At 45.2% G+C, this 72,089-nt stretch overlaps 1 long non-coding RNA gene across 2 annotated transcripts; it reads right to left on the bottom strand.

Annotated features, from left to right (window-relative positions):
• Nucleotides 1-33,438: 33,438 nt before the first annotated feature.
• Nucleotides 33,439-52,432, bottom strand: LOC140903658 (uncharacterized). 2 transcript variants are annotated; one of them, XR_012156322.1, is made up of 3 exons: nt 52,352-52,432; nt 52,190-52,245; nt 33,439-33,814 (listed from the first exon to the last, which is right to left on the bottom strand). It is a non-coding gene; the product is annotated as an uncharacterized LOC140903658 (long non-coding RNA). The 2 variants fall into 2 exon arrangements; XR_013635072.1 differs by lacking the exon at nt 33,439-33,814 and adding an exon at nt 49,892-50,059.
• Nucleotides 52,433-72,089: the final 19,657 nt, after the last annotated feature.

Here is a 72,089-nt window from a genome sequence, read left to right as displayed (position 1 = left end):
TTAAGGTCAAACTTGACAAAGCCCTGGCTGGGATGATTTAATTGGGGATTGGATCCTGCTTTTGAGCTCCTGAGGTCCCTTCCAACCCTGATATTCTATGATTCTATGATTCTAACCACAGACAGATGGTATGCAGAACAGTCAATGTTGTTGTTAGTCAAGAAATTACCCCAGTCTTTTTCATTTTTACACTGATACAATCCTGGAAATCAATTCAGAGCTCCAGTAGTATTTGGAGACACTGCAGTCTCGAGGGATCAGTGGCTCACCTCCCCATTACAAAGGGATTCTTCTTTGTTGTGATCATTAGCACAAAATAATTGCATTCTTCTTTTTTTTCCCCAAAGAGAAGATTTGGCTTTGCTGACCAAAAAGCAACAACAAGAAAACGTCTGATCTTTTCCAAAGGGTTACTTTCAACAAGCAAGCAAAATTAGGCTGTGCGAAATAAAATAAATAAAAAATTGATTGCTTTACATACCCAAAGAATAATTTTAAGTAATTTGTGAAGCAGGAGCTGGTTAGGATCAGAGAAGTGGTTGTAATCAAAGTAACTGGGGTGGGGGGGAACAGGCTTCTTTCAGAAAATTAAGTACCTCATTAGAAACCAATCTTTGTTCTCCATATTCAAATAATGTACCCAGTAAAATAGTTTGTCAGATCCATCTTGATTCTGTTCATTTGGGAGGAAAAACCATATTGGGCCAGAATGACACAGGTGTTTAGGCATCTAATCCACTGAGGCGTTTTTGTAAAATCTGCTAGGCACCTCTGTGTGTTTTTAGATGCCTAAACAACATTGTAAATCTGACGCTTGTAACAAATCCATGGGTACCAAGGGCTTCAAAATTGTTCCTATGCTGCACACTAAAGCCACTTAGTGCTGCACACCAAGGCCACTTTATCGGGATAGAACTCGGATCACCCCTACCACACACCGAAAGGTGAGTCTCTGCTAACTGCTGGCAATATAGGGTTTGTGACCCACACTTGATTAGCTCTTATTCTGTCCAGTGGAGAGCAGTGTGACATAAACAATAATCACTGTACTGCACAATGTGTTTGAGTTATTTCGCAACTTTTAAAATATCACAAAAAGATACTATAGTATATAGTGTGGATTTTTTTTTCATCTGTACTGTACTTTGGTGTCTCATTAAATAATTAGTTTTTAAGGAAGCATAAGGCGTTCATGTCAACACACTATGTCTTAGGTAGAGATGGACTTGGAACACTGGCGCTAAACATACTTTGAACTATGTGATGTTCAAGATAGATAGAGTTCCTTCTTGTCTGGGAATTTTATTCCCTTCTCCTAGAGTTCAAGCTGACGGGACAAGTCCACCTGTATATCTCCTCTTCATAGGTGTGGGGTGACCACTCAGCAAAGTCTTTATCCTTTGACGTTTCACAATGGCTCATTTGGTTTCAATGGGCCGCCTTGTGTGCTGGACCTAAAACCTTCTGTAGGAAGCCTGCCTTTACATTAAATGAGGCTTTTTTCCTCTGTGGTGAGTTACACAGTTACAGAGAATGACAGTGCCAACACTTAATATCACCCGACAATATGTTGCACAGATATGTATAAGTGAGATTAATACATGTGGCATCCTACAAGCAATTCATAAAGACTAAACACAATTGTAAAAACTTAAGAACTATTTTAACAATACTAACACACAGATGAGCCAGATGGGTTTCCAACTATGTGTTTGTCAGTGTTCAATTGTGGCCTAGGGGCCTTGGCATGAGCTGGCACCTGGTCTGCTAGCATCACCTGGGGGAGTGGTAAATAACAAAGAGGACGGGTCACTTGGTAAACTGAGTGCAAACAATATGCATTTTAATATAACCAAATGTAAATAAACACATCGAAGAACAACGAATGTCGACCATACTTGCAGGATGGGGGCCTCTGTCCTGGAAAACAGTGATTCTCAAAAAAGATTTGGGGGTTGTCCAGGATAATCAGCTGAGCCTGAGCTCAGACACTGTATTCGGCACTGGAATATTTTATCCAGTTCTGGTGCCCACAATTCAAGAAGGAAGTTGATAAATTGAAGAGGGTTCAGAGAAGAGCCATGAAAATGATTAAAGGATTAGAAAACCTGCTTTACAGTGATAGACCCAAGGAGCTCAATCTATTTAGGTTAACAAAGAGAAGGTTAAGGGGTGACTTGACTACAGTCTATAAGTACCTATGTGAGGAACAAATATTTAATAATGGACTCTTCAGTCTAGCAGAGACAATCCAATGTCTGGAAGTCGAAACTAGACAAATTCAGACTGGAAATAAGGCATAATTTTTTGATGGCGTGCATAATTAATCATTGGAACAATTAACCAAGGGTTGTGGTGGCTTCTCCATCACTGACAAGTTTTAAATCAAGATTGAATGTATTTCTAAAAAGATCTGCTCTAGGAATTATTTGGGGGGAGTTCTCTATTTTGTACTTTGTGGGAGATTAGACTAGATAATCACAACATTCCCTTCTGGCCTTAGAATCTATTAATCTATGAAAGTGCCATGAAGTAGGTTATCTGCATGCCTTAGCTTCATTGAAAAACATTCGTTGTTGTCCGTCCACTTCCTCTAAGCAGTAACATGTTTATGCTTGGGAGCTGAGAACTAATTTGGCATGCACCACGCTTTGCACAGTGTGGATGGGTTTTCTGGGAAGGGGACCAATGCCATGGCTGCTGATGCCGCTACATCATTAAGAGGCAGATGTTGCCACTTGTCTGGGATCCACTCCTGTTTCAACATTTGCCACCTCCTAGTTTGAAGCCTGAGCTTGGCATTGCTGCAGCAACCCGCAATGGGAGACGCTGCTCCTGAGCTGTTTGCTGACTGCAGAAGCGGTGACATTTTGACACTGAGAAAAATGGAAGTGACCAGAACTTCCTGCATCCCTGTTTTAGAAAGTATGCCAAGCTCTGATTTTTACAAGGCACAGGTGCTAATTACTGGGGAATAGTAATAAAGAGATACCAGTCCCCTAAGGGGAAGTATTTGGTGCAGGCATTATTTTCCGTCTAATCTATTAAATTTAGAAGTTAGGATGACTGGCCACCTGTGACTGACACCACTGTGACTAAAAACGTATGCACGCACACCTGCCTCCCGTTACTTTGTCTTCTCTCCCACCGCTTGTTTGTGTCCTTATCTACTGGACTGTATCCTAGATCGTTACCTGAGTAGCACCTAGAGGCCCCAGCCAAGACGCTGTTGTGCTCGGCACTGACTAAAAAGTGCCAGACAGTCCCTGCCCCAAAGGCACTATACTGTCTAAATAGACAGGACAAATGATGAAAGGGGAAACAGGCCTACAGAGATTAAGTGACTTTCCCAAGATCTCACAGCAAGTCAGGGGCAGAGCCTGGCACAGAACCCAGATCTCCCAAGTTCTAGATCAGTGCAAAATCCACTGGACCATGCCAGCTGTCAGTAGCGTGTTGTTTATTGGCCAGGGACTCTCTCTTACGATGTGTGTACACAGCAGTTAACAAAATGAACACTGATCCCGGATGGAGCCTCCAGGTGCAAGAACCACAATCAGAGAGGTTTCCACACAGCTCGAGTTCCAGCATTGGTCCATTTGTTTACCTGGAACACTATATGTTATATCGCAACCTCTAGGTTTCAGAGTAGCAGCCGTGTTAGTCTGTATTCGCAAAAAGAAAAGGAGTACTTGTGACACCTCAGAGACTAACCAATTTATTTGAGCATAAGCTTTCGTGAGCTACAGCTCACTAAGCATATCACTATCCCATTGATTTCAATGGGCTTTGGATTTGACCCTAAATCTTTATGATGTATTCTTCTCGCTATCTTCTTGCTTATGTGTGTTTAACGCAGGCCCTTCCATGTTACTTTTACAGAGTTTTATGTGTTTTAATTTTCTTTTATTACTTTGTAGCCAATTTCCAACAGCTTCACAAGATGAAACAATGAGGCAGAGCTCCTAATAAACCCACATTCATCAATGCCTTGTTTTCTCCCTTTCATTTCTAATGACTATCCAATCACTTGGACAACTGATGTTTCTGAGCTTGCAATTAGATCCATGCTTTCTGCTGATGTTGAAGAGAAATTAATTAAATCAATGCTTTTAGAGGTGGAACAAACTCAGGAATATTTCTGGCAATATTTTCCCCTTCCTATAAACCTGCCAACCATTAACTCAATACACCAGGCATGGGCTTAAAGTTTTTGTCCTGATGGTAAACGGTGAATTGAGATTTATATCCCTCTTCATTTTTATTATTGTTGTTAATGGAAAGCTTTTTATTTTCAGATGCAAATCAAGAAACCGGCAATGGGAGATCAGAGACAAAAATCTATAACCCATCATCCAAAGAATAAGAAGGGTTGGTAGGATTGAACCTTTGATTTCTGAAGACTAGCCCTTTAGACAGAGGTCTACACCTGAGAGTGACAAGACAGCACAGAGCTATCAGAGGTACAGACATTTTTTTTTATTTTTATTTGGTGGGGTTTGAGTTAAAAAAAAATACAATAGTAGTTGAATACCACATTAATGAGTAGTTTTATACCACAGTTAAATTTGTCTGTTTTTAATACAATGGGAGAAAGAAGCGTCTGTTCTAAACTCAGTGTTCCCGTTATTTATTAGTGCAATTCCGAAATTTTGAATGGGCTAAAGCCCCCGTAAGCACTTGTCTACGGCCACGGAGACAAGTGGAAGCATTTATTATTTGTATTACTCCAGCACCGAGTGACCCCGTTGGCGAGGAGGGGGCCTGTTGTGCTAAGTGCTGTACATCACGTGGTGAGATAGTCCCTGCCCCAAAGAGCTCACAGTCTGAACAGACAAGGCAAATGAAGGGCAGGAGAAAGAATGTGCTGTTATCCCCATTGTACAGGTGGGGAACCAAGTTTTCCAGCGATGAAGGGGTAGAGTAGCAGCTCCCACATTTCTTGGTTTATGTACCCCACCTTCTTAAAATGTTGTGATGTGAATGGCTGGAACATCAAGCTCCCGCACCACACTTTGGAAAGAACAGGGAGTTGCCACAAACCCGGTATAAGGGGCAACCTGCAGTCACCCTGATCTTGTAAAAAAACAAAAAATGGTGATGCAAATTGAATGCACAGTGGAATCAGGGTGACACACACTTCATTTGGGGCATTACTATTCAGATACAGGTTCACCTTTTTTGCCGTCTCTCTCATTTCCACAACTTGAAGGTCTCTTGTTATTACATCTTGGAGAGGCTAAAGCTCTTTAGTACATTGTGCTTCTCAACTTCTGAAAGATATTTTTTCTGAACAAAAAAAAGAGAGAACTATTGATTCTTTTACAATCTGTTTGCTTAAAGAAACTTCAGAAAGAGATAAGAAAAGACCAATTTATTTTCTTACATCTGCTTTACTCAACTGTTGCTGAGTGCAGACCTCCAGGCAGTGCAATTGGATTGTTATATGTATTCTCGGGTTACTAGTTATTATATGTAATATCCTACACATTTAAAATTTTCCGCTCAGTTTTATTGTTTGCAAGGCAGAGTTGCTGATAGAATAGAAGAGTATGGATTTCCTTTTCCTTGGCTAGTACTGTGGGTTCAATAAGTGCTTACATCATGCCAAAGAAAGACGAGTGATCTAGAGAGGAAGAAACATATTGCGGGAAAGCACAGGACTGGGAATCAGGAGAGCTGGGTTCAATTTTCAGCTTTGCCACAACCTCCCTGTGCAACCATGGGTGAGTCACTGAAGATACATCTACGCTGGGTGTGTGCCCACATCCTGGCCAAACCCAGCACTGCAGCTACATAAGTTCTTAACTTTGGATTTCTGGGTGCATATCTGAGGGTCTTTAGCACCTTGCCTCCCGAAGCTGCTCCAGGAATTGTGGTGTCTTGAGAGAGAACTGGTCTGTTCTTCCCAGATGACTGTGTGGAAGTGGTTTCAGGCTGCCATGTTTGGGCGGAGACACTTCCAGCTCTGCCCACTCTTCCCTCTGTTCCAACTGGGGGACAAAGCATGCATGACTGTGTCTCAGTGGCGTACCTGTATAATGAGGATAATATCTCAGTTCTCCCATTCTTTGTCTTGTCTATTTGGGTTGTAAGCTCTTTGGGGATGGGACTTGTCTCACTGTGTGAAAACAACAAGGAGGCCGGTGGCACCTTAAAGACTAACAGATTTATTTGGGCATAAGCTTTCGTGGGTAAAAACCCCACTTCTTCAGATGCATGGAGTGAAAATTACAGATGCTGGCGTTTTTGTACTGACACATGAAGAGAAGGGAGTTACCTCACAAGTGGAGAGCCATTGTTGACAGGGCCAATTCAATCAGGGTGGATGTAGTCCACTCCCAATAATTGTTGAGGAGGTGTCAATTCCAGGAGAGGCAAAGCTGCTTTTGTAGTGAGCCAGCCACTCCCAGTCCCTATTCAAGCTCAAATTAATGGTGGTAAATTTGCAAATGAATTTTAGTTTAGCAGTTTCTCTTTGAAGTCTCAGAGTAACAGCCGTGTTAGTCTGTATTCGCAAAAAGAAAAGGAGGACTTGTGGCACCTTAGAGACTAACCAATTTATTAGAGCATAAGCTTTCGTGAGCTACAGCTCACTTCCTCAGATGCATATCGTGGAAACTGCAGCAGGCTTTATATATATATTTATATATATAGAAGTCTGTTTCTGAAGTTTTTTTGTTGAAGAATGGCTACTTTTAAATCTGTTACAGAATGTCCAGGAAGATTGAAGTGTTCGCCTACTGGCTTTTGTTTGTTACCGTTCCTGATGTCCGATTTGTGTCCATTTATTCTTTTGCATAGAGACTGTCCGGTTTGACCAATGTACATGGCAGAGGGGCATTGCTGGCACATGATGGCATATATAACTTTAGTAGATGTGCAGGTGAATGAGTCCCTGATGGTGTGGCTGATGTGGTTGGGTCCTCTGATGATGTTGCTAGAGTAGATATGGTGACAGAGTGGGCAACAAAGTTTCTTGCAGGGGTGGGTTCCTGGGTTAGTGTTTCTGTGGTGTGGTGTGTAGTTGCTGGTGAGTATTTGCTTCAGGTTGGGGGGCGAGGACTGGCCTGCCTCCCAAGGTCTGTGAGAGTGAGATGTGCATGCATAGGTGCAGTGCCTATCACAAGGGGACCCCAAGCTTCGGTGAAGACGATAGGCTCAACTGTAATGTAAATATGAATATCTAATATAGGCATAATTACATTTGTCCCTTTCACAGGGGTGTTCTGAGGCATCTATATATGTGGTTTTGAATGCTTTACAATCCTCAGACGAAAGGTTTTATAAATGCAAACAAGTGTTATTAAGAGGTCCCAAGTTACCTTGGCATTATGTTTTCCCTTAAGATTTTTAAGTGTTTTTCCATTATTTTTAAATGTCTTTTCCATATTCTGCAGAACGATTCACATGGTTTTCCCTATGAAAAGGTGGTTTTTACAGATGCAAATAGAAAAATGTCATCCTGTCTCAAATATGCCAGTTGTTGCCAAATCTCATGGTTTTTACCACAGGTCTCATGATATTTTGTATTTTTGCAAAGCCCCAGCTCCTGGAGTCATGTGATTATGTGGAAATCTCAGTTTAAAAATGAACTCTAAACAATAATATTGAGCTTGTAAGTAAGACTGTTCATCATAAGATCTCAGAATGATTTACAAAGGAGGGCGGTATCATTATCCTCATTTTACAGATGGGAAAACTGAGGCACAGAAAGGCAGAATGATTTGATCCAGGCCACCCAACAGGCTGGTTACAGAGCTGGGCATAGAATGCAGTTTTCTTGAGTCCTAATCCACTGCTCCATCCACTTAGCCACACTGCCTCCTCTAAGGGCTCAACAATCAGAAGACTAATAAAAAGGACCTACCATTTTTATTTTTAAAATCTCGTGATTTTGATGGGGGCCCGACACAAGGGTTTTGAAAGCTAGGGGCTGGCAATGCTGATACCGATGTATGTGACTGTAAACAATCAGTTTTCACTTGTCATGAGATGGAAGCTTCAACCCTACAGGCCATGTCTTTTGGGGTTCACATTCTGCATTCCTTCTCATGCAAAAGAAAACTGTGGAATCTCAAGTGGCATTGTTCCTGGCGGAGAGAAAGGGAAGTGTTTGGAATAGGAACTGAGATCCGTCTGCTTTAGTATCACAGCACCGCAAACAGCAGCCAAATGTGCTATTGATTGCCATTTAAGGATCCAGTTGAACATACGGGCAGTATAATCAAAACAAACTCAGTCAGTATCTATAAAAGTTAGATAATATTTGCATGCTGAGTCTGAGACAAGGCCCTTTAATTGTAATAGGAACTGACAAGCTACATTGGCCATCTTCAGAAAAATTGTCAAGGGGGCATAGTTTGCCTGAAAGCCAGTGTTTACTCAGAATGGGCCTTTGTTGCACTAGAGAGATCACGGCAACTGAATAATTGTTTAATTAAGACACACTCCCGCTGTCTTTGTTCAGGCTAAACTCCAACACACAAATGAGGAGAGTTCTGCCTGTTGGAGACCGTTGCAACCAGTTTTGCTGGCCGAGGTGGAGATTTCAAAACTGATTCGTCAGCTTTGAAAGTCCCACAAAACTGGTTGCATATAGGGTTCATTTCAAGTCTGCTTTGAAAAATGTCAACTCTAAATCTTCTTGAAAGTGATCTGGAAAGTTCTTTCAAACCCAACCCCCCCCCCCCCCCCCCAGTTTTAATCAGCACACAAAACATCGAGGGTGGAATCCTCAAAGTTATGTCGGCCCCTAACGCCAGTGGGAGTTAGGCACCTAAATACTTGTGTGAATCCCACTAGGAGTTTCACACCTGGGGAACTATAAGCACCATCTTGCATTCCTTGTGGCATTAAAATTTCCCATTCAATCTTGTGTGCAAGGAATGCGGGGTTCCTTTGATAATTAGCAGTGATATTTTAATTCCCATAAGCATGAGTCATCAGAGGGGACTGAACCCTAAAACTTCAGCACCAAGCTTTACTCAGGCCTGGTCTATAGTAGGGGATGGGATTGATCTAAGATACGCAACTTCAGCTATGAGAATAGCGTAGCTGAAGTTGACGTAGCTTAGATCCACTTAGAATCACTTACTTCACGTCCTCGCGGCACGGGATTGATGGCCGCCACTCCCCCATTGACTCCGCTTCCGCCTCTCACCGTGGTGGAGTTCCGGAGTTGACGGCAGAGCAATCGGGGATCGATCACTACCTGCCGATCTGGCGGGTAGTGTAGACATGGCCTTAATGTATCAAAGAGCAACTTGGTCAGCAAGTAGCAGTCGTAGGTCCCTATCCTCTATGTGGACTAACCAGCAGAGAGAAATACAGTGCACATGATGAGTATTTGATTTGATTACAAAGTTGTAAAAATCACTTTTTAGGGCATTGTAACTAGAGCTGTGTGCAATATTCACAACCACACCTGATACTACACTGAAACTTAACCATTCTGCCATAAATTGAAAACTTGAATTGAGTTTGTCAAAAGATTCACGAGCCTTGCACACAATTTTGGACTCAAACTTGGGCTATCTGGAATGATTTCTGCTTTTGTGGTGAAATCTAGCTCCTGTCTGAATGACATATGAGTACAAAGTGTTTATGAAAATATTTCAGAGGAAGTTTTCATGTTGGGTGCCCATGTGCATCTTTTCTGCAACGTTTGAAGAAATGGCTATATTTTTTAAAAATCAAAATCATGCAAAACTTCACATTTCAATTTTGGAACGTCAGATTTCAAACTCTGACTTTCAGAAAATCACACTTTTCTCAGGAGATGCCCGTTCCATCCTCGGGAATAAGCTCTGGAATTGTCCCTGGAAGTGGGGCCCGGGGTCAAAGGAAAAGTAATAATAAGAATAAATTATGGTAATATTATGCCCACTTTAAGTTTGTGCTGAAATGTAGTAAAACTCGTCATTTAAATTGTTTCACATTTCACTGCAAATATTTCATATACCTCTGTCAAAGAAGTAAAGTGTTTACTGTCTTCTAGACACGTAATGGTGGCTTTTGTGAAATGAGTTTGTGCACTGAGAGTAAAGAAGGGTGTTTCAGACAAGGCATCGGACTGGGACTCGATATATTTGACGCAGAATTTCTTTTACCAACTTCTCCAAGACCATAACAGGATTCAGAAAAGAACTAGATAAATTAATGGAGGATAGGTCCATCGATGGCTATTAGCCAGGATGGGCAGGGATGGTGTCCGTAGCCTCTGTTTGCCAGAAGCTGGGAATGGGCGACAGGGGATGGATCACTTGATGATTACCTGTTCTGTTCATTCCCTCTGGGGCACCTGGCACTGGCCACTGTCGGAAGACAGGATACTGGGCTAGATGGACATTTGGTCTGACCCAGTCTGGCCATTCTTATGTTCTTAGGTCCATCTGTCTTGTCTATTTAGTTTGTAAGCTTTTCAAGACTACAGCTGTCTCTTGCCCTGTGTATAGTGCCTAGCACAATGGAACCTTGTTCTCAGTCGATTCTACTGTAATACAAGTACAATAACAATAGTCTTAGTTCACTTCCAAGTGAAGAGATGTTCACAGTACAAAAATGCCCTCCTTTTAGTTAGCATTAACTGGCCTTCTTGGAGAACCCAGTATCAGTGCCAATGTTTTACAGGGCAAGGAAACTGGACTCTTTTAGTCCTACAAGCAATGCTTTCACTAGTCCATCAGTGCTGTTTAAGTGAAGTTTGCCCTTTTGCTGCTCATGTTTTCTTGTCCATAGAGGAATTCGCTCTCCAGAACTGCCAATCCAGCTCTAAATTCATATTTTTTTAAAAAAAAGCAACACAAAACACTTCTTCACAGTACCTCGACCCGTGGAGTATTAGCCCTATAATTGTATAGGTTAGACTCAAGCTAGAGTTTAATAGCACTTTAAATCCGTCTTGCTGCGATGCTGAAATATTAACACTTTGATCGAGCCCATTCGGTCTTTCACTTCTTTATCAAGTCTAGTGCAAAGAGGATTCTGTCTTAATGAACCGAGGTGCCAACGTTTTCAACAACGTCAAAATGTATACAGGTTAAAAAAGAAAACCCCGCCCATTAACCCTCTGGTTTTGAGTTGAAACCTCCCCTTTTCATATTTCGTCACTCATTTTTTATGAATAAAAAAAGCAAGTAGCAAAATTGTGTTTATGGGGATAATAATTACTGCATTTATTACAAAACAAATTACCGCTTTTCTTTTACCTTACAAAGAGAAAACACAGCCCGCATCCTCGTCGACAAAAATCGTTTCCTAGGAGATTTCGTTCTGTTGCAAAAATATTTACTTGTAATCAGAAGACATTTTCTTTCTACTATTTTCTCTAGAGCCTAATAGGCAGAGACACATGTTTTTAATTAGCATATGGAATGATGGGGGGGCTTTTACCCTCACCGAAAGAGGCAAATCATGCTAATTGGTAGAGCTCTGTGCGGGACCTTTTAAAATCCTGCTCCCACCCGTTCTTGCTATTATGTCAGTGGGTCTCGTGGGACCTGTGGGATCCCAGTCCCGCTGCAGAACTGTATCATTTGGCACTCAACCTGTGTGCAAACCGCAACCCCTTCTGTCTTTTGTTAAGGTCAACTTCACTCCAGGGTGAACTGAGGCTTCAGGCCTGCAGACAGGCAGGTGCTGAACTTTAAGCTTGCAAGTTGTCTCACGGCCTTCATTGGGACTATTGCTTGGCTTGAAGTTGTGCGAGTGTTCCCAAAATCAGGGCCCGAAGTGAGATGAGGCATCTGCACCCGGACTGAATTTCCAGTGGTTGCAATCCTTTGAAACCACTTCATCTTCAATTGATGCCTTCCTCCCCTTCTCTGGAACCCAGTCATGTTCAAGTTATGTGCTGAGCTACCCCTGTGGAAGCTGGTCATTTTCAGATTTCACCTTCATTTCCATTTGCAGAACCCCCTGTGTGACTTGAGGCATAATCTGAGGACAGTATTTCCCCCGCCCACCAAAGATGGCTGTGCAATTGGGTCTCTGTCAACAGTCCTTGCCCTGGTGAGTGAGCTAGAAAAAGAATCCCGTCGTTTCTTCCCAGCTGCAGTGGCTCTGCAAGAATCAGATGGCAGCAGTGTAATTTTCCCAGCTCCCTTCACTGCTGCTCATCTCTTCTCTGACTACTCAGGCACTTGCTGTTTGCTGTACAAATCTACGTTTTCTTTTAAATGACTGTATTTCAAATTCCAAATGTACATGAAACATATTGTTTAACAAAAAAACCCCAAACCCTTACATTTTCACGCAAGTCAGCGGATAGGACCGTGAATACAAAACAGGGAGCAGATGAGCTGAATAAGTAGGGACTGTTTTTTACGTAGAACAGAACCACTCTTTAAAGTTGCAGAGAGGGAGTCTTGCTATTGAATTCAGTGGGCTTTGGATCAGGCCCTGTGCCGTGACACTTTAAGATTATTATTTATTTGCACTGCAGTACATGCAACTTAAGGAAATAAATCAGAGGGACATAGGTATTGCCACGCTCAGCTGTACGGGTGGTCCTAATGCTGTACCTTGCATCTGATAGTAGCCAATAACCCAAAGTGGGCAATTATTTAAAACAAACAGCTCTGTCCACAGAGAAAGTTTCTGCCTAAATTCTTCAGTTAAAGGGTAGCATAGCTCGTGGGAGGGCCTAAGTCACAACGTGCAGATATGGGTCTGAAACTTCCTAGACACCAGGAGTATTAAGATCTGGGGAGTTTGGTTCAGCTCATCATGGGTGAAATCCTGGTCCAATTTGCCAGGGGGGCAAGGATGTTTCCTTAAAGATGAAGTATTCTGATTTATTTGTATAGTGGTAGCATCTAAGAGCCCCAGACATGGACCAAGAATTGTGCTCGGCGCGGTACAAACACACACCAAAAGGACAGCCCCAACACCAATCTTGCTAAGGCCCAGGAGCAGGCTCTCTGAATACTGCATGATTCTGCAGCCCTTTTTATTTTGGACACACCCTAGTGCACGGCAACTATCCTTAACCGGCTGCCGATACATCAGTGTGAGCAGAAGCCGGGATTAGCTGGTGGGAGCTTGCTAGATCTTTACTTCTCCATTCATTTTTTTATTATTATTTTTTATTCAGAGCAGCACAATCCTAATAGCGGTGAGATTTTTATGCTTACAGCTAGCCCAGCCAGGTCATGGAGTGTTATAAATTGCTGATGAGGAGTGAAGCACTTCTCCTTGCAGGGTACAGTACATGGTCTGTCCCATTAAGAATAATAGTGCGAATAACCATAAGCCATTAATTTTGACGAGAACAGGCCCGTATCACCTTAAAAGAGAGCGTGCCGGTGCCATGGGAGACGTGCAGCTGTTTCCACCGCTCACTCCTGTAATGAACAAAAATCGGAAAGCATCTGCCCTTCACCTGCCAGACAAGCACGCCAGAGCCCACGAGAAAGTTCACCCGGTTAGCATCCGTGAGGAGAAAGTGCTGAGGAATTATTGCATTAGCGCAGTAAGGCTCTAAAGAGGCACAAAATGCATATGTGACCCTGCAGTCTGGGAAAGGCCTGTTTGAGAGTGAGCAATTTTATTTCCTGAAAATGAAGTAAGATGGAACAAATTGCCTGGCTCTCTGGCTTGCAGTCACTCAGAGGCAAATCCATCAAGATTCCCTCGGCACCTTGTGGATATCCTTTTAGGAAAGTTAGCAAAAACAGCGAGGAGTCTTTTTGGAAAGCTGAAACTAGCATCCTTAGAAGCACGTCTTAGAAAAGCATCAGTGTTTTCCCTCTCTCATTAGCATCCGATTTAAGTTAGCTTTCCTTTGCGCTGGGCATGACATTAGCCAGCATCTACCATTTAATTGTGTATGTTTCCAGACCCGCTGAGAAAGGAGAGTCCCTCTTCTTATTTCTCCAACAATACAAAGAGGAAGGAAGTGAAATTACAGGGGCTGACTTTTTTTCTTTTTTTTTTTTTTCCTTTTCTTTTGCACTCACTGTATTTGCAAATCATCATTCAGAGTCCCTAATGTAGACAATGTTCCTCGCGGGGCCCTCCGTGGTTGCTGCTGCTGTCATTAAAAGCAGAGCATTTTCAGCTAAAAGCAGCATATCCCCTCATTATTTTAAATAGCTCAGGAGTGTGCTCCCTGGATATACCAAGTTCCATATCAAGCAAACACTCTTGCACTGGCTCTAAGAAAAGTGATGGGCAATTATGAGTCTTTTTCATCCCATTTTTGCTCATTGCCAATGTTCCACCGGGATCTGCAATGGAAATAAGGAGGGTCAGAAGGGAAGAGAATATGTACGTGCACAGAAACGAGGACAATGGGCCCTGAATCTCGATTGGGGCTTCTAGGCACTACTGTGGTACTCAGAGATGTTGGCCTTTGATGGTCTCTAATGTTGTGCCTAAATCCATTGCTGGTGCAGATCATGAAATCCAGACTCTCTTATGTGCTTGTACCCCAGGTGGAACGTCAGGGACTAGTTCAACTGCACCAGGCAGCCTGGTTCTTTCCCAAACTTTGACCTGGACCTCTGTATTTCCACAGTTTCTGAGGACTGGCGTTGGATATGGTTTTCCTGTGCTGTGAAATGGTTTTCCTGACCTGAGAACGTTTTTGAACATTCAAAACTTTTTTTTCTTGGCTCAGCTCGGGAGGAAAAAGTCAAAATCTCAAAAATGCTCAGGAATCAACAATCTAAAAAAATAAAAACGTAGCTTGGGGGACATCAAAACGTTTTGTTTTGATAATTTTGAAATGTTTCTTTCCAGTGTCGATGGTTTGTGGGCTTTTACAATTTCCCTTTGCTTTAATTAGCTTGAATTTCGAAATGACATGTCATTGAGAACCGAAAAAATGAAGTTGTTTATTTTAGAAAACATCAAAATGGGATGCTTTGAACAATTCACATTTTTTCCAAAACCAGTATTTCATCCCTTTCCCGTGAACAGTTTTGGTTTCCATGAATTGACTTAAAAACCCAAACTTTGGTTGAAAAATTCCTGACTAGCTCTAGAGGGAATTATCTCTACCCCACTCCAGATCCACATATGCATGGCACTCCCTTTTGTCTAGCAGGGGGCTTGACCTTCTTTGAATGGCTGGTGCCCCTTGCCTGGACCTTAAAGAGGGCACTTTGTGGGACTGGGAATCCATGCAGGGAGAGGGGCCAGGAATTGGGCAAGCCAGGAGAGGAGTGAGCAAGCTGAGGGAGGTGGATGGACTTCGTTTCCCATTCCAACCACACACAGGTCAGGCAGAAAAGGGCTTTAAATGCTGAATCCCGTTTGTGAAGGGGGAGTCCACTTTTAAGGGAGTACCCAGGGCTGGTAGCTCCTCAGATCCAAGCTGCTTGCAGAGAGCCACTGAGTCCCCAAACCTGCACATGGATAGACCTGACTTATTGCTGATCCCCTGAGACCTGCAGCATTTGGGAAGAAGGTTGCACACTCTGTTCCAGCATGTCGGGCCTAACCAATGGAACGATGTTGGGGGATGTCCTTCTGACTACAGCTGGGTGAAATGTTTTGCCTGAAACCTTTTTAGGTGAAAGGTAGTTTTAGTGACACCAAAACATTTTGCATACCAAATTGTTTCAGTTGAAAAAAAATGAACAAAATCTAAATGTTTTGTGTCAACTTTTTTAAGCTGAACGTTTTTGTTTTTTTTTTGGTTTGGTTCAAAATGACTTTGCATTTCAAAGTTTCCTTTAAGTTGATTAAAAAACAACAACAGTAAAACTCCACGTCAACAGGCCAATGCCCTGTCACCTATGCGGAGGACCAGGGTGAACGAAATATCATTTTCTGCTGAATCAGCCTTAATCGAAGATCAGTCGTAGAGTTTTTAATGTTTCACAAGGTGCTTTCCCATTGCCTCAAGTTTGAGGATATAGAGAAATCTTTGTTCCAGGCCTGGCGCAGGCAATCTAAATTTGAGAGGGTCTTTGGGGCCAGGAGTCATAATAAGCTTCAACTTCGCAGCTGAGCCTATGGACCTCCCTCCATGTCGACAACCACACTGGAGTCTCTAGAGTTCCCAGCACATGATATATCCTTCAAGAGATGCTTAAGCTGCAGGAAATGCCATGCAGCTGGACCAGGTAGGCTGCATTGTTGGGGGAGTGCTTGGAATTGCAGAAACTGATCTGGTGAGGTCAACAGAGACACCCAGATTGTCCCCTTATCAATCCACCTTCTCCATGATTTTCACCAACGGGTTGCCCCAAAGTACAGCATCCATGTGTGAGAAGGAACAGAATTTAAATTTTCTAGCAAACTGGCCCATGTTTGTCTGGTAGCCACTAGTGTAGGGGACATTTCATCATCAAAATGGTACAAGGCTGAAGCCAGAATTCCTGGCAACAAGCAGGGATGGACCAGCTCCCATTCCACCAGCAGCTAGGGAGGACTCTGTTATAATAAGGCTGTAGGATAATGCTGCAGGTTGGGGAAATGGAAGCCTCTCCCTGTGATGGGGAGCTGCAATTTACACAAAGCCAATCTCCACCTGCCCAGAGAAATTTTTTTTTATATATTTTTTTTCTAAAATAAAACTGAGGAATAGTAACTGGGGGACTTCCCAGGGCATGCAGTATTCACAGGTTTAGGGACTATCCTAGAATACAGTCCTGTTGGCTAGAAGTAGACAAGAGGATTAATAGGATAATGGATACCTCCTTAAAAATTACTTCCCAGAACTGTGTTTTGGGACATATCCCATTATCTTTAAAACTCCCCAGCTCATGGAAAAAATTGGTTCTGTAGAGCGCTGCTTGTAGCCAAATAACTCTCATTACTTAGATAGAAGAGGAGGTGCCTTCAGGAAAAGAAGCTTGGCACAGTGTCTTGGCTGGCCTGGCACGGGCAGCTAAAGAACAGGTAACTTCTCAGAGAAGATGGACCTCAAGCAAATTTGAAAAGATTTGCTCTGACTTCTCTGAAATTCCTAGCAGATGGAAACCAAGATGTCGCTCTCCTTTGCCCTCCCTGCCCACTTCTTTCTTTTCCAGTCCTTCCTATTAGTCAGTTCTTTTTGACTGTTTTTGTGTGTGTCTATTCTCCTATTATTTGAAAGAAATATAAATCAAAGACATTTAAAATAAAAAATGTCAAAACCAAAGGCTTTGTTTTCCTGAAAAAATATTTTGAGTCACTTTTTGATGGGCCAAACATTTGGAAAATTTCATTTTACGTTTTACGCCAAACCCTTTTCTGTCCTTTTTTCGTACTGGCCAGCAACCTGAAAACAACCATGATTCCCACAACTGCACTCCTGAGCTTACTACTTTGTTTTCCTATGGGAAAGGGAAGGACCAGAGCTTTGTCTGCAAGGACCTGCCTTGCTCCGCCCGTGTACTTGGGGAAAAAAGCAGACGTCCTATTTAGTGCCAGTTGCTGGCTAAATGGACGCCTTCCTTTGTCTCCTCAGTATTTCCCAGCAGCAGAGCCACCAGTACTCTCAGTGAATTGCAGGAAAGCACTCAAGTAATAAGGAGTGTTTTAAGTAAAGATGGGCAGGAGCTGGCCTATATCAGACCTGGCTTTCATACCCTTCAGGACTCATGATCTTTACAGAGGAGATATGAACTTTCCACTGCTGAAGTTACTGCAAGAAAGAGAAGAGCTCATTAATGGGGTGGGTGTTTGGCTCTCGCTGTGCAAGAGGAAAGAGAGACGAACATCCAAATATTTGCGGTGTGATTCATTCTCTGTGCAGACTAGTCATTTTCCCCATGGACAGAGCTTCTCGTGTTTTTGTGAGCCATCTGTCCAGTGTGGGGGAGTTGAATTGTCTCCATTCAGCAAATCCGTGCAGCTAATTAGAAATACCCTTCTGAAAAACTTTGAATGGTTTTGTCTGGGCTAAGGATTTTTTTTCATCATTTTAGAGATCTAGCCTTGCTCACCACAAATAAGGGGAAAGAAAGTTGGTCACATTGTAAATAAGAAGTGTACCAAAACAACACGATAGTCACAATGCAATCACAGTGTAATCACGCTGTGGTTTTGCTTTTCAGTATGTAATTACCACTAATTCCTATAACTGGACTGTTAACTGCGTGACTTATTTACTAGTTTTATGCCTTTTGGTAGTGTTCTTACTGCGTATGTTAAGTATATTGTATTTACCCTGGAATTTCTTACTCGTGCAGTGAGCTTTCTGGTTATATAATTAGTGTTAATTACAGGTATCAAACAACTGAAGCAATGTAGTTGCAGTTTCTACTCCGTTGGTCTGGGGCTGGTGCTGAGAGGTGGCCCTGAGCTAGATTTAGGGTAAACAACAGTTTATCCTCCAAGGGAGAAGCCCTTCGCTCATGCTGAAGGGCTGGGTCATTTCCTGCACTCTGCTCCCCATGTTTGTCTTCCTGGTTCACCTCTTCTGTCTCCACTTTCTCCCTCACTTACCAAGTTGTGCAGCTAATTTGCTGTGAGATCCCTGATTAACAGCTCCCCCCAGTGGGCGATGTTGGAACTGTCCCTCCCAATATCACTGTCCCTTGGAAGTAAATGCTTAACATTGTTTTGAACATGCTTCTGGGATATGAATATTGTTATATACCACCCTGGTACTCTGTGTGTGTGTGTGTGTGTATTACACAGTCCAATTGTGCTTCCACAGTCCAAGATTTGCATCTAGAAAGTTCAAGTAAGCAGTAACGTTTGACCTGGTCACTGCCTTGAGGACCAATTTCCTGGGCCCCAGGAATTCGGGTTGACAACTTATGGAAGATGTGAGTGTTGCTCCTGCGTCTCATGCAAACCCAAAAGGAGCTGTAGCCAAGATCCTCACCCAACACTCAGGAATGAGCAAAGATTCCCTGTTCAGCATGAAGGAACTCAAACAAAGAACTGAATGACTTGCCATCAACTCTTAAAGGCAGACTTTGGTGAGGAGGCAACTGAGCACAGAGGTCTGCTAACCACTGTCAGACGCCATGTATGAGGAGCATGCCCCAGTCCCAAATTCCATCCACAGCATGGCACTGTCTGGCCTGTGTTCATTGGTGGCATGGGCTATGTTACCTCCAATTTATGGCTGTCTCGTGCAGCCTGTTACCAATGCATCTTCACAGTCAGTGTGAGTGATTGCTACAGTCTGCTTCGCTTACTCTGTATCAGGCTAAGACCAAGAACCTGCCCATGCTTTAGGAAGATGAGATCCTCAGCTGACATAAATCAACACATGTTCTGGATAATACATTTCTCCACGAGAAGGGCACCTGCTAAGATCGTTCTTTGTTCACGATCCGAGAGGCACTGAAACACATGAAAAATGAAGCTCCACTACCTGGTATTTTGACAGCAATAGACCCGTCTTTTATTATTATTTATTTAAGATTGCACCCACCACGTTCAAGGTTCTTCACAAAGAGCGAAGGTAGCTAGTCGCTGGTCATAGATACATAGATTCTAAGGCCAGAAGAGATTATTGTGATCATCTTGTCTGATCTCCTATATAACACAGGCCACAGAGCTTCCCTGAATTCCTATTTGACCTGGAGCATCATGTTCAGAAAAAAAAATCCAATCTTGATTTTAAAATTGCCAATGATGAGGAATCCACCACGACCCTTGTTCCAATGGTTAATTTCCCTCATTGTTAAAAATGGGCTCCATGTTTCTAGCCTGAATTTGTCTAGCTCTAAGGAGCTTAAGTCTAGATCCTAGATAAGTCCTAACCCCCATTGATTTCAATGGGAGTTAAACGCCTAAATACCTTTGAGGATCTGGACCTTGCTGTCTAACCACAGACATGTTCAGAGAGGCACGGGGAACAGGAAGTGGGTACAAGAACAATAACGTCTCATCGCGTTTGGATCTGTGTAACTAATGATGGTGGAGTTCTCGCTCTTCTTGTCATGTATTGAACTATGCCTCTCCAGACCTGAATATTTACCTGTGACGACATTCCTGCTGATTGAAAAAATAGTCCACGATGAGACTAAAACGAGCGAATACTGTTGGCTAAAAACGGTAGAAAGAGACTTCAATTCATCAACGGTCTGTCGGATGCGCATGCTCGCTCAGGCTGAGAGTTGAGAGAACACAATGATGATCAGCACACAGCTCGGGAATTTTCAGAGCTGGCCACAGAGAATTTACACTAGCTTCCTCCTGACAAGAGACAGGGGGTATGAAAAAAATCTAGTGACTTCTGTTCAAGCAACAACTGTGTAAAATATTGTTCAGGAGAGCTATAAAGGTTAGCTCGATCAAGAAATAATGCCGGCGGCTTTTGGGTTTATATCCCTTTGGGAAATCATTTCATATGCTGTTGAAGGGAAGGAGAGTGGTCTAGCGATAGGGGAAGGGGATAGAACGCTTTGATTCTATTCCCTGTTCTGCCATTGATATTTCGGGTAGCCTTTGGCAAGACCCTTAATTTTCTCTATGCATCAGCTCTGTCACGCTGTACAGTGGCGATAATGTTAATTTCCTACTCCACAAAGCTGGTTGTGAAGCACGAAGGCCGAATATAAGAGACTTTCCATTGACTTCAATGGGCTTTGGAATCAGCCCTAATTGTGACTGAGTTTTGTAAAATGCTTTGAAGTAATACAATACCTATGTTCTATGTGTTTAGCATTAACCATATAGCTTTATATCACATGGGGGCAGCATTTCATCAATATCTGCCTCTTCGTAATAAGACAACATGTATATCCCCGTTTCGTGTTCACAGCGTTTTCCAAGCCGTTCACAGAACAGCCATGTGAGGTGGTAATTAGAATTACAATTCTCTTTCTTTTAGGTGGGCAAATTGAGGGACACGGATGGATGAGCTTTTCCAAGGGAACTACTATAGAAGGTGTCAGACTAGATAAGACTCCTGGTCCATCCAGTACACTTTCTCTGACAGTGGCCAGCACACAAGGCTTCAGAGGTATGTGCAAAAACTCCACAGGAGGTAGTTATGGGATAGTCTGGCCACAGGGAAAGTTTCTTCCTGACCCCACGTTTATTAGAGGTTGGTTTATGCCCTGAACCATGACAATTTATATCCCTTCCAAAACTCTTGGGCATTATAACAACTCTGGATGCCTGGGCTAGGACTGGATTCTAGGACTGTGGATCTCAGTACCATAGTGAAACCACTGGGCCATGCTTTTCCTTTTCTTTAGCATGTACAAATTCCATTTAAACTCCAGGACTGCCAAGGAAATCTCACCATCCATGATTTTGGACGTGAGATCCTGTCCCCGCCCTATTAAACATACCATTTCTGCTCCCATATGACATCGGGTGCTAAGAAGGAAGGAAGCTGGTGAATCATTGACCAAACAAACTAAGTTTTAGCTTGGAGCGGGCCGGGTTACATTTGCATAACTGTAAAGTCAGATTCATTATTCAGGAGCATAGACCACCATGACCCCACCCCTCTTTCCAGCCCAGCCATTCACAAACGCTGGCTCCTGGACTCCCAAGAGTAAACATCTTTCTTGCTGCTTTAAGCAATTTGTCTGTACAGGGAGCACAGCAGAGTGACAGTGTGGGCCTTGAAAGGCATAACATTAACCACAGCACATCAAATCAGGTTTGTGGTTTAGGAGGCGGGAAATAACAAAGAATTAAGCAAATTATGTTAAGGAAAAATCTTCCGCATCTCGTGTTAGGCAAGTATTAATGCGTCGGCCTCAAGCCAAGCTCCTGTCTTCTTGCGTCAGCTAAGCTGGGTGAGGATAGGTCAGTATATGGATGGGAGAAAATTCGAGTGAGAATTAAGGTGATACAGGAAGTGATATGGGTGGCACTCTTCTGTCTGCAAGCTAGCAATCAGCCAGCGGCACGGTGCTTCTGCAGGTCTCGCCTCACAGACGAGATGTAAAATTAAGGTTCTGTCCACTTGTGACCATTTAAAGATCCATGGATCTCGCTTTGCCAGAGTAGGGGCAGCTCTCAAAGTTGAAGAGGTCTGCAGAGACCTGCCTGGGTGCATGGGCCCCTATTCAGCAAAGCATTTAAGCATGTGCTTAAGTCCATCCCTGTTCAGCCAAGCACTTAAGCCCAGATCCTCAAAGGTGTTGTAACACTGGGCGAATCAGAGATTTATTGGAACACCGCACATACCAGCTCCAGCGCACACACACGCACACAGGAATGAGCTCAAGGAATGAGATACAACAACGTACTAACACACAAGACAACATTTTAACCCTAAGATAGATACAGCACCACCTGTTGGAGGTGCTCTGTGCAGTGATCATTACAATATTTAGGCTCCTAATTTCTATTGAAATCATAGGAAGTTAGGAGCTTTAAATACCTTTGTGGACCTGGGCCTTAAACCCTTACTTAGTTGTATGTATGTGCTTAAATGCTTTGCCGAATAAGATTGCTGAATTGGGCCTATGGTGCTGGCTTCTCCACCTTGTTTCCAGCTGCTAAATTGTGTTCAAAGAAGCTAAAAATACATTAAATACTCTCCTGGTGTTTCCGTCCCAGGTAAAACTGCAGTAATTGTTTATCAGTGATATTACATGATCACAAATATGAGAAAAAGTAGATCTACAGGACAGCTTTTCCATTAAGATACAGTTCATACGATGAAAAAGCTTGTGTCTGTTTGTGGCATGAGCATTTAATAGTACTGGGATGGTCTGATAATAAGTTATAGCAACAAGCACCGCCAATCAAATTGTTGCCTTGCTCTCTGTGTGAGATACTGCCTCTCTCTCTTTTTTTTATTTCTGGTCAGCACAAATGACAGTAGGTTAAGTAATTAAGCGTCTCAAAGATGTCAGAGACTCCGCACTTAATATGCGGCAGACACAAAAGAAAACCCTGAGCCAGAGAGAGAGAGAGAGAGAGAGAGCCAGTAGGGCTGCAACAGGATGCTAATTGCAATGGATCTTTACCTGTAGTTACTGTAAAGTTAGGAGCCCAAGGTATACATGATTTCCCCGTGTTTCTTTGCTGCATTCACATCTCCTTGTAGTTCCTTTTCACTGTCTCTGTTTGAATGTTCCTACTTTTCATGTTTCAGAGTAACAGCCGTGTTAGTCTGTATTCGCAAAAAGAAAAGGAGTACTTGTGGCACCTTAGAGACTAACCAATTTATTTGAGCATGAGCTTTCGTGAGCTACAGCTCACTTCATCGGATGCATACAGTGGAAACTGCAGCAGACTTTATATATACACAGAGAATATGAAACAATACCTCCTCCCACCCCACTGTCCTGCTGGTAATAGCTTATCTAAAGTGATCATCAGGTTGGGCCATTTCCAGCACAAATCCAGGTTTTCTCACCCTCCACCCCCCCACACAAATTCACTCTCCTGCTGGTGATAGCCCATCCAAAGTGACAACTCTTTACACAATGTGCATGATAATCAAGTTGGGCCATTTCCTGCACAAATCCAGGTTCTCTCACCCCCTCACCCCCCTCCCAAAAACCACACACACAAACTCACTATCCTGCTGGTAATAGCTCATCCAAAGTGACCATTCTCCCTACAAAGTGCATGATAATCAAGGTGGGCCATTTCCAGCACAAATCCAGGTTTTCTCACCCCCCCCCCCCACTCCCATACACACACAAACTCACTCTCCTGCTGGTAATAGCTCATCCAAACTGACCACTCTCCAAGTTTAAATCCAAGTTAAACCAGAACATCTGGGGGGGGGGGGGGGGGTAGGGTAGGAAAAAACAAGAGGAAATAGGCTACCTTGCATAATGACTTAGCCACTCCCAGTCTCTATTTAAGCCTAAATTAATAGTATCCAATTTGCAAATGAATTCCAATTCAGCAGTTTCTCGCTGGAGTCTGGATTTGAAGTTTTTTTGTTTTAAGATAGCGACCTTCATGTCTGTGATTGCGTGACCAGAGAGATTGAAGTGTTCTCCGACTGGTTTATGAATGTTATAATTCTTGACATCTGATTTGTGTCCATTTATTCTTTTACGTAGAGACTGTCCAGTTTGACCAATGTACATGGCAGAGGGGCATTGCTGGCACATGATGGCATATATCACATTGGTGAATGTGCAGGTGAACGAGCCTCTGATAGTGTGGCTGATGTTACTAGGCCCTTTGATGGTGTCCCCTGAATAGATATGTGGGCACAATTGGCAACGGGCTTTGTTGTAAGGATAGATTCCTGGGTTAGTGGTTCTGTTGTGTGGTACGTGGTTGTTGGTGAGTATTTGCTTCAGGTTGCGGGGCTGTCTGTAGGCAAGGACTGGCCTGTCTCCCAAGATTTGTGAGAGTGCTGGGTCATCCTTTAGGATAGGTTGTAGATCCTTAATAATGCATTGGAGGGGTTTTAGTTGGGGGCTGAAGGTGACGGCTAGTGGCGTTCTGTTATTTTCTTTGTTAGGCCTATCCTGCAGTAGGTAACTTCTGGGAACTCTTCTGGCTCTATCAATCTGTTTCTTTACTTCTGCAGGTGGGTATTGTAGTTGAAAGAAAGCTTGACAGAGATCTTGTAGGTGTTTGTCTCTGTCTGAGGGGTTGGAGCAAATGCAGTTGTATCGCAGAGCTTGGCTGTAGACGATGGATCGTGTGGTGTGGTCAGGGTGAAAGCTGGAGGCATGCGGGTAGGAATAGCGATCAGTAGGTTTCCGGTATAGGGTGGTGTTTATGTGACCATTGTTTATTAGCACTGTAGTGTCCAGGAAGTGGATCTCTTGTGTGGACTGGACCAGGCTGAGGTTGGTGGTGGGATGGAAATTGTTGAAATCATGGTGGAATTCCTCAAGGGCTTCTTTTCCATGGGTCCAGATGATGAAGATGTCATCAATATAGCGCAAGTAGAGTAGGGGCTTTAGGGGACGAGAGCTGAGGAAGCGTTGTTCTAAATCAGCCATAAAAATGTTGGCATACTGTGGGGCCATGCGGGTACCCATAGCAGTGCCGCTGATCTGAAGGTATACATTCTCCCCAAATGTGAAATAGTTATGGGTAAGGACAAAGTCACAAAGTTCAGCCACCAGGTTAGCCGTGACATTATCGGGGATAGTGTTCCTGGCGGCTTGTAGTCCATCTTTGTGTGGAATGTTGGTGTAGACGGCTTCTACATCCAGAGTGGCCAGGATGGTGTTATCAGGAAGCTCACCGATGGATTGAAGTTTCCTCAGGAAGTCAGTGGTGTCTCGAAGGTAGCTGGGAGTGCTGGTAGCGTAGGGCCTGAGGAGGGAGTCTACATAGCCAGACAATCCTGCTGTCAGGGTGCCAATGCCTGAGATGATGGGGCGCCCAGGATTTCCAGGTTTATGGATCTTGGGTAGTAGATAGAATATCCCAGGTCGGGGTTCCAGGGGTGTGTCTGTGCGGATTTGATCTTGTGCTTTTTCAGGAAGTTTCTTGAGCAAATGCTGTAGTTGCTTTTGGTAACTCTCAGTGGGATCATAGGGTAATGGCTTGTAGAAACTCGTGTTGGAGAGCTGCCGAGCAGCCTCTTGTTCATATTCCGACCTATTCATGATGACAACAGCATCTCCTTTGTCAGCCTTTTTGATTATGATGTCAGAGTTGTTTCTGAGGCTGTGGATGGCATTGCGTTCCGCATGGCTGAGGTTATGGGGCAAGTGATGCTGCTTTTCCACAATTTCAGCCCGTGCACGTTGGCGGAAGCACTCTATGTAGAAGTCCAGTCTGCTGTTTCGACCTTCAGGAGGAGTCCACCTAGAATCCCTCTTTCTGTAGTGTTGGTAGGGAGACCTCTGTGGATTAGTATGTTGTTCAGAGGTATTTTGGAAATATTCCTTGAGTCGGAGACGTCGAAAATAGGATTCTAGGTCACCACAGAACTCTATCATGTTCGTGGGGGTGGAGGGGCAGAAGGAGAGGCCCCGAGATAGAACAGCTGCTTCTGCTGGGCTGAAAGTATAGTTGGATAGGTTAACAATATTGCTAGGTGGGTTGAGGGAACCACTGCTGTGGCCCCTTGTAGCATGTAGTAGTTTGGAAAGTTTAGTGTCTTTTTTCTTTTGTAGAGAAGCAAAGTGTGCGTTGTAAATGGCTTGTCTAGTTTTAGTAAAGTCCAGCCACGAGGAAGTTTGTGTGGAAGGTTGGTTTTTTATGAGAGTATCCATTTTTGAGAGCTCATTCTTAATCTTTCCCTGTTTGCTGTAGAGGATGTTGATCAGGTGATTCCGCAGTTTCTTTGAGAGTGTGTGGCACAAGCTGTCAGCATAGTCTGTGTGGTATGTAGATTGTAATGGATTTTTTACCTTCAGTCCTTTTGGTACGATGTCCATCTGTTTGCATTTGGAAAGGAAGATGATGTCTGTCTGTATCTGTACAAGTTTTTTCATGCAGTTGATAGATTTCCACTCCATACGGCTAAATGCAGTGCCTTGCATAATGACAGGTTTCAGAGTAACAGCCGTGTTAGTCTGTATTCGCAAAAAGAAAAGGAGTACTTGTGGCACCTTAGAGACTAACCAATTTATTTGAGCATGAGCTTTCGTGAGCTACAGCTCACTTCATCGGATGCATACCGTGGAAACTGCAGCAGACTTTATATACACACAGAGAATATGATTCTCAGATGTTAAAAACACCGGCTCTGTTGACGTCAATAGGAATTCTGTCGTTGTCTTCAGTGGGACCAGGCTTTCACCCTTCTTTTCCATGCTATTATCGGGATTGGTTTTGAGTAGGTAGGACATCAGAATTAACGTATCTGCACCCTGAGTGTTAGTTTTCCACATGGTCCTATCTATAGCCCACTAAAAAGTAGGTAAGCTAAGAGAAGAATGTGCTGTTTATCACTGCAAATGAAATATGGGGATGGCTCTATTAAACACCCAATCAATAGTTTTAAATATACACAAAAGAAACTCTGCCTTTGTTCTCCCGTAATCCAGTCCGTTGAGTTGCCAAACACACTCAACTCCCAATGGCTCTATAATTCAGTATATTCTGGGCATGCTCTGCATGTTCCAAGACTCAGGATAAGGAAAGTAGGATGGTGTAATGGTTAAGGCTCAGTACTGGGAGGCAGGTGGCTTGTTTTTTTTATTTTTTCTGACTCTGCCACATACTCTCTGACCGTGGGCAAATTACTTAACCTCCCTGTGCCTCAGCCTGTATACATGGGGATGTTTGGGGATCATGTATGTTGGTGAGGCACTCAGATACCATGCTGATGGGGAGCCATAAAAGTTGTAAGAGACTCATACCGCTCCTCCCAGCAATTATTTTGATCACGGGAAATATGGTCTGAAGAGACGTATGTTCATTTTGTCCTGTACAGGAACCTACACAAAAGCACCTTTCCCTTCCGACTGCAGCAAAATAATTCCAACAACTAGTTCTTCTGTAAAGTGAGTCAGAAACTTCTAGTGTATTTTAGTTAGATTTATGTCCTATTGCTGGCCTCTGCAGTCAGATCACATTTTCCTCTTTGGCTCTTGTGGTATGCAAGTGCCATCTAGAGGTGAACTGTAGGAAAGAAAATATGGTTAAAAGTTTTATCAAGAAAGACTTTATTAAAACAAGCGGTGGGGGAAGGTCATTCTAAACTTCTGTTTTCTGAAACAACAATATTCCTGGTCGTTTCAGTGATAGTGCTGCAGTCCTAGAGACCCAAAGGCAGAGCCTGAATTCGAGATGCAGCTGAACAAAATGCATCAGAGACAAACCTCTTACGGATAACTATGGTCATTGGTGCCCCGCAGTAGAAATGGGCAAGAAGTTTTGTTAGAACCGTTTTGCTGATGACAAATGGTCTTTTTTTTTCCCCTGAAATATTTTTTAATGTTTTGCTTTTTCAATCACAAAACTGAAAACGGTTTCAACAGACTTTTTTGGTTTTGTTTTCAGTGAGTGGGTGGTCGGTTGGTTGTTTTTCACTTTCTCTCTCTTTCATCCCCTCCTCTTTCTTTCTTTCTTTCCTTCTTTTTGGTTTTGGTGGCAAAAAAAATGAGAGAAAGACGTGAACAACCCAAACCTGGATATGAAAAGCCAAAACAAACTTCCTTTCATTTGTTTGTCATCCAAAAATGTTGGGGGTATTTTTTTCAAAACATTTTTTAGAAAACAAATTTTTTTTTGTATTTTCTGTGTGTGAAAGATGCCAGATTTGGACCTCCAACCTATCGTCCTGCAGATGCAAACAATCAAATTTAGCCTTTCCTGATGACTTGACGGAATTTTTTGTCAACTTGTTATTAGGAGTAGTTTGCTAGGAAAATACTGTGGTAGAAACAAAAAATCGACTACTATCCCCTTGCTAGGGAAAGAGATTACAAAGATAAGTGACGGCCTGAGACTATGCTCTCGTCAAGGTACAATTCACCCTGGTGCACAGAGACAGCATAAGAGCCTATGCATCACTTAAGCCCTATTTAGAGGCATTAAATGGGACTTCAGTGGTATTTAGCTCTTCTGGTGACCCTCTGTGCAGGGGTAAATTGCACCCTTAAGTGAGTACAATAAACTTCTGCTAGCAAATCCACTGTAGTTAATGGGGCAACTGCTAGAGAGAGATGCTCCTTAACTTGAATCCGTGTCAGACACTGGCTGCTAAGTATTTGCACTCTGTTTTAATATGTGTTGCTCCCTCAGTGAAGACAATTTGTCTGCTTTCTTGGTATGTAGGCAATTGAGAAACAAACACAGAACTTGAGGCCCAATTCCAATCTCAGTTCTGCAGGTGGTAAGAACAGGAGTACTTGTGGCATCTTAGAGACTAACAGATTTATTTGAGCATAAGCTTTCGTGGGCTAAAACCCACTTCATCGGATACATGCAGTGGAAATACAGTAGGAAGATATATACAGGTGTAACTCTGGAATCCTTTCACTCCATTGATTTCAGTGGATTTACCTTGGTACAACTGAGATCAGAATCTGCCTCTTGATATCCAAACAATTAGGTCAGCCAATCACTGTTTATCCACCTTCAAGTTTCATAAAACTGACCAAATTCTCTGCTGGCACGACTCCATTGATTTCAGAAGAATTTGGTTTAACATCTGGCATCAGTTTTCTAGTGCATCCATTTAAATATAGCAGAAAAGAAATGCTTACTTTTTGCAGGCACATCCCATTAACAGTAAGATCCTGTACATTGGCCATTAGCAGAGATGTAGGTGAAAGCCTTTGAGCTGAGTGTCAGGTATGAAAATGCAAAGCCTTCAGCGCTATCCAAGGCTGATAACAGAGGCAGTGGCTTCCAGTGCCTGATAGTCAGACCTGAGTTCCACAGCCAAGTCTGCAAAACCAATGGGAATGCTCCCGGGATTAAAGTTAGACATGTGTGTAAGTGCCTTGCTGAATCATGGCCTAGGTGAACTTGACCTTTGGGAATGGTACGAATGCTCGCGAGAGCAGTAAAGTTTCCCCAAGCGCTGGTCCAATGTCAGAACGCAGAAAGGGAAGATTTCAATCCTTGCCTGTTCCACATAGAACTTCACTGCAGGATAACTTCTGATAGCTCCCGGCCTTCATTTTTCTCCCGTTAGGGCCCAATCCCACGGCTGCTGCGTAAAGGGAAAAGGTCCCAATGACCTTACTGGGAGTCCCTGAGATTCTGGGGGCATCATAGTTAGAAAAAGGGCCAAAACAAAACCCCAGACCCAAATGCCCCCAACCTTTGAGGGCGTTCAGACTGCAAGCCACAGTCTGGACTCTGCTATTTAGGCCCATCTCTGATACTGTGTCGGGGAAGTTCCCTGGCCTGTGTTATCCAGGAGGTCAGACAAGATGATCACAGTGGTCCCGTCTGGCCTTGGAATCTATGAATCTGTAATAAGCGATTCTACGCAGCAACAAATTGTATGTTTCCATGTGGGAGACAATCAATAGAGAAGGAAATAAATTCTAGCAAACCTGAGCGCTTTATTTCTTAGTAGCATATTAGAGGTGATAAATAGGTGGTATAACAGCAACATTACATCTAAACACAATGGGACAGATTACTAGCAGCATAAGTGAGCATCAAAGGCAAAGATTTGTGCCCACTTTATGCCGCTAGTGCATTTGACCTGATATTTCCTCAAGGTTTTCATTTGCCATTTACTCTTTAATTAAATATAAAGCATCATCCTTCAGCCTTGCTTCCTCTCACACAAACCAAAATGACCATTATTTACCCATTCTTAGAGACGAATCTTTTGATAGACTCATTACACCTATGTCACATTCGCTCTGGGTCGTTAATCACGAAATTTTCTTATGGAGGTTAATTATCTGCTCTGTTCCCTATGAGATCCTGCAGCTACATGAGCTCTTTTACTTTCACGTTGCGACACCGGCACCCAAGCTCAGCCCCAAGGAGTCTGCGCAGGCTTGGACTCAGGTGGCTAGCCCAAGCCACCCCCGGTGCCTGAACATCCGCACTGTTATTGTCAGTGGGCTAGTCCACACGGAGCTAGCTCGAGTCTGTCGACCCAAGTTGGGCGGGATGGTCCCCTCTGCAGTGTAGACGTACCCTTTGAGCCTCAGAATTCCTTGCGAAAGAATGATCCCTGTTTAAAGAGATTACCACATAGGTATGGAGACCCAAACTGATTCAAATCTATTCTGTACATGGCTGGTTTAAGGATCATCAATAACCAGGCTTTCGTCAGGGCAGCAGAAGCTTCCTAACAGTGGGGGGCCACCGGTGCCTGAACCGTGGCCACACCCCGCGCTGCCCCTTCCCCCAAGCCTCTGCCCAATGCTACTTCTTTCTCCTGAGCCCCTGCCCCAGTGCTGCCCTTCCCCCGCAAGATCCCCCCTCCTCCCCGTTGCCCATCCTTACGGACGGTAAAAAGGGGGAGAGCATAACCCTCCCACTTTCAAAAGTGTGGGGCGCCATGGCTTCTGCCCCCCTCCCCACCCACCCACCCCCCATTCCGGTGCCCCTGGGCCCTTGTATTCCTGCCCATTTGTGTTCATACACTTTTATTAGTGACTCCAATCGTCTGTACATAGGTCTTATATCTGCTTCTTTGAAATCAGGTATTCAGCTTCAGATGAAAAACACATCCTGTGGCATTCTTTCTCCACTGTCTGGTTGTGGTATAGATGTTGGAGCTAGACCCACTCTCTCTGTCATCATTTCCATGTGTACCTCTGCAGAGCGGCACTAAATGTTGCGGTCAGTCGAGCTACATTGATTTACACCAGCTGACCCTTAGAGGTTTGATTTGGTTTGACTGGTTCCGTGCTTACCTGAAGCTTCGAATTATCCCATCCGTTCAGTCAGCGAACTTGGGTCGAACAACTACTGGAAACAAGTTTTCTCATGAAACATCTAGCGCTTCAAGTCAGTCCGTATATACCACACAAACAGCCCTCTTGTATCTATCTACTTACTTGACGGTTTTGCCCGCCACTACCACTGTACCTGAATGCCTTCCAGGTTAATTAGATTGGCATAGCAAGGTCCATAGTGGTCTTCCTGGAGTTTTCTCTTCCTCTCCCTGCCATGGAAATGCAGAGGCAACTGTGCAAATGGACATTTGAGGGATAATATTAGCTATTTTAGAGTCTTCAGAAAAGTTGGGTTCTGGGGAGTTGGCGCTAGCCAGAAGACAAATGTTTTGCATGAGTGTGTGTGTGTGTGAGAGAGAGAGAGAGACACTTTCCATACTGGTTTTCCCAACGTTGTTCCTAAGCCTCTCTATTATTATTTGTTTGTGTGGTAGCCATGTTAGTCTGTATCAGCAAAAACAACGAGGAGTCCTTGTGGCACCTTAGAGACTAACAAATTTATTTGGGCACAAGCTTTTGTGGGCTAAAACCCACTTCATCAGATGCACAGAGTGGGGAAAAAAACAGTAGGCAGATGTGTGCGCGTGTGTGTATATATATATATATACACAGTACATGAAAAGATGGGAGTTGCCTTACCAAGTGGGGGTGGGGGGGTTGGTGCTAACGAGATAATTCAGTTAAAGTGGAAGTGGGTTATTCTCAACAGTAGAATACCAAAGGAGGAAAAATCACTTTTGTAGTGGTAATGAGGCCAGTGTAAACAGGGTGGCCCACTTCAAACAATTGACAAGAAGGTGTGAGTAACAGTAGGGGCAAATTAGTTTTTGTAATGACCCATCCGCTCCCAGTCTTTATTCAGGCCTAATGTGAATGTGTTTATTCAGATACACCATCACTGGCCATGTTGCTTTAAAGGCAAATAATTTTCTGCACCAACATTCAGGCCCCAATATAATCTAGGAGGGAAAAAAAAAATAAGTAAAGGTCTAACAAGTTTGTTCCAATGCCCACCGATATCAATGAGAACCCTTCCATAGACTTCAATGTATAGGATTTGGCTTGCGAATGGGTGCAGGGATATTAATGTCAGAAATAAACCAGAATACTGATCCAGATTTTCATGCAAAACTATCGAAACACTGAGGGTGAAATCCTGGCCCCCTCTGAAGTCAGTTGCAAAACTCCCACTGATGTGTACGAGGCCAGGATTTCATCTCCAGACTCAGCAGACTTGAAAGCACATGGTTAAGCAAATATCCTCCCATTACTATGCCTGCTAATGGCTTAATTAACTTTGAAAATCCTAAAAGTAGCTTCCCAGAGGGGCCTAAGGTACACTGCTGTCTCTGGAGAATCAAGATTTGAGAGGAAATGAAAAAGCTTTGCATCCTTCTTAGCTTTAAGGCATCTGACAGTCAAGTGAAGTTTCCCACTCCATACAGCTCACGAAAGCTTATGCTCAAATGAATGTGTTAGTCTCTAAGGTACCACAAGTACTCCTGTTCTTTTTGCGGATACAGACTAACACGGCTGCTACTCTGAAACCATTCTGGTCAAGGCTCCTGCTGATCTCGGTTAAAAGATCTCACACCCCAGCAGAATTTCCTGTTGACAAGCTTTGTTAGCTGTAAGAACCAGAGCTGGGAGCCCTTAGAGAGGGTCTGTCTGTGGCAGATGCTGGGTATTTGAAATTTTGTTTTAGATGAATCAAGGCTGTAATAACTGATACTATGTCTGAAGGCAATGGGATTAGAGCCATTGGTGGCCCGGACAGCAAAGTATCTGAAATGAGATGTCTGTTAAATACTGCATGTGAATTTTGCAAATGCAAATGTGATTAGTTGAGTAGTCTCACACCGCAGTTCCCCAGAATGGGGTCTAACATTCCCCAGCTCCCTGGAACCACTAGTTCACATCCCTTCGTGCTTCTGAGGCCGATGAGTCGAGGTGACGTTTCCTGTGAGTCTTTCAGAGGAGACCTCAAAAGTCTGATTTTCATAGGTGGTTAGTGGCCAGGACTCCCACTGAAGTTTAAGGGACCCAACCTCAGTGGAGTTACATTGGTTTCATGCCGGTGCAATGGAGTGGAGAATCAGTCCCAATGATTTCAGTGGGCATTGCAGGGGCTTGGCACCTTTGCAAAGCATGTCATAAGTCCTGTCTTCTCTCCATGAACGTTCAATATTCTACGACACAGTGTAGGGCTTTGCTCCCGTGCTGTTATATCAATGCAAACAGGCTATGCTAATGCAACTTTAAGGCAGCATTTATTATATTAACCAAAAGTCAAGAAATGTACAAGCTCAGAGTCTATCCACAGTGTTGAGTCAATTGCCTGTCCTCTCTGTTTTATAGCCTACAGTTTACAATACACACAGTAATATATTAAGCAACACCATTTAGCCAGAAAAAATAAACAATATGAAATATGACTCTACATATGTGCAGCAACAGCGTTAAATTACATGAAGGATCATTATTCTTCTAGCCACATGAGCAGCCAGTGACATTTTCTACAGAATCATTGAAACAGACCAAGCCTAGGGCCAAGTTTCTTACAGGGAACCGGCTGCTTGAGGTTCCTTCCCTGCACCAGGTGTCGCTGGCTGGCTCATTTAGCAAGCCTGCTCCAGACTTCAGGTATCCTGCAGGCAGCTCCCTCACTCCCGCTTGCTCCCTCGCAACTATATAGACAAAAGAAATATTATCATCCCTGTTTCACAGAGGGGAATGGAAGCAAAGAGAGATTGAAATCAATGGGAGTTAGGTGATTAACTGCCTTTTGAAGATCTGGGCCTCAGTTACTCATCCATGGTCTGCCTGTGGCGGAACACAGAAGGGATTCCTGACCACTGGGTTAACCACCAGGCCATTGGAGAATCAAGCCTAGCACATCTTTGGGAATCCTTATTCAGCCTATTTCTTTTCTCACTCCACAGAGTGCAAAACCCCCCTGAATGGTGCCATACATATTTTATGAATTGAGCCTAAATGTCCCATCATCATGAGTTCTTGGGACTCTCATGGCAGAGGGACTGATCATTAGCAAATTCATTTGGCATTCTAGTGGATATCAAGTGCAGTTCCGTAGGTATTTCATTGTATTTTGATGTTAATTGATGGACACTTAAACTCCTCATAACTCTGCGGTGCTTCGGAACAGGAGAAATTAGAAAGATGAATTTCCGGGAGATGAACCCATTGAGGAGATATGTGACTGCAAATTCATTACCATCAAATGAGCTGATAGCCGTGACACTTGCACAAGTATAATGATAGCTGAGAGCAGTTGTACGTGACAGAAAAGTAGGAAGACGCTGGCTCCCTCGGGAGAGAGAGACACAAAACTTATGTCTTAGGTCTGTAGCTAGGATTTCAGACAATGATTGTGTCAGGCAAAGTGCTCCAGTCTGTCTAGCCTAACTGTGGTAGAATTGTTTTAGCTCTTGGATCGCAGTAGATCAATACCGTATAGATGTCTGGAATTCAAGTTCAGTTTAACTATGTACCTAAAAGCCTGGAGATTCTTATCGAAAGCCAATTAGGACTATCCAAGACACCTGCATCTGTAAAACCAGGCAGAAAACTTCTCCAGAGCAGACTTTCACATCTAATTTTCAGTACTTCTTGCTTTCAGCCAGGCTACAGAAACTTAACATCTGACTTTCCACATAGTGTTTTGGCTCTTCCAGGCCCAGATGAAATCAGAAACTGAGGATGTATGCAGAACAATGGGAAATAATGTGGACACGGAGAGAAAATGGTAACCAGACATTCTGCAACCACCCAAAAGGTTTCAATCAGGTTCAAACCGGGAAAGCCTTGACCAGGGCTGGGAAATTGGGATTTTTATTTCCTTAAATTGCTTTGTCCATCTCTACCCTCCCATGCTTCTTAGTCATGGCCTAATTTTGACGTCTTCATTTCTTGGAGATGTTATTTGGTGAAAATGTGTAGAGGAAGATTACGTGCGAATATGGTTCCAATCCATGTATAATGGCGTCCAATCCCATGTGGTACTGAGTACCGCCTGCCAGATACCTGACACCCCCACTCCTGATGATTTCGGCAGGAGATCAAAATGCTTGGTACTTTCTAGTGCTGGGCCCTAAATAAGAAGATATAGCTACAAATCTTGATCTTAGCTCTGATTTTCCCTTAGCTGTATTTGAATTCCATGGGAGCTGGGGTTTCTCAGCACCTCATAGAATCAGGCCTTCAATTTTTGTGGGCATGAACTTGCTGTGTTATACACATGTATAAATTAGGAATAATTTCCCTAAAATCAGTGGAGTCATATACGTGTAAAACAGATAGGCATGAGATCAAGAGTCAGGCACGGTACATTCTTTCTATGGGGGATTTTACCGACCATAGATAAAGTTAAAAATAACTGGGGATGGGTAGAAGCTGCAAAATTCAGTTCTAGATCTGGACTTCCAGGGTGTTACAATCAGGGCATTTGATTCGCACAGATCTCTGCAAGTGACCTTACAATCCAAGCCCTGGCTCTCAGGTCAGAGAATCTCAGAAGAAAAGGGTGGCCGGTGTCGTCCCGTCCCCCGTCCCCCCCCCGCTTTTTTTTTTTGAACCGCCAAAATTCCCCATGATATTTTGCTGTCCGTTTCAGAAGTATCACTGCGATACTCATGTTCATCATTTCAGAAGAACAGTCACTGTAAATTTTCAGGCTAACAGACTGGTTCCCATAAAAACCTTGTGCCTAATTAGTTTCAGCCATTTCAAGAACAGCTGATGGCCTGGCACTAATTACAGCTGTTCATGCAAGATTATAAAATTGCAATAATGAAATTAAGAAATCTTAGCTTAGTTCTCGGTACATGTTTCTGACTTCCCTGCACGTTACCGCACAGGCTTCTTTCATTTTCAGCCCCAAACAAGAATGTCACAAAATCAAATTCCAACATGTTGTCGTCATTTTTCTTGCCCAGTTGGCTTTGTGGGGTTTTAGATTTCACCTCTGACCAATTTATCCAGCTTTTTTTTATTTAGTCCCCTGCTCCATCTCCAAATTAGATCCTTCCTTTCTTCGCTGGGAACTTGCTTTCCCATCATGTTGACCCAATATCACAACACAAACAATATTTTTTCTTCAATTACCTCTTCAGTTAGGTGTCTGTGTTTAACCGTCTTCCAGCACAATGGGGACCTGATCCTGATGGGCGATTCTAGGTAAAAGGAAGAGTCTAGGGGACTCTACTGTGATATAATTAATGCTACCTTCTGGAGGAAGAAAGAAATTAAAATTCCCATTGTGGACACAGATCCTTGGCTGGAAGGTGCTAAATAAAGGCAAGCTCGAGTATAAAAATAGTTTAGTGCCAGTTTTGGTTTTAATGTGGCTTCAAGCAAGTTTGTATTTCTAGTATTCTAAGGCCAGTGTGTGACTCATCCAGTCCCCAGAAGAAGGAGAGGAATCTCAGGGCTGCTCAAAATTACAACTAGCTCCAGGGAGTTAATGGGCAGCTGGGGACAGCTGGACCACGGGAACATTCATCCATGTCCTCTTTCCTCCAGCCATGCTCTCTACCCCAGGGACTGCAGAACTTCTCCACGGTACCGGCACTACCCAGGGACTCATTCTCTGTAGGCTAGGGGAATTTTCCTGTGGCAGAATCCCGCAGGTTCATGACCCCTTTGCATCACGGGAGCAGAAATGTCAAGAGAATAATTGGGCCAAGACGACTTTTCGGAATACAGTCTTAAAACCAGGAATTTACAGGCAGGGTCAGTAAATTACAACACAATGGATCAAAATATTCAGCAAGGTTCGCGCTTTGTATTTAGACGTCTGTAAGTAGCATAATATGTGTTTTTCCCTTCTATTTATCTCCACTTCCCAATGAAATAATTACAGTTGTTATGCTTTCTGCTCACCTGCTTTCCGATTTCACATTTGGCATCTCTATTTCTAAGTAATAGCTGCCGAGAGGTTTCAATTAGCTTTTAATGAAATATTGCTTATTAATAAAACCCCAGGACAGTTAAACATATGACACTCAGTTCGGAAAAAGAAACAATACATGCCGCTTTCAAATATGAATGATCTTTATTTTTAGATCATTGTGCATGGTGCTTAATGAGACGTTTGTCATTCAAACACAAAGGGATTATGGAGGATCAGGTCTCATTGCAGCCATTTTAGTAAGGTTTGAGATCTAAAATACAGCAGGCAATACCGTCTACTTGACATCTGATTTTCCATTGTCCTGCACCTTGTACAGTCATAGACTCATAGATACTAAGGTCAGAAGGGACCATTATGATCATCTAGTCTGACCTCCTGCACAGTGCAGGCCACAGAATCTCACCCACCCACTCCTGCAAAAAACCTCTCACCTATGTCTGAGCTATTGAAGTCCTCAAATTGTGTTTAAAGACTTCAAGGAGCAGAAAATCCTCCAGCAAGTGACCTGTGCCCCATGCTGCAGAGGAAAGAGAAAAAATCCCAGGGCCTCTTCCAATCTGCCCTGGAGGAAAATTCCTTCCCGACCCCAAATATGGCGATCAGCTGAACCCTGAGCAGGTGGGCAAGATTTACCAACCAGATACCCAGGAAAGAATTCTCTGTAGTAACTCAGATCCCACCCCATCTAACATCCCATCACAGGCCACAACCAATACTCCAAGGTCCTCCTCCTCCTTCGTTACTTCTAATTGATGCGTCCCCAGCTTGTAACTAAAATTCTTGTTATTAATCCCTAAATGCATGACCTTACACTTTTCACTATTAAATTTCATCCTATTACTATTACTCCAGTTTACAAGGTCATCCAGATTGTCCTGTATGATATCCCGGTCCTTCTCTAAATTGGCAATACCTCCCAGCCTTGTATCATCTGCAAACTTTATTAGCACACTCCCGCTTTTTGTGCCGAAGTCAGTAATAAAAAGATTAAATAAGATTGGTCCCAAAACGGATCCCTGAGGAACTCCACTGGTAACCTCCCTCCAGCCTGACAGTTCACCTTTCAGTAGGACCCGCTGTAGTCTCCCTGTTAACCAATTCCTTATCCACCTTTCAATTTTCGTATTGATGCCCATCTTTTCCAATTTAACTCCCCATGTGGCCACCGTATCAAATGCCTTACTGAAATCTAGGTAAATTAGATCCACTGCATTTCCTTTTTCTAAGAAATGTGTTACTTTCCCAAAGAAGGAGATCAGGTTGGTTTGGCACGATCTTCCTTTTGTAAAACCATGTTGTATTTTGTGCCATTTATCATTGACCTCAATGTCCTTAACTACTTTCTCCTTCAACATTTTTTCCGAGACCTTGCATACCAGAGTTGCCAAACTAACAGGCCTATAGTTACCTGGATCACTTTTTTTCCCCTTTCTTAAAAATAGGAACTATGTTCGCAATTCTCCAGTCAAACGGTACAACCCTGAGTTCACAGATTCATTAAAAATTCTTGCGAATGGGCTTGCAATTTCATTAATTAATATTCTTGGATGAGGATTATCTGGGCCCCCTGATTTAGTCCCATTTGCATTTGTCATGCTACCATTATCCCTAAGATCCTCATTAAAGACTGAGGCAAAGTATTTGTTTAGATATTGGGTCATGCCTAGATTATCCTTAACCTCCACTCCACCCTCAGTGTTTAGCGGTCCCACTTCTTCTTTCTTTGTTTTCTTCTTCTTCATATGGCTGTAGAACCTTTTACTATTGCTTTTAATTCCCTTTGCAAGGTCCAACTCTACTTGACTTTTCTCTCTTTATCGCAACATGTTCTGACCTCAATAAGGCAACTTTCCTTGCTGATCCCTCCCATCTTCCACTCCCTGTATGCTTTCTGCTTTTTCTTAATTACCTCTCCTGAGATGCTTGCTCATCCAACTTGGTCTACAACTCCTGCCTATGAATTTTTTCCCCTTTCTTGGGATGCAGGCTTCCGATAGCTTCTGCAGCTTTGACTTGAAGTAATCCCAGGCCTCCTCTGCCTTTAGATCCATAAGTTCTTCAGTCCAATCCACTTCCCAAACTAATTGCCTTAATTTTTGAAAGCCAGCCCTTTTGAAATCAAAAACCCTAGTCGCAGATTTATTTTTGTTGATCCTTCCGTTCAGTTTGAACTGAATTAGCGCATGGTCGCTCGAACCAAGGTTGTCCCCTACAACCATTTCTTCTGAGGTCCTCACTACTCACCAAAACCAAAGCTAAAATGGCATCCCCTCTTGTCGGTTCAGCAACGACTTGATGAAGGAATCCATCAGCTATCGCAGCTAGGAAAATCTGAGCCCTATTGTTATTATTACTAGCCTTGTCCTCCAGGCTATATCTGGGAAGTTAGTCTCCCATGATCATGCAGTTTCCATGAGTATTTACTTCATGAAAAACAATAAAGAGGGCTCTATCCATATCCAAATTAGATCCTGGCGGTCTATAGCACACCCCAAGCACTATCCCAGGGGAGGCTCTAATAGTTTTCTTCCCCAATGTAAATTTTTGCCCAGACGGACTTTCTTATGCATTCCATCGCTTCTTATTTCTTTACATTCTACCTCATCATTGATATACAATGCTACTCCACCACCTTTACCTTTATTTCTGTCTTTCGTGAACACCACATACCCTTCAATACCCGTAGTCCACTCATGACTACTATTCCACCATGTTTCTGTTATCCCTATAATATCTGGTTGCACTTCCTGCATCAGTCGCTTTAGTTCCTCCATTTTGTTACCTAGGCTCCTCGCATTGGTGTATAGACATCTTAATTTTTGCTGTTTGGCCTCACTCACATTCTTTACCCTATAGGCACGGACATTCTACAGCCAGTATGACCTATTAGACTGGTATCCACACTGCCCTTCCTCCTTATGTCCGTTCTCCTACCCACAGCTGTATCTTTTCTTACTTTGTTTTCTGCCCTCTCGATGCTAAAATCCGGCGTGGGGATTACCTGGACATCTCCCAACCATCTCCCCCAAATTCCTAGTTTAAAGCTCTCTTAATCAGTTGTGCTAGCCTCCATCCTAGAAGTCTATTTCCTTCCCTACTCAGATGAAGTCCATCCCAAGAGAACTGTCCTCTGTCCTCTGTCCCAGTGGCCATACATCCCAAAGCCCTCCTTTAAGCACCACTACCTGAGCCACCAGTTGATAGTCATAATCTTGTCACACCTTTGTTGCCCTTCTCTAGGAACAGGCAGACTCCCACTGAAGACCACCTGAGCCTCGATTTCCTTCAGCATCTTCCCCAGTCACAACCACCCGTGCAACGTGAATGCAAAGGGGAGGTATAAAATGCTACTGTAACAGGGCGGTCTGCATTTCTAAGGGCAGGAAGGCCTGCTGCTAGCCAGCCCTGGTCAATCACCAGATTCGGCTGGGAAGGGGGCAAGTGATTCTAAAAACCAGCCAGTATTTCGGCGGAGAGGGACTATGGGAGGGAGATGGACGCTGGCCTTCAGCTTTGAAGAGGGATTGAAAGGGTGTTGGGTGGAACACAGGTGCTAGAGATGGGAGGCTGAAGGGCTATTCTGCCCTCTCATTTTTTAAAAAACCTGAACCTGTCAGGGCTGGAAGCGCTCCACATCCTGAGCAGCGGGTCCGGCTCTGCGTCGTGCCCCACGCCAGGCCCTCACCTGCGTCTGATAAAACCGTGGAAGCTCCTTGTAGTGAGGACCATCAGGAAAGCAAAACAGAACTGTCCCCTAAGGGTGAGGGTAAGGAAAAGAGCGGGGTGAGGGAGGCAGAGGCTCGTCGGGGGCTCCCTTGAGGGCTGAGGCTCCTGGGGGGAGGGGTTAGGTGTTTATGGACCAGGGAGTTCAAACTGCTGCAGCTAGGAGGGATTAAAGGGGGGTGGGGAAGAGGAGGGTCAGGCAGGTGAGGGATGGGGCTGAGAAACATGGAACCAGCGCACTAGTAAGGGTTCCTTTCACTTGGCAGCTCAGCATCTGGGACGTTGTTCCTCACCATTCCCAGGGGGCCAGGAACTTACTTTCTAGCTCTGGATGGAGGTGTAAATAGATGAAGTTCCCAGGCCATTTCAGTGCCTCTCCCTTTACCTGCCCTCCTAATAGCAAAACTCCGGAAGAGAGTGAGCTTTTGTTTTGTACACCAGAGCAAGATGCAAACCGTAGCCAGAGTTCCTTCCTGTCTCACCTTCTAGCACCATTCCTCAAAGAGACCCTCTTTCTTTTTTTGTGTCCCTGAAATGGAGTTGAAACCCCATCTGATCTGGCTGATGTGGTGAGCCAGTAAAATGGCTCTGTGCCTTCATGCAGGATCCAAAGTCTGAGCCCTGGGCAAAGGAGGCCATGTGATTCTGAGTAGTGGATGGGTTGGTACTGAGCAGAAGACACACAGGGATAACTTGTAAGTTTCCCTCTTTGGATGGGAAAGCTACAAGTCTGTTTGTTTTTTTCTGTTGAAAAGAGAGTGACTCCACATCCAGTAAGTAGAGAAGTGACCTCCCTCCCCATCATCACTTTTATTCTCTCAAGAGGTTCTCTCCCCTGCTATATTGGGTCCATCTGAAGGCTGGCTTAGAACTATAGTTTATATTTAACTTTTCTCCTTGCTTTTTTTTGAACTTCTGCTTCTCCCCTGCTTGTCCTTACATGATCCACCACTCATACTTGCATGTTGGTCATAAAACAGTTTGAATAGTAACAGAGCAATTAAAATGAAGTGAGTGTCGAGGAAAACACTATCCAACACAAATGGATCTCAGCCACTTGCTGCACTTCAAGCGTCGAACACAATGAGGAGGGAGGTAGGCCCTGCTCTGAAACCCAGCAAGCCCCATCCTTGCTGTTGCTGATAATACTTACTGAAAGGAACGATGTTTTGGGGAAGGTCTGTGGCCTGTGTTATACAGGAGGTCAGACTCGATGACCATTGTCATAAATATAAAGGGAAGGGTAAAATCCCTCCCTTTAAAATCCCTCCTGGCCAGAGGAAAAAATCCTCTCACCTGTAAAGGGTTAAGAAGCTAAAGGTAACCTTGCTGGCACCTGACCAAAATGACCAATGAGGAGACAAGATACTTTCAAAAGCTGGGAGGAGGGAGAAAAACAAAGGATCTGTGTCTGTCTGTGTGATGCTTTTGCTGGAGACAGAACAGGAATGGAGTCTTAGAATTCAGTAAGTAATCTAGCTAGGTATGTGTTAGATTATGATTTCTTTAAATGGCTGAGAAAATAGCTGTGCTGAATAGAATGAATATTCCTATCTGTGTGTCTTTATTGTAACTTAAGATTTTGCCTAGAGGGATTCTCTATGTTTTGAATCTAATTACCCTGTAAGGTATTCACCATCCTGATTTTACAGAGGTGATTCTTTTTTACTTCTATTAAAAGTCTTCTTGTAAGGAAACTGAATGCTTTTTCATTGTTCTAAGATCCAAGGGTTTGGGTCTGTGGTCACCTATGCAAATTGGTGAGGATTTTTACCAAACCTTCCCCAGGAAGTGGAGTGCAAGGGTCGGGAGGATTTTGGGGGGGAAAGACGTGTCCAAACTACATTTTCTCAGGAACCCAGATAAAGTTTGGTGGTGGCAGTGGAAGTCCAAGGGCAAAGGGTAAAATTAATGTGTACCTTGGGGAAGTTTTAACCTAAGCTGGTAAAAGTAAGCTTAGGAGGTTTTCATGCAGGTCCCCACATCTGTACCCTAGAGTTCAGAGTGGGGAAGGAACCTTGACAATCCTAATGGTCCCTTTTAGCCTTGGACTCTGTGAATCTGTAATAATAAGGGGCTGTGTGGATGATGAAAGCAACGTTTAGAAGCTGTTGGAGCTTGCTTCAACCAACAAACAGACTTGACACAGAAATTAAGCAATGGTTGAAAAAGGAATAATAGTATGCCTGGCCTGATATTATCGATGAACAAATTAAAGCACCACACCAGTCAGAAATACTATGTTATTGATAAAAGCAGGGACGTAAATGGTCATGAACAACTCATGTTTGCTGTCCGCTTTTTTTATGATGGTTGAGGTTGCAGTACTGTATTGTTGAATAAAGCCAGATGCAATATCTCCATTGAATACAGTTGAAGATGTATTGTCACAAAAGGGGTTACGCCTCAAAAACATCTGCAGACAGACATACAGTACTACAAGGAAAGACGTCTGGTGTGGTGGCCTAGATTGAGAAAGAAAACCCAAAGCTTTGTTAATTCACCGCTTAAATCATAGCCTTACCTTATATTGAAAGGGGCAGCAAAAAGTTGTCTGATTAGAAGCATTACAAGCAGTTCATGAAGTCCACGACGTAGCCCGTGCCACTGCTAAAAGGCTAGCCATATTTGAACCACGAAAGCATCATTCCCATCAGACAGCTCTAACTGATTAAAACCCTTGCGTGTGATGCAGCAGACAGCAAGAACGGCAGCTCTCAAATTATCGCTCAACAATTATCAAGCAATCCTCCACACACCGGGTGCTGGTCTCATTGAAGATGGAGAAACCAAAGCAGTGAAAAAATCCCCAAGACTAATTTCTCTCATGGGAAAACGTGGTGCATTCCTTGGACTTGAACATTTACTTTTGCATATTTTCGATTGTGAGGAAGTACTGCAGACAGAGTGTAACTGCTGAGCCTGCCCTGACTTTCCCTGCCACCCTTCGTGAACACTTAAATAGTTTACGTTCAGAAACACGCTTTGCTGAAATTTATACAGGGGCTTCGGATGCACTGCCAAAATAGATTCAACAGCTACCGAGATATGCTGCTGATGGAAGTGCACCATAGGTGTTTAAAACTCCTTTTGAATATTTTCATAAACAATGATTTCAACACCTTGGCATTGTAATAGATGAGCTGTATTGGAGGCTTAATCAGGAAACTCGGAAATTACTTCAGCAAATCGAGACTCTTGTAATTTCAGCAGCCAATGGCAATCGCTTCGAAATTCCAAAGGAAATCTGTAATTTATATGCTGCTTACTTTGATTTTTTGACGGCCTCCCCTTTTATTTGAAGATTCTGAAGGATTTGAGCAACACCAACAAAAGATGACCAGCATAAACAAAGTGATGAAATTAGCGATCTCTGAGGAAATACTTGGAGCTGATGAGGGAGCATGCTGATGCCTTTCTGAAGCTGACAAACTCAGTTACATCTATTTGACAATTCCTATCTCCAATTCAGCCATGGAACGAAGCTCTTCTGAAATCTGAAGAAGAAAAACTTACTTCCCATTTATAATGTCGCAAGAAAGAAAGACCCGTCTCATGTTTCTTCACGTACACAAGGACATCATAGATATTTTGAATCTTCTAGAGTTTGGCAGGTAATTTGTTACTGTCATCGTGCCAGGAAAGTCTTTTTTGACAAATGGGATTAATTAGGACTGCTTCCTGACATAGGACACTGAAGATGACAAAATGTGAACTGTTTAACTGTATGTATCATAGAATATCAGGGTTGGAAGGGACCTCAGGAGGTCATCTAGTCCAACCGCCTGCTCAAAGCAGGACCAATCCCCAACTAAATCATCCCAGCCAGGGCTTTGTCAAGCCTGACCTTAAATATATCAGTGTAGTTCCCATTAGTTCCACAAATACAAGTTGTTGAGGTTATGGAAGGTATTCCCACCTTCTGAAAAGACTGCAAACTACATTGATGAAATAAGGAAACTCCCAGACTTCCACGTTACTGTAAGTTGCTTTTAATAATACTATTACTGCTAATAAGCATGGTAAATGACTATGCAAATCCTAATGCCAAGCAGCATAGCCTATACGGATACTGTCATCTTATATGGGTGTATTTTGGAATGTTGTCTTATGTGGGTTTTGTTTCCAAGGAGATGTAAAATAAATAACTGGCAGTTATTTGACATTGTAGCTGTACCTAATACTGTAGCTTTGTGCAGTGATCAGCGATTATTTTCTTGCGATATGGCTGAAGATATTCAGATGTTTAATATTCGCCCTTACGTTTTAAACTATGTAGTAATACTTACGAAGTAAACAGCCCCAGTAAAACCATTTAAATTGATGGCATTGTGACATCTGGCCTTTCCTTCGCTTTCTTTTTCATTGCTGCTCCGTACGGGCGAGAGCCATAAATGGTTTGAATACAGTTTTCAAAAAAGCTACCTGTTTAACCGCTGCTTGTTGTTTAGTGCTGTTTGAGATTGTGTTGAGTTTTCGTGCGTTGTCTTTTTTGTGACTCCTGTCGTGAGCAATGGGCAGATACGGCCTATGGAATTAGCAATAAAATGTTTGTTACGGCTTTGCTTAAAGTAACAGAGAGAGTCTTGCTCAGTAGGTTTTCTGAATGTTTGGGTTTCTGCCCCCACCACCTTTTTGCAGTCCTTCCGATGCACCTGGGCGGGAAAGCCTTTGGTAGCTGTAGCCCCGGGGGGGGGGGCAGAGGAACTGTTTTTGCTTTGATGTTTTGCCCAGGGTTAATGTCTGAAGTACAAACCTGTGCCCTGAAAGCAACTTGAGCAGCAGAGAGTCCCCAGCAGTCTGGGGAAACAGGCCAGCCGCTTGCAGCTACTAAATCAGAATGATTTATAGTCTCTTTGCACAGCAATACATTATTACGTATATTGCGGTAGTGCCTCGGAACCCCACTTATGGCTCCATTGCGCTGTGGGTTTGTACAAATGAGTCCAGAAAATGCAAGGCTGTGAAGAACCAGGCCCTTAATGAACAATGGTTGCCATTCCTGTCGTAGAGAGAGGTAGGGTGTGAATACTAGACACAGAGCCAGGAATTCCCAGGTTCTAATCTCTACCTTGATGTCTCAGGGCAAGCCATATCAAGGATTTCAGGTTTAGGTTGTTTGTAAGCTTCCTTAAAGGTGACAAACTTGTGGAAACTGTTTAAGCAATACCTACTTCTAACGTTATTTTACGGATAATTAGGGACACATAGGATTCTGTGGGAGTAGTGAGAATTTCAGGCAGAGCAGTAAGGGCGGCGTGCGTGACTCGCCACAAAAAGCTCAAGCACGCGGTATTATTGCGTGGAAACCTGAATGAACAGAGGCACAGCCCTTCCCCCACTACTGCTTGAACCCTTGTGCCCCAGCAAAGTCTATACACGGGGGTTTCAAAATTCCTGTGTGCCTCCTCTGGAGCTGCCCACACCGTGTGTAACAGCTCTGCTGCACTGGGACCCTTCTGCACCCATTACTCTGACGGGGTGAACTGAGCTCTGTGAAAATAATTTACATGCACGTACAGCATCCTCTGCAGGGGATGTTGGCAAACGGTTCCGCATAGTTGCAAATGCTCCCACCGGCTGTTTCGTTACCAATAATTGATGCAGCAGGGCAAGAGCTGTAAGAAACAGGGTTTTCCTAAACACGCCGAAAAGCCCGCATGTTCTCTCCTGAGGTTTCACAGCTTCTCTCCCAATGCAAGCCCCAGGATTTGCATTCCCGAGCCTCTGCTTCCCAGCGTTGCCACCTCCAAGTGTTCAAAAATCATGACTCCAGCCCTCTTCTCCCCCTCCCCCGCCCCCAAATGCAGAGGCTTAAAATTCAAATATTTTTTAATTGGTTTCTTTTCATTTTGACTTCTGGTTAATGAGTCCCAACGTGCATTTGGGTCAAATGTCAGTTTTTCTGGGCATTCACGAAAGCTAGGATCTTTTTTAAATGAAAGCTGAGATGCTCATATCGTCCTGTGAGCGCAGGAGCTCGGGCCTTATAAAAAACATCAACTATTGTGAGACTCAGAGTTGGCAACCGTGGATTTCTGACCAATACACACCCCTTCCGGAAACCTGGTCCTCTTTCTCCAGTTCCTGTCATTGTAGTACAATGAGCTATGCAGGGGCTGCTAGATCAAAACTCAGTCTCAGTACACACTGGCAATCTGAAACTCATGTGTGCCTGCTCTGAAGCTGCATTTTGACTTTTCTGCATCCCCTATTCTGAGTGTATTTTGTCCCTTAAGAGTATATCTACACGCACCTAGAGCATCCACACCTTCTGCTAGTTATGCAATGGGAGTTGGTCTGGAGTAAGAGGCTCCAGGAATGGGCTTGATGTGATGAATAAAAAAAGCCCCCAAAGAAGTCAGAAGTAAAGGAGTAGTGGAATAGTTTCCCAAGAAATGCCTAGAAAAGCAGCAAAAAAAGCCAGAAGGGAAGAAAATCACAAGCTTAAACTGCAAAGAATATCTCTTCCACAAGAGGGAGCTCAGAAACCATTCACTGCTAAGCACGAGAAAGTATTATGAATCATAGAAGATAGAGATGGAAAAGACTTGTGAGATCTTCTAGCCCAGTGGTTCCCAGTCTTTTCCAGATGGCGAACCCCATGGTAAAACAGAAAAGAGTTTCAAGGTGTTCCAATTCCCCCACCCACTGGGAAACCTACTAAAAAATGTCACAGCTAAATACAAGGTGGAACAGATTGGTTAGCATAAGTAGTTAACATGTATTTCAAGGGCCCATTTAAGGTGAGGTGACGTGACTCACTAACACCCTTCAAGTCATAGGGGGAAAGGAAGGGAGACAAAAAAGGCAGGTTGGGGGAGGTGGTTGTAATAAGCCAAAAATCCAGTGTCTCCGCTCAGTCCATGATTTTTAGTGTCCAGCAAAGTTCTATGTTCTAGCCCATCTTCCGCAGGCAGAAGACAGTGGTGATATTACACAGATAAGATCGTATATTATATCTTTAAAATATACTCATGTGTGTTGTTTATGTCTTATCAGATTAATATGTGGGAAATAAATGAGCCGCGTTCTTTTATATTCAAAACACAATGACTCTCAAACTAGGTACTTGCATTTCCAAAGTAGGAGACAGCAGACATAGGGACTATTCTGAATGTATCCAACAATGGTTTGACGCTAGCATCATTTCTCGAGGTGGTTGAGGAATGGCTCTTGCCTGCAAATTTTGACTAAAACAAAAACTTCTCATTTTTGTTAAGTTTTCTTTTATTTTGGGGGGGACTTTTTTTAAAAAAAAAAAAAAACCTCAGTTTGGGGTTTTGTGTGATCTCCTTCCCGCCCCCCTACACACTGAGGTTTTTTTTTACTTAAAATTCACTTTTAGCTTAAAAGCACTTTTGCTTAAAAAATGGTTTTGATAGAAAATGTTTGACCTGTTCCAGTCGTTTCATGAACTCCAATAGAGTTACTCCTGATTTGCACTTCTGTGCTTGAGATCGGAATCGGGCTTATGTTGACTTTGCTGTGATACCATCTATTAATTTCATCCTGTTTTCTTGTTTGTTTGTTTGAACCCTCTGGAAGTCAGGGGTACTTCATCAGCTTAATTGGGAAGAATTCCTGAAACATTTTAAGATACTATTAAATATAGGAACTGTCATGCAGAAACAGACCTTAAGTCCATTTAGCGTCTGACAGTCTTGCAGTGAGGGAATATAAAGGCGTTGATTTACACTCTCATGAATCTCAGAGACTGGTTCAGTTTGCTTTCAGAGTAGCTACAGGGATATTTCAAGTCAATTGTAAACCCTTTTTGTACTATTGCAAGCTTGGATATAATGTAATTCAGTTTATACTAGTTAAGGCAGAAACCAAAACTCCAGGTTTGATAACTTCAGGGAAGTTTTACTCTACTTCACAGCTGGCCTGTGTCTAAAATGGGAGAAATCAAACCGCTGAATCTGAGAACCTCGGAATTTTGGAAAAGTTTGGACACGGATCCAGCTGGAAACTCTCCTAGAAAGAGCCGTGAAGACGTACCGAGTTTGGGCGTCCTAATCTGGTTTCCTGCAGGATTCCCAACCCTCAGCGTATAAAACTCATGACATTGGCCTGTGTGTACTTTTTATTTGTCTTCTGGTATATGAGCCTTTAAGGTGCATTCGGGTCACATTTTCAAGCTTTTCTCCACAATCATGAGGGTGAGAAACGTCCTTATTTTTTTATCAAAAGCTGAGATTGTCACAGGATTCTAGGAACAGAGTCTTTAAGGAAAACACTAAATACCTCACGTCACGCTAACAAATAGGAGAGCTGACGACACCCTTGATTTCATTTAAAAAAATAAAAAGCGTTCGCTGAAACCTGAAATGTCCTGCTTTCTCAAGTTTCAGAGTAACAGCCGTGTTAGTCTGTATTTGCAAAAAGAAAAGGAGTACTTGTGGCACCTTAGAGACTAACCAATTTATTAGAGCATAAGCTTTCATGAGCTACAGCTCACTTTTTCGACATCTCCGACTCAAGGAATATTTCCAAAATACCTCTGAACAACATACTAATCCACAGAGGCCTCCCTACCAACATTATGTGTGTGTGGTTTTTGGAAAAAGGGGTGTGTGTGGTGTGAGAAAACCTGGATTTGTGCTGGAAATGGCCCAACTTGATTATCATACACATTGTAAGGAGAGTGATCACTTTAGATAAGCTATTACCAGCAGGAGAGTGGGGTGGGAGGAGGTATTGTTTCATGGTCTCTGTGTATATGATGACAGGTTTCAGAGTAACAGCCCTTAGAGACGAACCAATTTATTTGAGCATAAGCTTTCGTGAGCTACAGCTCACTTCATCGGATGCATACTGTGGAAACTGCAGAAGACATTATATACATGCAGAAGACATTATATACACAGAGACCATGAAACAATACCTCCTCCCACCCCACTCTCCTGCTGGTAATAGCTTATCTAAAGTGATCACTCTCCTTACAATGTGTATGATAATCAAGTTGGGCCATTTCCAGCACAAATCCAGGTTTTCTCACACCACACACACCCCTTTTTCCAAAAACCACACACACATAATGTTGGTAGGGAGGCCTCTGTGGATTAGTATGTTGTTCAGAGGTATTTTGGAAATTGTGTGGAAGGTTGTTTTTTTATGAGAGTATCCAGGTCTGAGAGCTCATTCTTAATCTTTCCCATCTGTTTGCATTTGGAAAGGAAGATGATGTCTGTCTGTATCTGTACAAGTTTTTTCATGCAGTTGATAGATTTCCACTCCATATGACAGGTTTCAAAGTAACAGCCGTGTTCGTCTGTATTCACAAAAAGAAAAGGAGTACTTGTGGCACCTCAGAGACTAACCAATTTATTTGAGCATGAGCTTTCGTGAGCTACAGCTCACTTCATCGGATGCATACTGTGGAAACTGCAGAGGACATTATATACACAGAGACCATGAAACAATACCTCCTCCCACCCCACTCTCCTGCTGGTAATAGCTTATCTAAAGTGATCACTCTCCTTCCAGTGTGTTCCAAAAAGCACACACACAAACTCACTCTCCTGCTGGTAATAGCTTCTCCAAAAATCCAGGTTCTATCAGAGGCTCATTCACTTGCACATCCACCAATGTGATATGTGCCAGCAATGCCCCTCTGCCATGTACATTGGTGAAACTGGACAGTCTCTACGTAAAAGAATAAATGGACACAAATCAGATGTCAAGAATTATAACATTCAATTACAGACATGAAGGTGGCTATCTTAAAACAAATAGAGACTGGGAGTGTTTCTATTTCTCCTTGTTTTTTCCTACACCCCCCCCCGACATTCTGGTTAAGCTTGGATTTGTGCTGGAAATGGCCCATCTTGATTATCATACACATTGTAAGGAGAGTGGTCACTTTGGATGGGCTATTACCAGCAGGAGAGTGAGTTTGTGTGTGCGGGGGCGAGAAAAGAAAACCTGGATTTGTGCTGGAAATGGCCCAACTTGATTATCATAAGCTATTACCAGCAGGAGAGTGGGGTGGGAGGAGGTATTGTTTCATGGTCTCTGTGTATATATATGCTCAAATAAATTGGTTAGTCTCTAAGGTGCCACAAGTAGATCGCAAAGTCTTCGGGCAAGGTTATTGCAAATAATACATGATGATTATTTTTCCTTATTTTCAAATCCCAACTTACCTCATGTTTGCCCCTAATTTATATAGTAATAGTCTTAGGATATAGATATTCAGGCCTGTACTTTAAGAATGAGCTAACACACATCTGCACGCCATACCTGCTACACTATGCACTAACTGAGGTAATTAGAAACGTCCCTTGTGGACAGGTAAAAGTGTCTAGCTATTCCACCTGGAAGCAGGCGGGGCACACCCTGACTGTTTCCTAGGAGCAATGCACACATTGCTCTATCCAAGGACAAGGGCTAGATATTTTGGACAGCAACTGTGGGAGGTTTCTTTAGCCTGGGCTCAAGGCCTGAGAACCAGGATTGTAGTAGTTAGAGGATGGTAATAACGTCATACATTCCTTTGTGTAGCAGTGTGTAATGCTTAGGGGGAGAAATATAATAAACAGCCCATCTCCGCTGACCAGCCTGTTTGCTTGCAAAAAGCTGTGTTCTGTCTGGAGCCGCTATGGCAAAATAAAAGGTCATTGTGGCTGGCCGGCCGGCAGGAAAAAGGGGAGGGGGGCTCCGTTCAGGGTCCCTGCTGCATTTTTTTAGATTGGGGGTCAGAATATTAAGACTGACACCTCTAAATTTAAAATTTTCATATGTTTCAAACTAAAAAAACATAACATATAGATATTATGCATTTCTTACATGAAACAATTTGCTATACGGTATATTGGCAAACCTGTTCAATTTCTATACACTTAGGAGTATAATGGCTAAAGGAATGGATGTTGACCTCCCATCTCCAAAGGTCTAATACAAAAAATTTAAATATCTAATCAAACCAACAAACCCTTCACTAAGCAAGCATTCCCTTCCAGTCCATCACTTCCAGCTGGGGGGGGGGGGGGTCTAAACAATCACATGGGATAAGCTCTTATTACTACCAATAGAATTTCGTACTTCTTGGAAACTTTGATTAAAGTGATTAATTACATATCCATCTGTATAAAGAAGGACATAGCCCTGGGTGCAGTTTTCTGTATTTTATTTGAAAAGGTGGAATAAGCTAAAGTGGGTTACGGGTAGAGAAGGATATTACCCCTCTCTCTAGAAACTACAGGTGGAATTTAATAGTTCAGCAGAATGGGCCTGATTTGATTTTCATTTTACAGCAATACCCCACTCCCTAAAGAATAAAATACTTAATAGTTACTCTTCTGTTTTGTTTTTTTTACATCTCCTCTGACCTCTCTCCTCCATGGAGATTGACAATTTATTCTACAAGCCTAGATAACCCAAGTGAGAGCCATGCAATTACCTCGGGGAAAGCTGAGCCCATCTGGTTGATGAATCACTTGGTGGTGGGTCAGGTCTCTAGACCGAAGAGAAGAAACAGACAACCAATCAAATTCTTGCCCCTATTTTTGGGGGTGGAGGGGCAGGGCTCCCCAAGTGAAAAGTCTCCGTCCCATGCACTTACTTTAGAGGCTCAGGCTCCCCCATGACCTTGGCGCTTACCAGAGGCTATTACCTCCCCCCCAACCGGGGTCTGGAAGGAGGATTCCCAACGAGGGGAAAGTTTCTTTCCCCTCTGCGCCCATGGACTGTGGGTGTGTGCCTGGAAACCCCGCTCGGGCTCCAGCGGGGACGGTACCTTCCCGGCATGACTGAAGGGCCCGGGTCCGGGTCCTGCGGGGCGGGGCGCTCTCGGAGGCCCCCACTGCTGGCTACCGCCGCCCCCCCTCCGGCTCCTCGTCTTGGCTCCGGATGCTGGAGCAGCCGCCGCTCTCCCGCGCGACGGCCGCTTCCGCCTTTGTACCCCCCGCCGGCGCCTCGCCATTGGCTGGGGGAGGCGCCCAATGGGACGCGGGCGCCGCCCCTCCCACAATGCGCATGCGCCGATTGCTGAGGCGCGTGGGGACGGTCCCGTCGGGCCGGTCCGTGCGCAGACCAAAAGCGGGGGGGGCGCACCTCGAACAAGCAGGCAGCTGGGGGCAGAGTAGCCCGGCCTCGGCCCCGTTCTTTTATTAATTACCCCCCCCCCACTGCTGAACTTGAGCAGGTGCCCGGGAGACCCCCCCCCGACATCGCCCTCCTCCTTGAGACAACACCCCCAAGCTGGAGAAGGCGGGTAGAGCGCCGGGGCGGGGCGCACTAGGCAGGTGGGAGGGTGTTTTATTGCAGGCCTCCCCCAGGGCAGGAGGCACCTGATTATTACCACCCCCCCACCCCAAGGCCCAGCCTGGACCCTCGGCTTCACCCCGGGGGCTGAGATTGAGAATAAAAGTAACACCGCAGAACAGAGTTCAGTAGGCATATCGGAAACAAGTTGTTACCAAAATCATAGACACCCTCAGGTTGACCTCCTCCCTGAACACGTTTCTCTCACCCAAAAGCTGCTGCGGGGTTTTCGACCGGGGCTGCCTGTGACCCACGCCGTCCATTCGTTTGCTAGGTACGGGATGAAGGGGTGCCTTCCGTATATCCCCCCCAACGTGCATTGTCTTTCCTCTGAGGCAGGATAATCCCCCAGGGCTTGTTTTCGCCTGCCTGCTCCTTTTCTGTAGCTTACTACATAGACTTTGCATGTAAACAGGCACACATTCTGTTATTTTACAATGCTACATTTACAACCAAACAGACATATACCCCTTACAGGGTTTAAACACATATTTCCAGTATATTCACATACAACTCCTTATGCTATGCATCCGATGAAGTGAGCTGTAGCTCACAAAAGCTTATGCTTAAATAAATTGGTTAGTCTCTAAGGTGCCACAAGCACTCCTGTTCTTTTTGCAGATACAGACTAACACGGCTGCTGCTCTGGAACTCCTTACATAGTATCTGTACCACATTGGACCACAATATTAATGACTAGCGTGTCCCCGGCGTTCAGGTGAGACATCACCTGAGATGCTTTGGGAGAACCAGAAAGTTCACAGCAAACTCAGGAGGTTTCTGTACCCCCCCCCTTGCCAGTTGCCATTAACATATTCTTCCGTCACGGACACCGGACCGGCAGCAGAGAGGCAATGCGGGGATTTGTGAGTAGCCACCGAGTCCTTTGGTAACCCGTCCACCGAGTAACCCCCCAATCCCAGGAGGTGGAGTGCGGCGGCCCGGGGATTGCTCCGTGTTGTAACCGGAAGGCAGGCCGAACTGAACGCCCAGACAATGCAAAGGAGATAATCGACACGTCACGACTGTACCCCTTGGCCTGTGACGTAAGCAGATAGGTCACTTGTCAAAAATCCAAATACATTTCTATTTTGCCCTGGTACAAATTGCGAAGGTACCTTCTGGGGTCGGTACCTGGAATGCTAGTGTCCAAAACAAGGAGAACAAAAGGTATAGAACGAGTTACTTCCGAGGGCATTCTGCACCAAAAGAATAAAAATTCTGTACACGATATTTTGAAAATCTGCAAAATTCATCTGTCAAATAAATGTAGAGGCTCCAGCATGGCATTGGGGAGCGCAGGCCACTGGCTTCCTAGAGGTGGGAGATCAGCTCCCCCCGGGGACTCAGCGGGGAGGCTGCACCCAACCCTGACACGGCGCAAGGACAGAGCCTGGCCCAGAAACAGCCCAGAGCCCTGCCCCTCCTTGCCAGGTGCATCAGCTGTGGGCAGGCAGGCTCAGCAAGGCAGGGTCCAAGTCTAGAGGGACTTAGTGTGAGGGGATCCAGGTGTGGGTCAAGAGGGTTCTGAGTGGGGCAATCTGGGTGCAGGTGGCTCAGTGGGGAACAGGGACACCTGGATGCACAGGGGCTTGTTGGAGTGCTGTGGGTGCAACAGTAATGGGACTCGGGGGTGTCCAGGTGAACATGGTTGGGACTCAGCAGAAGTGGGGGGTCGGGTGGAGGGATGGATAGAGCTCAAAAAGGGGGGTCTGAGTCTGGGGAGAAATCAGTGGAGGGGTCCAGAGGCTGCATAAGTGGGGTTCTGAGTGCAGGGGATGAGGCTCGGCAGGAGGGTCTGGGTATGAGGGGGCCTCGGCTTGGGCACAGGGGGAGCAGCTCCCTCTACAGTGATCCCTCCCCCTGCAGCTGAAGAGTGATGGGTGCATGAAGTGCGGGCCCGGGGCTGGCGGGATGCACACGCGGCACTTCCTACAGCTGAGGGAGAAATCTGGGGGTGGGTCTGACACGACCCCAGATGCCGTGCAGGGGAAGAGGAAGGCCCATCCTCCCCGGCCCAGATGCGACTAGCAGCTGAGCCCGGCACACAGTAGGAGCTACCAGTCAGGTCTTCCCCAGTCCCGCCCCCTGCCCCACAATGATTTACCTCTCTGCCGGCTGTCCCGGATGCCAGAACATAACCGCTGGGAAGGTTGCGGGATCGCTCTTGCGGCTTCCTTATCAAAAAGTCATTTTTCTGTGGGGAGGCAAAGAAATTTGCGAGGGATGTAAATTCTATGCACACATAGGGGTGCGGAATTCCCCCAGGAGTAACGAGTGGAAGAACTGTAACCAACCGTTGGGCTGGATTTTAGTGACGTGAAGAGTTTCATAACTTGTACAATCATCCTAGAAATACACAACCTCCCCTGCAATGTGGGGTGCCTCACAATGCCTTGCTGCTGTGGCTCCCAAGCAGGGCCGCTCACAAACAGCCAAACGATTTGCAGGTCACGCCCTGAACGTCCGCGTGCCGCCACGGCCACAGTCCGGCAAGTCAGACCCCGGCGGCCTGTTAGCAAACACCGGCTGCGCTCTGGCTTCCGGCACCCTCAATTACTACGGCGCGCGCTGATCCCGACGCGCTCCCGGTCTTCCCCGCAGAAAGGTCTGTTCCACGCTGTCCAGATATATTCGATCCGTCGCCTGTGCGAGGGCATCGAGCTACAACACCTTAAATGGAGTTCCCCACGCAATTCACAACGCTGGATGAATTGCGATTAAAGAACAAAACAAGTTTATTTAACTACAAGAGAGATTTTTTTCAAAGTACAATGGTTACAAGACAATCATAAAACACTTCCTACTTCTCAACTTAAACTAAATGTGCTTCAAGGTGAAATTCTTACCACAGATTTTCAGTAGCATTGCTGACCAAATTACAGGGCAGGATCTGCTCCTGAGGTCCAGTGGCCATTTTCTTGTGTCCGCTTAGCTGAAAGAGAGAGATGGACAAGACGTGATAACTTGGGATGTTTGTGCCCCTCTTTTCTAGCTCCGTCACCCTTTGGAAACCATATTCCTGGGCGTGACCCCTGGTTACAAGCTCTTTCCAGCTGAGAGCTAGGGGAAAGCTTTCATACTGTCATTTGCCAAGATCAGATCTGTGTGTTCCTGCCCTACTTCCTTGCCAAAGAATGACCGCTCGATCGGGGCCGGATTAACTCTCCCATGGGCCCGGAGCTATTAGATTTTTGCGGAGCCCCTGAGGGTTTGGAGTGGGGGAGTGGGCCCAGGGCTAGGGCAGGGGATTGGGGTGCAGGATCCAGCCAGGAGACGCTTGCCTCGGGCAGCTCCTGGGTACCCAGCCACTGGGAGCTGCGGCACCAGTGCCGGGATCGGGGCGCAGAGATTCCCTGAACGCCCCTCGCCTAGATGCCGCAAGGACACATCGGCGAGCCGGCGCTCGCAGCTCCGGGCCTGAATGGGGGCGCCGAGGCTTGGGGGCCGGTGTCCGGCCCGTGGCGCGGAGACTTACCGCAGGCCGGATGAAAAGAAGCAGTGGGCTGCATCCAGCTGGCGGGCCTGCGGCTGCAGCCCCTAAAGCCCCTGCACTCGATAGGTGATGACATCTGCCTGGGGTATCGACTTGTCTTTTGCGTCTGAGAAACAGGTTTGCCCACTCCCCAGACCTGTTTTACCGGAAACACATAGTATTGATTTCAGCTTACATTCAGAACTTTACATATTATGTCGCTACGTGCTTTTTACTGTGATATTCCTGACCAGCAAGTTTTACTGGTCACCCGGTACCTCAAGCAGGCATCTTTTGTACCAAGATTTTTACAATAGCGTGTCAGATGTGAATAGAGGGGTGCATTCTGTCACGGTATCTTACTGAACTTTTCTTCCTGTACTAAGCCATTATTGACTTTCCGCAATCAAGCTGACCGATATGGGTTATTTGAGCTCTTCTATATATTTCATAACAAACCAAAGCACGGCCAAGCAATTGCCACGATCATTTATCAACACTGCCCACCAGCCACGTAGGCCGTTAACGATAGCTGGGTTCCTTCTTTAAAAAGCTCATCGTGAACAGACCCCACCCTGGCGCCTCTTAAAGAAGCCAGCCACCTGGGGACATGGGCCTTAAATGGTCGGCACGTTCACTGCTGAAGTAAACCCGGTCTTTGCTCCTCCCCACGCCCTTGCCCTTAAATAAGGGCCTCTCTCGCCTTGGCATTCGACACCGCTTTGACTGCAAGGAGATACGCCTTGGTCTCAACGTCTCTCTTCCTGCAGAATTATTTCCGTGACTTAAAAACGCTCCCAAAGTTTACGGAAATACCGACAGGGTTCCAAATGTGTTGCATTAGACCCGCGAAACCAGAATGACCCAATGGGGAGAGACGGGGTCGGGGGAATATCTGGTCTGAAGTGGAGTCAGGGGGGTTACACAGCAGGAATCAAAAGCAGAATCCAGCCCAGCGTCAAACAGCTGTTGGGCTTTCTGTTTGACACCCCTCACTGCACCAGTTAACCCTTTCCGCTCTCGGGACTCAAGCAGTAACACCATCCAGGCGGGCTGTGCTCTTCTGGTGATGTGACTCCTACTCCCCTGGAACAGTCGGGCACTGATATGAGAGCAGCAATGAGAGAGAAAGAGTTCAAAGTGGGGGGGGGGGGTGTCAAATATAAAGGGAAGGGTAACCACCTTTCTGTATGCAGTGCTATAAAATCCCTCCAGGCCAGAGGCAACATCCTGTTACCTGTAAAGGGTTAAGAAGCTCAGCTAACCTGGCTGGCACCTGACCCAAAGGACCAATAAGGGAACAAGATACTTTCAAATCTTGGGGTGAGGGGGAAAGGCTTTTGTTTTTGCTTTTTGTTTACGTGGGGTTCTCTCTTGGGACTGAGAGAGGCCAGACAGAAATCCATCTTCTCCAACCCATCCTAATCCAAGTCTCCAATATTGCAACCGGTATAGGTAAGCCAGGCAAGGCAGATTAGTTTATCTTTTCTTTTATGTGAATTTTCCCTGTGTTAAGAGGGAGGTTTATTCCTGTTTTCTGTGACTTTAAGGTTTTGCCCAGGGCGGGATCCTCTGTGTTTTGAATCTGAATGCCCTGTAAAGTATTTTCCATCCTGATTTTACAGAGATGATTCTTTTACCTTTTCTTTCATTAAAATCCTTCTTTTAAGAACCTGATTGGTTTGTCATTGTTCTTAAGATCTAAGGGTTGGGGTCTGTGTTCACCTGTACAAATTGGTGAGGATTCTTATCAAGCCTTCCCCAGGAAAGGGGGTGTAGGGCTTGGGGGGATATTTTGGGGGAAGACGTCTCCAAGTGGTCTCTTTCCCTGTTCTCTGTTTAAAACGCTTGGTGGTGGCCGCATACGGTTCAAGGACAAGGCAAAGTTTGTACCTTGGGGAAGTTTTTAACCTAAGCCGGTACGAATAGGCTTAGGGGGTCTTGCATGCGGATCCCCACGTCTGTACCCTAGAGTTCAGAGTGGGGAAGGAACCCTGATGGGGGTGGGGACAGCAACAGCCAGGAGGCGGCGCAGCTGGGCCGCTTGGGATCGCTGTTGTGCGGGCTACAGTGGCACCGACCAAAATCAGGGCCCACTTTTGGCATGGGCGTTATTATTCGTAGGATTATGGTAGCACGTAGAAGCCCAAAACCAAGATGAAGACCCTCTGACATGCACATTATCAGCAGCACATTTACAGTAGCACCTGGGGGTGGGGGCCCCTGGGAAGGGCACATTATCAGCAGCGCTACAATAGCACCTACGGGCTCCCCTTTTTTATAGTGCCTGGGGGAGCACCTGTCCCTGAACAAAGGGCACATTATCCAGGCACATGAGCAGAAATTTAACTATGACCCCCTTTCTGGGGTGGGGGGGCACTGTGTTCCCTTTTCCCCCCGCTCTGCTGCTCTGGCAGGGGCTTGCTCTTCCCTCCCTCTCTTCCTCCCCCGCAGCTCCAGCAGGAGCTCGCTCTCCCCACCACTGCAGCCTCAGGGCTGGAGGCGTTGAGCGTCCCCGACAATTATTGGGGAGGGCGAGTGCCTCTGCTTGTCCCCTCGACATTATCGGACTGCCTGGGAGGTGCCCCAGTATGAAGTACACATTCTCAGCAGCATTACAGTCACAGGTTTCAGAGTAACAGCCGTGTTAGTCTGTATTCGCAAAAAGAAAAGGAGGACTTGTGGCACCTTAGAGACTAACCAATTAGTCTCTAAGGTGCCACAAGTCCTCCTTTTCTTTTTGCGAATACAGACTAACACGGCTGTTACTCTGAAACCTGTCATTATGCAAGGCACTGCATTTAGCCGTATGGAGTGGAAATCTATCAACTGCATGAAAAAACTTGTACAGAAATGCTCTAATAAATTGGTTAGTCTCTAAGGTGCCACAAGTCCTCCTTTTCTTTTTGCGAATACAGACTAACACGGCTGTTACTCTGAAACCTGTCATTATGCAAGGCACTGCATTTAGCCGTATGGAGTGGAAATCTATCAACTGCATGAAAAAACTTGTACAGATGCTCTAATAAATTGGTTAGTCTCTAAGGTGCCACAAGTCCTCCTTTTCTTATTACAGTCACAGCTTCCCCTTTTTATAATGCACATTGTCAGCAGCATGATGGCAGCGCCAGGGGGCGGAAGGGGAATTATGAGGTACACGTGATCGGCAACATTACGGTAACTCCTTTGGCCCCCGTGGTTTGCTGTTACTTGGGACTGTGCTGAACTATTTCCATCTGGCACGATCCGAGTTACTCATGGTGAACGCACCGAGTCCTGTTCCCCGAGGGAATCAAACCACCCAGGCCCTTTCCTTGCTCCGAAACCCAAGCCCGCTTCTCCGGCCCGCCCCGTGCCCAACGGAGCTGTTGCTCTGCTTCCTTCCAGGGGCCTGGCTTTCTTTACCGTCTGCCAACTTTCTGCCCAGAACGCAGCCTGTCCCTCGGCCGCTGCGTCTACAACCGGTCCCAGAGACACACCTGAGCTTCTGATCGGCTGTGCCACGCAGCCCGCCGTCTCGGGTGGTGGCTCCCCATTGCTCACGGCCGTCGCTACGCAAAGGGGCATTTAGTTGCTCCTTCCGCTTAGCTGGAAAGAACAGCTCTTCACGCACTCGGGTCTGGGATTGACCGAGAGACAAAGAGCCATTATCGCCTTCCAACATCACAGCAGTTAATGGCCACATATTCTGGAATGGGTATGAATCCTCATACCTCTGGGATGGGGCGCGGGGGCTGTTTATACAGGGACCTCCCTTGCCTGGTGCTGAGATGCAGCCACGGCTGGGGTAGGGAGCGGGGGTTGTTAAAACAGGGGTCCTCGTGGGCCCTCCGGTTCATAATGTAACCCTTTGGGAACTGCACAGCAGGCAAAGCAAGAGGAGTTTAACCCCAGTAACTTTTACCCTCAACGCATGCAAGAGTCACAGATATTCAGATAAAACAAGCAAAGCCCATCAGGCTCCCCCACTCCCTCTCTGTCTCTGCTCACCTCCCAGTCTTGCTTTTAGGAACTTGAGAGTCCATAGGGTTGTCCTCCTGCTGGCATTGTCAGGTGACACTCAACTCATGTACCAGACCGGGTATTTCCAGGAGCTATTGAGACGTTTCAATTCTGTGGACCCGGCGGGAATCCTAGGTCCTATTCCCAACTAAGACAGAGCAGGACAACTACAATGCTCGGGGAAACCGCCCACGACTCTTCCGAGAGGAGACTGAAAGAGTTTGGCTTGTTTGGCCTAAAAACAAGGGATGTGGTTGCTCCCTGTAAGTACACCAGGGAAGGGAAAGAGCCAGTGAAGCTAAAGGACAGCGCTGGCCCAAAAGCCAAGGGGGATAAACTCACCAGGGATCAGCTGAGGCTGGAAATGAGGAGACCCTTCCCACCTTCCAGCTGAGCGGGGAGGGTCTGGCAAACCCCAAACTAGCTGCAAGCTGGAGCCGTTTCTGAAGGGGATTCTCTGTCATAGCCCTCCCCATAAGAGGGAGCCCGGCCCAGATCCGGCCCTTAAGTAAACTTCTGGACCCTGCTTTGCTCACTGATCAGCTGCAGGTGGGGAAACTCCCGTCCACCTGGACATGACAGCCTGGCTCCTCCTCCTACCAAGGCATCCACAGCTGAGGAGGACTGCGCTGTCAGCCCTTACAACGAGCTGCCCTGGGGCTCTGCTGACAGCTCAAGGTTCTCACAGAGCTCAAAGCCTGTGATCATGTCATCTGGCCCCCCGCCTGACCCAAGCCCTGAATTAATCCCTGCTGGAACCAGAGCAGATCGCTTAGGAAAACATCCCATCTTAATTTAAACCTGGCCAGAGCTGGAGAATGCACCGCGGCTCATGGTGGGAGCTGTAATCCAGGATGCCTGCGCTCTATCCCCAGCATTGGGAGGGGATTGGGGTCTAGTCAGGGGCTAGAAGCCAGGACTCCCAGGGCATGGACAGGGGCGGGGATGGGGGGTGGAGGGGGGGGAGAAAAGGGGATTTAGCATAGCCCAGGCTGTTCTCTCCCCTTAATGTTCTGGGATCTGCCAGTCAAAAGGACCTATGTCCCAGCCACCTACTCAGCAATAAGCCAGATCGCTGCCCCCCTCCACCCTCCCCCAGCCTGGGCACTGACCCACAAGGCCCTCTCCTGCTTGGCTGAGGCTCCCCCTCCTATAACACTCTCCCACCCTGCTCCTTTCCTCTCCACCCTTTGTGACCCCTCCCATGCCCTCTTCACTATGATCTCTCTGCCCCGCCCCCCACTTTCCCTCAGTCCCAGGCCCCACAGGGATGGAATGGGACCCAGGCATCAGGGAGGACGCCCCAATGGCACAACTACAGTGCTGCTGGCCAGGGGTGGGGGTGGGCGGCGCAGCAAGGGAATCAGACCCAGCCACCCAGGTGTCCAAGGCAGCTCTCCTGGGAGAAGGACGACAATGCTGCCAGCCCCATGGGGAGGGAATGTGATCCAGAATCCAGGACAGCTACGCAGGGGCTCTGTAGCTCCTGGAGGGGGGGAAGGAATGGGACCCAGACGTCTGGGATGACCCCTTTAGGGGCTCTGCAGCTCCCAGACCTAGAGAATGGCGGTCCCATGGGTCCAGGCTCCCATCTCTCTGTACGTCCCCCCAGAACATGATGGCGCTGAGAGACCTGAATCAGGGTGGGGGTCTGCACCCCATCCAGAACGTGCCGAGACCCTGGTTTCCTCTGGCTGATCGGTGACGGTGCTGACACCACGATCAGAGTCCTGACCCGCTGCAGCTGTGACAGGTAGCTGGGGGCCAGCACGGGGACAGGGGTACAGTCCCAGGGGAGGGCCGGAGGACTGGGGGGAATGAGCATAGGGCTCGGAGGAGTGGGGGTCTCAGCTTGGGATGTGGAGAGAACCGGCTCCCAGCCCTGGGTTGGGGAGGGCAGAGAAGTGGATCAGAGCACGCTGACGTGTGTGTGGGGGGAGGAGGGAACTGACTCCAAGACAGAGGAGGGTCTCCGCAGGGGGCGTGGGGTGCAAGAAGTGGGGCACAGAGAGCCCCAGGCAGAGAGGAGTGGGTGGGGAACAACAGAGGAGTGCAGTGGTCTCAGGCCCCAGCAGTTTCTAGGTTAACCCATGTGGGCAGGTATTGCAGGGACTTACGGGGTCTCTACTCCCAAAGCAGATGGCAGGAGCAGATCTCCAGCCCGGCAGCTCCCCTAGCCCCCTCCAGCTTACTCCCCGGGGATACACGGACGGGAACAGAAGGCTAGGAGTTTGGGTTCGAGGAGGCAAGAGAGGCTTGTCAGATTAATCTCAATTGACTTTGTAATCATGATATCCACTCAGTCCACACGGAATCTTTCTCTCTTGCTCTCTTTCTAGCAACTCTAAAGACAAAACGGACAAGACCACAGAAGCACCAAAGAAATGGCAGGAAAAGAGAAGGGAAGAAAAAGCCCAGGAGAAAGGATGGAGACACACTGCATGCATGCCCCCGCTCCCCTGTAACGAGGGCTTGGGCCTTAAACGCTTGCTTCAGGGGGTTTCAGCCCCCTAGAAGTGCCATGTAGAAGGACCTCCCTGTAAATAGCGATCAAGGTCCTTCGCCTCCAAACAAATCGTTTGGGTATTCCACGAAGTGAGCTGTAGCTCACGAAAGCTTATGCTCAAAGAAATTGGTTAGTCCCTAAGGTGCCACGAGTCCTCCTTTTCTTTTTGCGGATACAGACTAACACAGCTGCTGCTCTGAAACCTGTCATAACGTGTCTGTAGCTCAAGAACCACGCTTAAATATGGGCTCAGGTCTCTTTCTGTTTCACACCTTTGGAACCTAATCTTTTAAATGCCCTGTGTGATTGACCTCTCCCTGCAACAAGGGTTCAGTTCCCCGCCCCCCATACTGAGATGGAGTGGCCTCCCACTGAGCTGGAGGTAGGGTGATCAGATGTCCAGCTTTTATAGGGACAGCCCCGATTTGTGGGTCTTTTTCTTACAGAGGCACCTATTACTCCCCACCCTCTGTCCCCATTTTTCACATTTGCTGCTTGGTCACCCTAACTGGAAGGGGAGGGACCACACTCTGCTCCCTGATGGGCCGAGCCAGGCTGGGCTCAGCCCTCCTGCAGGAAGCTAAGGGAGGGGCAGGCGGGTGGGACGGGAAGTATAAAAGGCGGAGCCGCTAACATAGTTCAGTCTAAGCTAGGGAAGGGAGTAGATATTTCTGGAGCCTGCAGTTGCACTGTGCCCTGCCTGAGGATGAGACTAACGCAGGACAAAAACTGCTGGGATCACTGCTTGCTGTGTACCTTGGGAAGATGGAGGATGACCCTGAGCTGAAGGTACCTTATAGTGGCAGAGTAGGAGGTAGTCCAGGGACAGCTGAGTATAGTTCAAGTCTGTGACTGCCTGAATGCTGGTCAGTGTGTTTTGGGAGGCTCCCTGCTGACCCAGCGATGGAACACTGTCCAGGTTGGGGTCCTGGGCTGGGACCTGGTGGAGTAGCATGGGCCTGGGTCCCCCCTATGCCCTGCTGCCAACCCCACCCTGGGGTGGCAGTGCTTTGGCTCAGAAGCCTGAGTTTGTCTGATGCAGTCAGGATGCTAAATACCAGACTACTGAAGGGCCTGGACTCCTTGAGACAGTTGGACTGCACTGTCCCACCTAAGGACCTGACCCCTAATTCCTGGTAAGGGGTGGTGTCCCAGGGGTGTAGTGAAGTGGAATCTCCTTCCATTGAGCTGGAAATGGAGGGACACTGCCAACCCACAATTCCCCCTAATCTAGCGTCTTGGTCTTGGGTCTCAGGTAACTGCTGCGTGAAATGACCCCTGGCTACTGAGGGAATGTAGGTCTCTCCTTTTCCCCCCCACTCTTTGTCCTGGCCCTTTCGTCATGCCCCTTGTCTAATGACACCCTTTTTGGAAGGGTTGGGGTCACCTTTCCTGTGCTTATTTCATCATGGGTCACTTTGACGTGCCAAGCAAAATGATTTCCCTGTAAACCCAGTGTATGGTCTTAATGCCCTTAATCTCAATGTAGTGGGGCCTTTTTGTGCCTTGGGGCCATGGCTGCCTTTCTGCTGGCCAAGAAATGCATGGGTACAGGTGTCCAACTATGCTTCATGAATATATTTTTGAAGCATAGCTTCAGCTATAAGACTGGTTTGTCAGATATTAATAAAATCATTGACTTATAAACTGTCTTGCTTGGGAACCATTTTGGGATGGACCAGTGCAGGGCCTGAATGGAGGAGGAAAAGTTGAAGGAGTCTGATAAGGGGGTTGGGGTATGACAAGGCTGTGGCTTCAGCCCTGCATTTCAAAATCAAAGATGTAGCAATGCTTGATACACACCCTGTCAGATAGGGCATCTGAAGTACCATGCACTAGGTATTAAAATCTGGAATGGCTCACCAGAGCAAGAGGAGATATTGGTGGGAAGGTGAGGTATGATGATCTGGGGATTCAACCCAGACCAGTAAGGGGTTGTGTAACCCTTGCCCTGCAGCTCTGGGGCCCTTAAAAGCTATGCTCACAACCTGGACGCTAATGGCCACCAAACAAGCATGCAGGTCACCAGAGTTGCTGAGCAAGCTGCGTTCCTGCTCCCTTCTCTCCCCTGCCCCCCAGCCAGAGCTTGTTACTCTGTGAAACAGCTGTTTTGCAGCGGCAAGCGCTAGGAGGAGAAGTGGGGACGTGGCGCACTCGGGGGCGGTGGAGATGAGTCGGGGAGGGGAGCTTGGCTACCAGTGTGTGCAGAGCACCCAGTAACTTTCCCCCTGGTGCTCTGGGGCTGGAGCACCCACGGAGTCGGTGCCTCTGCAGGTCACTCCCCTGGCTTCCACCACCAATTTATTTCTTACACACTCCTGAATTTCCTCCAAACCAGCTGCCAATTTTGTTAGGGGGCTTATTCCTTCACCCGCTTACCTCCCTGGTCCTTCTTGCATGAACAGAGAGCAACAATACCCAAAGTCCAAAGGTGCAAACAATTTGACGTTTATTGGGGTGAACTTCCAGCAAGCATGATTCCAGTTTCCTTCCTTAGTGTCCCCCTTCCCAGCTCTGACACCACAGAGCCTTACACCTGTGTCCCTGTTCCCATTCCTGCCCTTAGCCAAACATGATTCCCATTTCCCCACCCCCATTCCCTGTTCCCATTTCCCACCCGCTTCCTGATTGACTGCGGACTATATAGTAAAACTTGAGTTGTGCTTAGCTATACCTTAACCAATCATTTTCTTGAAAGTTTGTGGGGGGGGCGGAGGGTGAGAAGACCTGGAAATGGCCCAACTTGATGATCACTTTAAATAAGCTATCACCAGCAGGACAGTGGGATGGGAGGGGGTATTGTTTCATGGTCTCTGTGTGTATATACTGTCTACTGCAGTTTCCACGGTATGCATCCGATGAAGTGAGCTGTAGCTCACGAAAGCTCATGCTCAAATAAATTGGTTAGTCTCTAAGGTGCCACAAGTACGCCTTTTCTTTTTGCAAAGACAGACTAACACGGCTGTTACTCTGAAACCTGAATACTAACATATTGTAACCTGATGATTTAACCGCCACCTTAATTAGTTTACACCCAGCAAAATTAATTATACATTATACAGCAGACGGGAACAATCTGAGAACCAGATAGAGACCATACAAATAAACAATAGCAAAGTGGGAACTCTAATGACAAAACAATACAGAAGTGAGGATTTCACAGCTACATCTATAAAGACATAAGGGTTTCCCAGCTGTGTCTATTGATAGTTTTCTGTTCGGTAAGAACTCACTTATCAGTCTAAACTTCCTTTTACATCCTCTAGGCCCTTCCCTTTCTCTGGAGGTGATAGGTCAGATTGCCTTATTTCCATGTGACTAGTGAGGATGTGACCGTTCACTTCCCAGCTTCTGGCTGCCTCTGCTGCTTAGCCAGAGACTTTAGCCTAAGAACAGGGCCTCAGACTCTCACCGTAAGAGAAGGACCTTACACTGGCAGACAGTGATTTTGATTCTTTTATACCTGTATAACCAGCCAAGTGATAAGAATACACCTAAATTCTTAGAGTCTAGGCCTTTACAGACAGGCCTGAATATCTATATCGTAACAACTGTGACAATCGGCCAAGGTTCCCAGAATTGTGAATTACTATGTTACCCCTCTCAGCAAGTGAGTTTTGCCACTGCTGAGTTGTGACAGCTCAGTGTTGTACCTGTTGGCCTGTCCTGTTAGGAAACTGTTCAGGACTCTGCCAGTCCAAACCTTGCCTTGACACTAACAAACAGAAACCCCTGCTCATCAGTTCCCCAGAGATTCTCCTCTCTCTCTCTTCCCCCCGGCCCACTCCAGTGGCCCACCTTCTCTTGCAACACTCATGGAAACTAAGCTTGCTGCTCCTTTAAAGAGATGGTAGCAATAGCTTATTAACTGTGGTTAACACTAACTCTAAATGTATTCACAGCACTGAATTGCTTCCTAGTAAATGAAATAAGTGCACTGGAGACTAGGTCAAAAGTTTAAGTGACTCCAAGTCTGAGGAGCAAAGCTAGAAAGGGTGACAAACAAAAGTTAAAATGTGCTTTTCGGACCAACTTCAGCAACTTAAAATCTTCCCCGAAGCAGGTTTCTCCACTGCATTCACTTTCCAGAGACCTCAACCTCCTTGGTTGAAGGACCCTATGTTCTGTTACTTTTTTTTGACCAGGCTCCTTGAGTCCCCTAAATATGGCTAACTCCAGTGTCTTTTTGCCCTTGTGATGGGGTTTACTCCCCACACAGGATCTTAGAGGATTGACTTAGGCGAGACAGGACCAATTAAGCAGCAAATAGGGGAGAAATTTAGGCTAAGACTTGCACTAGTTGGAAGCAAGCCCTCACCTGTGGGGGAACAGGTGGGACGTAGATAAATCTAAGACTGGCAATGGAAAGATGGCTGCAGCTGACTAGTATAAAGCATATCTAGGATTATCCATAATGCCTCATCAGGCTAACATATTGATATTTAGAAATGTCTATCTCAGGCTTTTATAAAAGATCTCACTCGATGCACTTTTATAGTACAGAAGGCTGTACTTGTGGGCTAACTGTAAAACTTCTCTGAATTGTAGAGAAGCAATGAGAAATTGTGGAAAAGTAATATTGCACCATATTTGTGGTAATGAAGTCCACTATTGCTTTGCTACTATTTTGAGTGGCCACCAAGGGCTCCCACTCAAAATTGTGCTGGAAGCAATATTGTGGATTCAGCAAGGTTAGGGCCTTAATGGTGTAAACAATTAACTGACTCTATTGCTTATCATTTGAGGTTCAGACCACTTTTTTTATAGTTAATAGCGTGTAGGAGCAGGATTTTATAATCTTATGCTAAGAACTGATGTAAACTTTGATTTTCATTCTGCCAGCCACCCTTTTTGAATTACAAAGAAATGACTGTCTGAGACTGGGATCCTGTTTCCCATATGATAACTGTAGGACCTTTTTATAAAGTTGAGTTACGAAGAGACCGGATTTTCTATTGTCTATGACAAATAGATTACAGCAATGTCCAGGGCCTGAAGCCCCAAAGTGAATTGTTCTAGTTATAAGATTTAGCAAGGCTCGAGTTACAATGTATTCTGTTGATTATAAAATACTGCTGTCTGTATACCTTTGAAGGTTTCTGCGAGAGAGACTGTTTGTGTGAATGCATGCATCAGGAAAAGGTAAGGTGTGAAGGCCATTGTTGTAGCCAGATGGTCAAGGAAGGAGGAGGGAAAAGACTTCGGAACACCAGAAGACCATCAAACATCCCTCGTATGGGCCGCTAAACACGTTAGCGGCGTTGCCGACCTCGGAGGTGAGGCAGGCATCCCCGAAGGTGAGAACAAATATTCGATGATAATGGGAAGCCTGACAATAATCATCAAATGATAACAGCAGAAAACCCCAAGATTAACACCATTTAAGGACTAAGGATTACAGGGAGACCTTCCAAAATGCATGGACTCAAGTTGGAACTTACAACTATAAAGATAGGGTGTTTCGCCATGGAACTCCGGGTTCAGTCCTGCAAAGCCTCAGCGCATTGGATTGCGACCAACAGAGCCCAGTTCCTCACTCGTGCTCAATCTAATTGGCCATTTAGATTGACTTGAGTTACAGACTAGTAACTCTAAAGACCATCTGCAGGACTTGTGTGCATGATGGGGGGAGGGGAAGGGGAAGGAGTGGGGTGTTTGACTAAAAAGCATATGCTAACTCTTGTAATTTCAAAAATGAGGTGTATTTGCCTCTTTTCCCTGAAAAGATCCCATGTGTTCTGTATGGCATACAGAGGTGTCTTCCCCCACTCTCCAGGTCAGTGGCTCTCAATCTTTCCAGACTACTGTACCCCTTTCAGGAGTCTGACTTGTCTTGCATACCCCCAAGTTTCACTTCACTTAAACTACATGCTTACGTAAAATCGGTGCTGGATTCATTCTGGCCCTTGACTGGAATCTGCTCTCCCAGCTGTTCCAAAAAATTTCACTGAGCTGGTACAAGTGACTGATCCTGCTGTTCCAAGAAAAGCCATAGAGGGCTGTGTACTCCAACCACACCTAGATCTGCACCTGGATGTGGTCAGTGGGCCAGGTGACTGATCTCGGAGCAGGCTCCATTGTCACCTGTGAGGAGTGGGGCAGAAAGCCATTCTGATATGGTCAGTGCAACATGCTGCTGGTGAAAATGGGGGCACAGGGAGCTATACAGAGTGGGTAAGGGCCAGGAAGAAAGTTTCAGTGTGTAGTGGGAATGGGGATGGAAGACTATTCGTACCAGCTCTCATGGTTATGTCCTTACACCCATCCATACTGCCAGCTGGCACAGGTATGGAAGGAGGAGCTAAACTCAATGCTATTCCATAGGGTAAGGTAAAAAGTGGCCTACACACACTTTTTCTGCTCCTACCCCCTGTGCTGAGCTGCAACAAGCATAAACCTGTCTCAGCTGAGGGTCTGGCATTTTGCCTTTATGTAATCGGCTAAGATTTTTACTGAGTAACTTTATTTGTAAAAGCTGTCTTCATGAGTGATTTGGCTCCATGCTGTTGGCTGTAAAAGCTGGGAACTCTACTGAGGGTGAATCAATTTTCACCTTATTGTATACAATTTCAGACCAAACTATTGTCACTGATAGCATCTGGACACTTCTGCCAGGCAAAAAACAGACAAGATGGAATGGGTAAATGGGCCCAAGTTATCCTGCTCTGAGGCACCAGGAAGTCCTTCCACGATAGTCATGACCTCATCTGGTCCTCTAGTCCTGTCCTTTAGTTTCAAGTCCAGTGTCTTCTCCAGTTTGGGTCCATGTTCACTAAGGTCTTGTATACCTTTGTGCATTACAGATTAATCTTTATCCACTAGGTTTTTTTAATACCTAAACCCCCCCAAAGGCTTGATATAACTTCTATATTCAAAACAATATGTTTCTCAAACTAGGGAAATCGAACCTAGATGGAGCTACTAAAAGGTAGGTGCATAATGGCTTGGAAAATCATTCACAGAGTAGTTATCAGTGCTTCAGTCATGCTGGAAGGGCATAACAAGTGGGGTCCCATAGGGATTGGTTCTGTTGAAAATCTTCAATGATCTAGATAATGGCAGACAGTACACTTATAAAGTTTGTGGCTGGTACAAAGCTTGGGCAGGGGGGGGTCGCAGGTCCTCTGGAGGATAGGATTAAAAATCAAAATGATTTGAACCAACTGCAGAAATGGCCTAAAGTAAATAGGATGAGATTCAATAAGGACAAATGCAAAGTACTCCACTTAGGTAGGTACACTCAGTTGCTCACATACAAAATGGGAAATGACTGCCTAGAAAGGAGTACTGCAGAAAGATCTAGGGGTCATAGTAGCTCACAAGCTAAATGAGTCAACAGTGTAACGCTGTGGGGCAAAAAAAAGCCAACATCATTCTGGGCTGTATTAGCAGGCGTGTTGTAAGCAAGACACAGGAAGTAGGCCTCAACTGGAATAGAGCCAAAGAATTAATCAGCGCAGAGTATTGTGTCCCATTCCGGGTGCCGCATTTCAGGAACAATGTGGACAAATTGGAGAAAGTCCAGAAAAGAGAAACAAATTATTAAGGTCTAGAAAACATGACCTATGAGGAGCAAAACTGAAGAAAATGGGTTTGTTTCCTCTGGAAAGGATGACTAAGAGGGGACATACCTTTTCAAGTACATAAAAGGTTGCTACAAGGAGGGGGAAATTTTGTTATCCTCTGAGGATAGGACACAGGGTGGATAAAAATCAATGTAAAAAATAATTAAAACTGGCTTTTTATAAAGTAGTTTTAAGATACATTATAACTCAAAGATCTCCTCATGGAATAGGGATAACTTTTTATTCTATAGTATGAGACCATATATTCATGTAATGTTTAAGCAACACTTTGTAAATGAGTTCCAATCTTAGGGGGGCTCCACAGGCTTCTGTGTAGGTTGTTTTTTGCTTAAGCTTTCCATCTACCAATGGACTCAGTGCTCTGTCTAGAAGATAGCATCAGAGCTGCTTCGTCTTGCAGTTCTCAAACACTGGATTCCTCTCCAGAGGTAACATGTTAACAGCAAAAAGTGGTTTTTAAATATATAGAGGTGAGAAAACAGATCTCGACTCTATTGTCCCTCTGCAAATTTGTGTACACAAAGTCAATCCCTTACCTCTCTCTAAAAGTGAAAACTTTCAAAAAGTTCCATGAATAGAAGATTGTTGGGGGTAGAATAGATCTGGACAAGGATAAGTCTGGAGATAAATGTGAGAAGCGAGAGACATGCTTTTTTGTCAAAATATTGTTTGCTGTTGAAGAGAGAACTCCAGAATACTTAACATGGTGGCTTTAGTTAACTAAAATAACAATTTGAACATCTATCTGATCTCCTCCGAATGCAGCATGGCAAGAATCCTCCAACTATTGATTAATCCGTTGAACTGGAGCGTTCATCTCCGAATGACTTCATAAATAGCTGCTTCAATTCCCTCTGGTAAATGAAATAACCATTTTCTTTTTTCTCCTATAGCAGTAAAACTAATCTGAGAAGTTTTCAAAATCACTCTTTCAAGTATTATAGGTTTCATTTGTAGAAGATCACATCTCCAAGTTGTGAAGAATAAGGTACCAACAAGAATGCACTTTTATGTAGAAAACCATGATTAAATTGAGTCTTCCTGATTAGTGATTTAAATCACATTCAGTCTGATAGGAAAAGAAGCAATGGGCTTAAATTGCAGCCAGGGAGGTTTAGGTTGGACATTAGGAGGAACTTCCTAACTGTCGGGGTGGTTAGGCACTGGAATAAATTGCCCAGGGAGGTTGGGGAATCTCCATCATTGGGGATTTTTAAGAGCAGGTTGGACAAAAACCTGTCGGGGATGGACTAGTATGATAATACTTGGCCCTGCCTTGAGTGCAGGGGACTGGACTAGATGACCTCTCGAGGTCCCTGCCGGTTCTGAGTCTATGATTCTGCATGTGCATGCTTCAATTCCCCAAATTCTGCATTTTTCCTGTTGGTTTTCCAGTTTCTCATGACCTTTTATGCCCCCTTGCCCAGGGTCTTTCCAGAAAAAGGACTTTGTGTGTGTTTGTCGTTAC

Source organism: Lepidochelys kempii, chromosome 26, assembly GCF_965140285.1.
Source record: "Lepidochelys kempii isolate rLepKem1 chromosome 26, rLepKem1.hap1, whole genome shotgun sequence".
NCBI classification, from domain to species: Eukaryota; Metazoa; Chordata; order Testudines; family Cheloniidae; genus Lepidochelys; species Lepidochelys kempii.
The sequence above is the reverse complement of the archived record's forward strand: the minus strand, read 5'-3'. Positions and strand labels throughout refer to the sequence as shown.